Source organism: Punica granatum, chromosome 5 (genome assembly GCF_007655135.1).
Source record: "Punica granatum isolate Tunisia-2019 chromosome 5, ASM765513v2, whole genome shotgun sequence".
In the NCBI taxonomy this organism is placed as follows: domain Eukaryota; kingdom Viridiplantae; phylum Streptophyta; class Magnoliopsida; order Myrtales; family Lythraceae; genus Punica; species Punica granatum.
Genome location: NC_045131.1, coordinates 4,981,303 through 5,050,542, shown reverse-complemented (window position 1 = coordinate 5,050,542; position 69,240 = coordinate 4,981,303). Strand labels below are relative to the sequence as shown.

The following is a 69,240-nucleotide window of genomic DNA, read 5'->3' as shown; positions in this document are numbered from 1 at the left end:
AAAACCTGCTCAAGTTGTTAATGACATCTCCACAGCTATGCCTACTGCTACCACTGCATTGGCACCCCTACAAGATATAGACTCAACTTCTTGTTTTGCGAATCTATTGATTATCGAATCAGACAAGTACTTTAGAGAAGAAGGAGCAACTGTTCTTTTAGAACCTTCAGCATCAGGGGAGTGGTTTCTTGTGGTCAAAAGAGAGGGGCTAACAAGGTACACTTACAAGGCGAATGAAGTGATGAAGCCTGATGTATCGAACTGGTTCAGCTATGCTACTATCTGGACGGGGGATAATGGTTGGACATTGGAGTTCTAAAACCGGGACGACTGGTTCAAATTTAGGGATCTCTATAAGGAGTGTTTCGACTGAAATAAGCCGGTTGTTTCTGGAACTTCTCGAACTCCAGGGACAAGGATGATTTTAACTACCGACGCAACAGAGGAAGTGGGAGAACAACAGAAATGTATTAGTCTCTCTATTTGTGAAGATCAAGGAGATAGCTTGGACGATGACGATTCGAGGACGAATTCTCTCCATTCATGGAAGAATGATGCGGCAGAAGAGGTGACAAATAGGTACATCTAGAAAAACAGGTTCTAACAACTCTGTCTTGAAGGAACGGCCTCCAAAGCACAATTCACAGCCTATAGCTGTGAAATTACAAGATTTTAGCCGACTTCCATTGTTTAGGGCCTCAAACTATCATTTTTATGTTATTTGGGCGTTTTTATAATTTTAGGAATAGTTTATGCATTTCGTACAATTTAGGCGTTTTTAATTCCTATTTAAGCTTGTAAACCCTAGGGTTAAAGTAGTTGTCTTTTTTATTATTCCATAAAAATTAGAGTTTTCATGCTCTTTGCCCATTCTCGGATTTGTTCGAGTTGGATGTCAATTTCCTAGGAATTCAAAGAATCAATAGGGAATTGAAAGTTATAGTTCCGGTATTCTGCGGAATCAACGGTCTGTGACAGGTTCTCGTGTGTACGTTGCGTCATCCTCCAATACAGAAGCCGTGTAAACTATATGCGAGAATGGTTGCTTATCCGACCGATCAAAGTACTTGCCTCTCTCAGCAGGTTCAGGTATATCAAGGTTCACTCGGCGATAGAAGGTACGTACTTTCCTGTGCCTACTTAATTAAAAAGAAATCATATCATTTTCCTCGTACAGGAATTACTTCTCCATGCCGGCACCAAAACAAGGTGTTTATTCTCTGTTCTTTGGAAATATACGGATTGCTTTCAGAGCTCTGGTTCAGTGTTCACGACGAGCACTACCAGAGCATGATTCCACTGGTCAGCACATTCACAGGATTGCAGCAGCTGCGTTCATTGTTCACGACGAGCAGATTCCAGACTCAAGCACAGCAGCTTCTCCCTTATAACTATTGGTATCAGAACAGAAGTTGATGAATCTAAGAATGTCCCTCTAGTAGGCTATGTCAATTGGTTTTTTATATCTTGCACGAATTCAATTTTTGAGACATCGAAAATACATGGCTCTCTAAGCAGGCTCAGGTTCCTAAGGATCCCTCGGACGATCAAGGTAATTTCCGCTGCTTGTTCAGGAAATAATCTCTGTTATTTATTTATTTATTTATTTATAAGGATTGCTTCTCGATGCTGACTACCTAGTCTTGTATTTTGAATCTCTAAAAGAGACTGCGGGTAGCTTCAAAAGGAGTTCTTGGAGAAAGCCACTCTAGTCTATAGTATTTCAAGCCAGTAGTACCATATGGATCATGTTCAGTCTGAATTTGCAGGTGATGTTGTGCTGTCTCTCACTGACAAGGAATACGTTGGTTTCATATCTCGAGTTTAAAGAATTAATCTAATACGTTAAACCAGGAACCTGTGGATGCAACTTGGAGAGGTATTATCTTTGATGCAGATCATGCAAATGTTTATCAAATCGTGTCAGCAGGGAGAAAAGCCAATGATCAAAAAATGCCTATCCTCCGATATCTTCTTGAACAGATTCATACAATCACCGTGCGAAAGCCCTTCTAACTTGTGCTCGTAACATAAAGCCCCAGCCGATGCATCCTTTGAGCTAAGAGTTGCCATGATTAAACTGCTACCTGTAGTGCCACCAGTAAGGAGATCCATCAACTCATGCCAATAACCCCGATCATCCCTCCATGCATCATCTAGTACAAGCAAAAACTTCTTGTCTTGCAAGAGATCTTGCAATTTCGCCTGCAGCCGCTCCAGTTCTAAAAGATTGAATTCTAAAATCTGAAAAATTTTATACGATGCTAATCTATTCCTACAAATGAGGAATATTCAAAGAATTACAAATTTGATCAAACGAGGAAAAATCCGACAAAATGCCACAGTCTCACCGCCATTCTGACCTGTAAAACAACGAGAAAATACATTTGGAGGGTGAGCCTGACGTTCAGTGAATAACCACAACCTAAACTAGCAGGATCATAGCACGAGTTCAATATTATCATAAAAATTGGAGTCGAGACCTCCAGAATTCAAATCGTTCATGTGCCCTTTCCCAAGTCTCGACCACAGTAGTGGTTCCACACTGGCAACCCCTATGCTCCAGCCAGCCCTTTCCTACTGCTCGGCTTTTGACTAGCTCAGGGTGCCACAGAACTCACCAATTTCCATCAATCTTAATCCACCTCTCAAAACCTCACTAACTCTTTCACAAATATCGTAATCGGTCGTAAAAAAATACATGCATGATCCGAAACATTGATATGGCCATGAAAATATAATTCTAAATAACTAATTATAATCATGATAAAGATACGATATTAGGAATACGTTACTCACTATCACAAGCCCCTCAAACATTATAACATCAAAATCCGATAATTTCCTATTTTCTATTTTTTTCCACTCAAAACTCCATACCTCTCTCTCTCTCTCTCTGAATGTTTGGCCGAAATGATGCAAAAGATCAAGAAGATTGAGCAAAACTATCGTAAATAGTAAAAAGTAAGGTGGTGGCAGCTTCTGTGATTAAGAAGAAATTGATGAGTGGAAAGTTAATTGACATGTTTTAAGTTTATAAGCAGTGGCAATAGATAAGCCAATGAGAATAAGCGAGCGGTGAGTTGGCTAAGCTCGAAGGAAAAAATTGGGTGGATGCTTGTCCATAAAAAGGAAGAAAACTTATTTATATTTAATTAAATAAAGTTAGCATATAACCAAAAATTCAATAAACGAAAATTGTAATATCCATGTACGTAAAAAACATGTATAAGTAACTATAAAAAATTATTATAATTATCCATATCTATAAAACATAACTACCTTATAATTATTACTCAGCTTCTCCCATAAGGTATGTGGTGCAGACAATCTGCCTTAAATTTCAAAAATAGAATTTACTGAATAAGATATTATGTTGCAAATCAGGAAATTATGATATTGTCAACTGACGAACAGTCGATCAAAGTCAAAAATAGAATGTCAACTTGGGTTGATTTGAGTGGTTTTCTATATTTATTTCCCTTAAGTAAGGTTTCGAGTTCGAATATTGTGAATGAAAAAAGAAAATCCATGCTGAGAGAGTTTTACCCCTTAGTAGTCAACCCAACTTGAACGGAATTAGTTGGGGCCAAATGACTTTTTGAATTAGAGGGTAGTGCACACACGAAAAAATCGAAAATAGAAAAAGGAAACAAAACAATTGATGTAAAAAGAAATGATAATTAAATAATGGGAAAGATACTCATCCTTCTGGCTTTCTTCCTCATCTATACCCATATCAGTAAAATAATTATGATTATTATTATATATTAACTGTATCTTTTCATTCATAATTTTTTTTAAAGTTATAATGGGTTGAAAGAAGTTTTATTAATGAAAATCGAATTCGATCGGGAGCTAAACCCCTTGACCCTTCGTCTCCTAACACCTCTATTGAACTTTTGCCATCCAAAGTTCCAAACAACGCCCACTTAAAGCTTCAATATACCCAATTCTTGCCTTAGTTACACATGTATTTTTTTTTTTTGCTTTAAGCCTCAGTTACATATATGATTTAAGTAATACCAGCGAATATTGATCGGACAAGTAAAATAAAACGAGCAACTAAACGAAGAATGGTGGATCGAATATATCTTGTACTGAAAGACGAACCCAAATCGTGCTGAGGGAGCCGGATTAAGGAGATGATCAGATAATAAATCAAGAGGGTGAATGACAAGAAATGAGAAACAGCTGCTGCTTCAATTATAAGTTAGCATTTTGTACCCCAATTGAAGTCTTGCACCGTTTCCAACTCAACGACTGAGTCTTTTTTTGTTTTTTTTTGCTAAGTAGATAGAGTCGAGCAACGACTGAATCAAGCAAATAGAAATGGAAGTCTCCTCTCCTTAATGAACGCGTTCGAGTTCTGTTTCGTTGGCCATTTCTATTGGACAGGTAACGTAGGTTGTCCTGACGTGACGAAGTATACTCAACTATACGTAGAATTAATAATTGCAATATGACCAATTTATTAGTTTTGAGAGTATAAACGGTACGGAAAAATTCCACTGACCAAAATCGAACTCGATTTCAAGCGAGGAGGTGTGCCACCATGTACTTCCTTTTCTCGGTGGCTTGCGACCCTTAATAAAAGGGAAAAAAAAAAAAAAAGCTACCGAATCCGCTGTTTACTGTATTTCAGGGAGGACGACTCTCTCCCAGCTGACCCAGGTATCGATTTTGCTGGTTTTACGCTTCATTCGAGTCATTGCAGAGGGGAGTTGACATTTTTAGATCTCCAAGTGAGTGATGATGTCTCAGAGTTTAGTGTGATATTTAACAAATGGCCGAAGTGTGTAAACTTTTAGCTGTAGATACTTAAGGGACATAGGAGCTCCAATGTTTGATGAAATGCCTCAGTGGTGATTGGTTTCTGTTTGTTAGTCGATCTGATAGGATTGTTCCATGTTCAAATGCTTGCAGCCACTGAAGAGGAGTCAATCTTATACTTGAATTTTACTTGCACTCTTTTCTATTGACCGGAATATCTCTCCACTGCTTTTACTGGCACTACCTCTTCCCAGGGAGGGAGTTCATATTAATTTGTGACGCTTTGTCCATTCTGTTTCACGATATTTTGCTAGGTACCTGCGTCACTAGTATGCGGTCGTAAGATAGATAGCCTGAGTGAGAACAGAATGATGATAACTTCTTGTTGGAAAAGTTCGATTAGGGTCATGATATTCTTTCACTAAACAGATATTCTATTTCCTATTTTTGCTAAGGTTCGAGCAGGAACGTTCTCCTTGCTGGTGTAAGTGGTTTCAAGCTACGAACGAAACAATTAAAATTTGAGCCAAAACTTTGGGTCCTGTGATTACTTTAATCTGGAAGTGCCAGTGGTAATTATTGCATTCTAGGCCTCGTTGAGGAAGTCTGACTCAGCCGGTAGTTATCTTCCAATACAGGACTCGTTACAACTATTGGTATCTAATGTTGATGAATCTAGGATGTTTTCGTTGGTAGACTCTTTAATTTTATTTTTCACTAGTCTTGCAAGAATTCGATATTTGAGACTTCGATTGATACAGGGACCTTTTGAAGGCGTATTCTGAATGTGAGAATGCTGCTGATATTATATTAGTTCGAAATACTTGGCTCTCTCTGCAGGCTCGGGTTCCCAAGGCTCCCTCGTGACACTGAAGGTACTTTCCGGTACTTGTTCAAAAATTAATCTCTTCTTAGCTATAAGAATTACTTCTCGATGCTGACTAAGTAGCGTTTCTACTCCTATTTCAAAAAGATTGCCCGATTAGCCCAATCTCACTACAATTTTGAAGATCATGTTCAATCTCATTCTGCAGGTGATGCTGTGGTGTCTCTCAGTGACGGGGAGGGTTCTAATTCAGATTCTGATCAAGGGCTTCCATCTCCCGAGAGGAATATGAATAGCTCGACTTTACCGGAAAGCGAGGACGAGAGCGAATAGAGATGCAATCCAAGTTTGTTGCTTATTCGGTAGTCAGCGATGAACCTGTGGGTACTAGAAAGTCAAGAAGCGTTGCATAAGCGATGTATAAATATCAGTAGTTTTTATTGCATGCATGATATGGTTCATACTCCTTACTAGAAAGAACCACTTTTTGGAGCGGTGAACGCTCAATTGCTCAAGTTTGAGGTGTTATTAATCAAATATGTAAGACTAAGGAGTTTGAACCATTAATAGTCAAATATGTCAGATTATGAAACCTGTCGATGCAACTTGGAGAAGTATTATCTTCATAAAAATCATGCAAATATCTGTCGCATTAAATCGACAGAACATATCAAATAATAAGCAACTCAAGGTCTTTCAATACAAGCCAACAGTCCAGTTGTGCTGACATAGCATATAACAGAACAGATGGACATATAGCAATACAAGCCGATAAACTAGTTCTGAGCACATATATACGGTAGTTCACACAAGTTATCTTAAATAGGCAAACATAGAGTAGCGAGAGTTTAAAATGATAAATAAAGAATCGTGTACATATGATGACAAAGCTACTGCCTCCATGTTCGTCACCGACAATATGGAAGAGCGTTATCATGAGCGAGACTAAGAACCAACAATGGAAGTTTCTTAGAGGAGACTGTGAAATGACCGAAATCCAAACCCTGAGATTATTCCAAGCAGGTTTTGAGTTAAAATATATGTAGAGATAATTTATCTACGTAGGAGAGAAAAAAATAAAAAGAACAACATTCGTGTAATTGTCCTCCAGACTTAGTATATAATACACTTTTATCATCTTACGCACAATCTGATGAGAAATTATAAATTGCCACTTAAAAGGTCGATATTAGGAGAAAGAGTTTGTGGATCTCTTCACCATCAAATTTAATATTCGGAATGTGAGCAATCTTGTGCCAATCTGGTCCATTCGGTAGACATTTGCCGCCCAACTCACTACAATCAATAATCCATAGAAATTTGAGGGCAGTGAGATCTTGAACTCCATCCGGCAGGGTTGATATGCCATCACATCCAACAAGTCTTAGTGCTTCCAGACGTGAGAGCCTATGTAGCCACTCGGGCAGTTCCCCCAGCTGCTGACAATTTTTGATAAGGACGCTTTGTAAGGTGTTAGCGGCTCCTTGGACCCATTTGGGAAAGGTCAACATCTTTGGTAACCCAATAAAACTCAATGTCCTTAGGCATGGGAAGAATATCTCCTCCTCCATGGACAAATGGAGCTTTCCACAATTCCAAATAGCTAAAGCCTCTAGGGAACTAAGAAATTTCAAGCTACTCATGGGAATGGATGTTAGATTCTCACAGTCAACAATATACAACCTGCGAAGACAAGCAAGGCCTTCCATATTCATCCCTTCAAACAAAGTTTCTAGATTGTCGCATCCCACAATCCTCAATTCTCGTAAAGACTTCAAGTGTTCTATGCCGCTGTTCTTTAAGCTCTTCTCTTTCGTCATTATACCCAAAGTATGAAGATTGATAAGCTTCCACATATCTCTTGGCAATTCTTCAAGGTTCTTACATCCATGAAAAAATAAACATTGCAAGCTTTGTAGATTGCAAATCGATTTAGGCAGTCTCTTTATTTTGGGATTGTGAGATAGGTCTAGATATCTTAAATGCTTCAAGGAATCAATGTCACTAGGCAGCAACTCGAAAATGAGACCATGCAAGTCTAATACTCGCAGATACTTACAATTAGAGATGCATGCTTTCAAAAACTCCTTAGGAAGCCTTGCATCACCAGCACGTTCTCTAGAAAACAGGGTTTGCAACCTTTTTGCTTGGCTTAGGTGTTGTGGGATACGTACCGGTGGGTTTTCGGATCTAGCAGAGAACGACAAATGTCGGACTCTATCCGAAATGCTTGCAGTGTGGGAATTTACGGCTAGATACTCATTTTGGGCGACAGATACTGCGAGATCATGTACTATATCATGCATTTTAAGTGAGAATATTTGGCCGTGCTCCTCAAAGTCTTGGAAGAAAGATCTTGCCAACAACTCTTTTATGTAATGGTTGCATGCCTCCTCTGGCTTTTGATTATTATGCGATGTGCTGATCAGTCCACTTGCTATCCAATATTCTCCTAGGATTATGTTGTTAAACAGATAATCCTTGCGAAACAGTGAGCAGAAGGCAAACAATCTCTTCAAGTAAGCTGGCAAATGATCGTAACTTAATCTGATTATTGGCAAGATATCACCTTCCTCATGTAGCACGGCCAATATGTCCTCATCTATGATGGATCTCCAGTATCTTATATCGGTGTTGGAACAAAGCAAGCCTCCAAGAGCTCTCACCACGAGCGGCACACCTCTACATTTGTCAAGAATTTGGCTCGCAATCTCCAAGATCTCAGGATTCATCATACTGCCATGCCCCTCCTCGAAAACCTTCTTGAGTACTGAGATACTGTCGCCTTGCGAAAGCCCTTTTAACTTGTGATCATAACGAGAGCCCCCGGCAGATGTAACTTTTGAGCTGCGAGTTGTCATAATTACACTGCTACCTGTAGTGCCACCTGTAAGGAGATCCCTCAACTCACGCCATTGACCTCGATTATTGCTCCATACATCATCCAGTACAAGCAAAAATTTATTGTCTTGCAAGAGCTCTTGCAATTTTGCCTGCAGTTGCTCCAACTCTAAAAGATGAATGCTCTGAACGATTGTTGATTCCTGAGTTGCTGACTTGATGATCTTTTGCAGTATAATCTTTGGGTCGAACTCATCAGATACACACACCCAAATTCTCGAATCAAAGTGAAGTTTTACCCTCTCATCGTTGTACACCAACTTGGCAAGGGCAGTCTTCCCTATCCCTCCAATTCCGACAATCGAAACAATGAAGGGGTTCTTGTCCGCATCAGGGCACAACAAGCGCTTGACAATCACATCCCTATCCATCTCTCGTCCAATGATTTCTGACACATGAACATGTGAATGGGTTTCGCGCCATATGCTACGAGAACTGCTGCTAAAATTGGTCTGCTGATTAAGATTGAAGGCATCCTTCTCGGCTATGATCTTGTTTAATCCCATCCTTATCTTTTTGATCTTATGGCCCATCTTAAGACGGAAGACAAGTGGATTGGAGAAAGAAAAGTAGTGGTGCGTCTTTCCGAGCATGTGCCCGTGCTTAATGACTTGCTTTCTCTGTGCTTCACACTCAAATTCATCCAAAACATTTTCGGAGTCATATAAGACATCTTTAAGATCCTCTAGCCAGACTTTAAGCTTGTTCTCATGGGACTGTCACTGCTCAGCATCCGCAATGACTGCTCTGATAGAGACGAGAGTTCTTTGCAGTTTACCGAGCTCATATTTGATGCCCCAAGCCAAGGAAACTTCTTCAGCAACCTGGGAGACTACCTTATCCAATAAACTCTGTGTGAAGCCTTGGAGTATCGATTCCGCCATGCTATATACCTAGAAAGATGAAGAAAGCACAGCGAACGGAGTTACAGGATATTGGAGAGTAACAACGCGGACTGAATAAACTTGGCAAGGGCTTGATCGGTTGGCTTCAATGAGGCCAGTTGTCGAAATGAATGTTCCACATTTACTTATCAACAGAAAGTACTCCAAGCATGTAATTGTAACGTATGTAAAGCTTATGGATGTGCATATCTATACTTATCAGGGAAAAACATAACTACCTTATGATTACTCAACTGCTCCCATAAGCTAGATGGTGCATGTAATTAGCCTTAAATTTCAGAATAAAATTTACTGAACGGGATATTATGCTACCAATCTCAGGAAATTATGATATTGTCAAATGATGAACACAATAAAATAAATACATAATTAAATAGAAACAAAACAATTGATGAAAAGGGAAAAGATAGAAATATATAACGATTAAAAATTGAGGAGACTCATCCCTCTGGTTCTCTTTCTCATCTCCATCCAGTCAGTCAAATAATTAGGATTATGAACTGTATCTTCATATATATATATATATATTTTCTTGTTTTGATTATAATAGAGATAAAGGAGTTTAACTAGTGAAAATTGAGCATGATCGGGGTTCAACTGAACCCCTTTGTCTCCTTTGCGTTCTGCTCACGCAGAGTTTTTGGAGGAAAAAATCCCGCACAGGTTTCAAAACAAAATCTGGTGATTTAGGCAATCGGCAGAACTAGAGGGCTATTATATTTCTTGCAAATCATATATATTCATGCTTCTTTCCCTATCAAACCGAGCAATAAGAATCCCAAGGACGAGGATGCCACTGTGCTGAACAGAACCGAGTCCTGCCCTTGCCAAGCACCGATAAGATGACCAAGGAGCGTTGTTCAGACAATCTAGGTGAGTTTTTTCGCCTCTTTAGAGAGCCGTTATAGCTGCACAGGAGTAGTAGATTTGTGGGTTAGCGAGAGAAAGAAGGGAGTCCATACCTTTTGTCGAATCTTTGTCTCAAAGAAAGAAGGATGACAATTCCAAAAGCTTATTCTGCTGTATACCAAAACGAAATCGAACTGTGATCTCGGGGAAGAAGGGGACCAAGGAAAACGGTGAATTTAGAATTGATGATGATCTAATCTGATCTGCACCATTTGTAATTAACATTTCTCTCACTGGAAGTCTTCCGCTCCTCAAAAGTCAATCATAAGGTACTGCAAGTCTTTTCTATATATATAATCAACAAAGGTCACTAGCGAGCTTACGGATCAATCAAACAATATCTTACTGAAATCTATACCAATTTTGACCATCTCTCGTACAATTCATATTATGTTAAAAACATAAAAAAAACTCTTTATTCCTATGGATGAATATATTTGTGAACGTTCTCTCCTTTCTGGTTCTAGTAGTTGCAAATGAACAAGGTTTAAGAATTCAATGTGAAATTTATTGAGTCCCATGCTCGAGCAGATTCCGGACTTGAGCACAGCAGCTTCTCCCTTACAACTATAGGTATCAGAAGTTGATGAATCTAAGAAGGTCCCTTTAGTAGGCTATGCCAATTGGACTTTATAGCTCGCACTAATTCAAGTTTTGAGACATCGAAAATACATGCCTCTCTAAGCAGGCTCAGGTTCCCAAGGATCCCTCGGACGATCAAGGTAATTTCCCCTGCTTGTTCAGGAAATAATCTCTTCTTTTCTTTTTTCTTTTTTTTTTATAAGGATTGCTTCTCGATGCTGATTACCTAGTGTTTTTACTCGTATTTTGAATCTCTAAAAGAGACTGCGGGTTGCTTCAAAAGAAGTTCCTGGAGAAAGCCACTGTAATCTATAGTATTTCGAGCCTGATCTTACTACCAGTACCATATGGATCATGTTCAGTCTGGATTTGCAAGTGATGCTGTGGTGTCTCTCCCTGACAAGGAGGGTTCCAATTCCAATTCTGATGAAGGGATTCCACCCCTCGAGAAGAATATGAATCCCCTGACTTTACCCGAAAGCGAGGAAGAGAGTGAATAGAGATGCAGTCCAAGTTCGCTGTTTATTTTGTAGTCAGCTACCAGTCCATTGGGTAAAAAGTGAAAAAGCGTTTATCCGTTTGTGATGTATGGAAACCAGTACGTTTTATTTTAGATGGTTAACAACTCTTGGTTTGAAAGAACAGTTTTCCGGGGCAACTTTTCCAGTAAATAAAAGGTGGAAAAATATAGGTGAGTATTGATTAATACGTTGGTTTCATATCTCGAGTTTAAAGAATTAATCTAATACGTTGAACTAGGAACCTGTGGGTGCAACTTGGAGAGGTATTATCTTTGATGCAGATCATGCAAATGTTTATCACATCGTGTCAACAGTCATAAAAGCCAATGACCAAAAAATGCCTATCCTCCGATATCTTCCTGAACAGATTCATACAGTCACCTTGCGAAAGCCCTTCTAACATGTGCTCATAACATAAAGCCCCAGAGGATGCAACCTTTGAGCTGCGAGTTGTCACAATTAAACTGCTACCTGTAGTGCCACCAGTAAGAAGATCCCTCAACTCATGCCATTGACCCCGATCATTGCTCCATAAGCAAAAACTTATTGTCTTCCAAGAGATCTTGCAATTTCGCCTGCAGCTCCCGACCACAGTGGTGGCTCCACACTAGCAGTACCTCTACTCCAGCCAGCCCTCTCTTACTGCTCAGCTTACGACTGATTTAGGGCGCCATATAACTCACCAATTGATGAGAAAATCTTAATTCACATCTCAAAATCTCACTAACTCATTCACAAATATCGTAATTGGTCATACAAAAATACATGCATGATTCGAAAATATTGACATGACCATGGAAATGCAGTTCTAAATAACTAATTATAATCACGATAAAGATACCATATTAGGCTTATGTTACTCACATTGACAAGCCCCTCAAACATTAAAACATCGAAATCCGATAATTTGCTATTCTCTATTTTTTCCACTCAAAACTCCATACCTTTCTCTCTCTCTCTCTCTCTCTCTCTCTCTCTCTCTCTGAATGTTTGGCCGAAATGATGCGAGCGATCAAGAAGATTGAGCAAAACAATCGTAGATAGTAAAAAGTACGGCGCTGGCAGCTTCTGTGATTAAGAAGAAAATTGATGAGTGGAAAATTAATTTATAAACAGTGGCAATAGATAAGCGAATGAGAATAAGCAAGCGATGAGTTGGCTAAGCTCAAAAGAAAAATTGGGGGATGCTTGTCCATAAAAAGGAAGAAAACTTATTTATATTTAATTAAATAAAGTTAAAATTTAACGATAAATTCAATAAACAAAATCGTAATATCCATGTATAAGTAAGTATAAAAAATTATTACAATTATCCATATCTATAAAACATAACTACCTTGTAATTATTACTCAGCTGCTCCCATAAGCTATGGGGGGCTAATAATCTACCTTAAATTTCAAAAATAAAATTTACTGAATAGGATATTATGCTGCAAATCAGGAAATTATGATATTGTAAAATGATGAACACTCGATCAAAGTAAAAAATAGGATATCAACCTGGTCAATTTAAGCGGTTTTCGGTATTTGTTCCTTTAAGTAAAGTTTCGAGTTCGAGCATTGTGAATGGAAAAAGAAAATCCATGTTTAGAGAGTTTTACCCCTTAGTAACCGACTCAACTTGAACTGGATTAGTCGGGATCAAATGACTTTTTGAATAAGAGGGCAGTGCACACACGAAAAAAATCGAAAATAGAAAAAAATTTAAAAAGGAAATAAAACAATTGATGAAAAAAGAAAAAAAAAAGGGGGAAAGATACTCATCCCACTGACTCTATTTCTCATCTATAGCAATACCCATGTCAATCAAATATTAGGATTATTATTATATATTAACTGTATTTTTTCATTCATAATTTTTTTTTAAAAGTTATAATGGGTTGAAGGAATTTTTTCTAATGAAAATCGAATTCGATCGGGAGCTAAACCCCTTGGTCCTTTGTCTCCTAACACCTCTATTGAACTTTTGCCATCCAAACAACGCCCACTTAAAGCTTCAGTATACCCAATTCTTGCCTCAGTTACATAAATGATTTAAGCAATACCAGCGAATATTGATCGGACAAGTAAAATACAACGAGCAACTATAGTTTGTATGAAGGAAATTATTGAAGGGTCCGTACCTTGTTGAGCTGTCTCGAAGAAAGGTGGATCGAATATATCTTGTACTGAAAGACGAACTCAAATCGTGCTGAGGGAGCCGGATTAAGGAGACGATCAGATAATAAATCGAGAAGGTGAATGAAAAGAAATGAGAAACAGCTGTTTCTTCAATTATAAAGTTAGCATTTTGTACTCCAATTGAGACGGCCACCTCCGGAGCTGTTATCGTCAATGCATGGAGGCTGCTGGAATCAAGCCTGTCTAATCCCCCCTTGGCCAATATCAGTATCTATCGATGGGCCGATTGTAAGATGACTCAATTCAGTCCATCTCTACCACATACAAGGTCATTGTATGGATGACATTGGCCCCTTCTAATGTTTTGATGTGCGGGAGAGCAACAAAGAAGATTGCACGTGCCTAGTGTTAATTTTATTTGCAAAACAGAATTAATGTTTGCTCCAAAAAAAAAGAAAAAAAAAAAAGAAAAGGTCCTGGTACCTGCCCAACACCTCAGGGAAACTTAAAATGCCCCTGCCTCAGTGAGTGAGTCGGAGGAATGACTTGACAGATTTTTCGCAGGAAAAAGTAGTATCTTTTATCTATACTTATATATGATTAAATAAATTAAATAAAACAAGGAGTTACAAACAAGTTTTTCTTGTTTGTTCTTCTTTTTTTAAAATAAAAATTTCAACTTCTTTCACTTTTTGACCCTTTAAATACTCTAATTTTATTTTATAACTCCTTTAACGTTTTTATTCAGTGTTCGACTCCTGTAGTAATGTCAAAAAAAACTTTTGGATGGATATATATATATATATATATATATATTGGGTGAAATGGGTGGATGTATCAACGTGTTCACTAATTAACACATTTTTCCTCAATTAAAAATGAAGTCAAATTGTGTTTGCTTATTCGGTTATTCGAAATTTTAAAATTGTAATGTATAGAGTTGTAAAATACATTCTCTCATATAAGCTTTGGCCATTAGTGGTTCTAGTGATTAGTGTCTTTCCTTTGACAGTGGAGAAGAGGAAACTGCACATTTGTTGTTACGAAAGTTTGAGGGGGGTCATGCTTTTCTTTCACTAAACAGGTAATCAATGTATTTCCCCTTTCTGTGGGGATTCCAGCATGAATATTCTCCTTGCTGCAATAATGAAACAAGTTTCAAGTATCGACCGTCCTCTGATTACCTTAGTCTGGAAGTGCTAGTGATAATCGCATTCTTCAAGCCTCGTCGAAGAATTCTGACTCAGCCAATAGTGCTCTTCCGACAGAGGACTCATTATAACTATTGGTGTCTAATGTAGATGAATCTATGAGGTTTTTGTTAGTAGACCCTTTAAATTGTTTTTCAAATCTTGCAAGAATTCGATATTTGAGACTTTGATTGATACAGGGAGCTTTTGAAGGCGTATTCTGAATGTCAGAATGTGGCTTGTTCAGAAAAATGATCTCTTCTTAGATATGAGAAATTCTTCTCGATGATGCTGACTAAATCGTGTTTCTACTCCTATTTTAAAAAATGATTTCCCAATTAGCCCGATCTTACTATATTTATAAGGATCATGTTCAATCTTCAGTCTGCAGGTGATGGCAGTGGTGTCTCTCGTGACGGGATGGATACTGATTCCGATTCTGTCTTCCACCTCTCAATAAGAATATGAATAACTCGACGTTACCGTAAAGCAAGGAAGATAGTGAATCGAGACGCGGCCCAATTTTGTTGATTATTCTGGATTCATAGTCTCTAGTTACTCAGCTATGAACCCGCGGGGATTAGAAAGTGAGTGTTCCTTGTTTGCGGCATATGGAAATCAGAATTTTTTATTGCCCACGGTTCATACTCTGCTAGAAAGAATACATCTGGACTATTTCAGAGTATTTTTCAAGCTTATAAAATTGGAAAATGCAAGCTATGATTAATATTGCGCAATATCTCGATTTTGAAGCATTAGCAAATATGTTAGACTATGAACCTGTCGATGCAACTCGAAGAGGTATTATCCTTATAATGATCATGCAAATGCTTCTAGCATTAAATCGACAGACCATATGAAATACCAAGTGACTCGAGGTCTTTCAAATGCAAGCCAATAATCTAAGTGCTGCATAACAACAACACGATAAACAGACAAACTAATTGCAGATTGCATAACGCACATATAGCAATACTTGAGAGATGACTCTCTCGAGCACCCCACCACCCTTGTATTTCACTCTGTGTACATATAAATGAAGTTCAACTCAATGGCTTACTCGTCGTTACGGTTTGTTTCTTCTTTAACTATTTTCAGGGAGGACGGCTCTCCCCCAGCTGAGCCAGCTATTGATTTTGCACGTTTTACGCTTCATTCGGGTTATTGCAGGGGGGAGTTGACGTTTTTAGATCTCCAAGTGAGTGATGATATCTCAGAGTTTAGTGTGATATTTGACAAATGGCCGAAGTGTGTAAACTTTTAGCCGTAGATACTGAAGGGACATGGGAGCTCCAATGTTTGATGAAATGCCTGAGTGGTGATTGGTTTCTGTTTGTTAGTCAATCTGATAGGGTTCTTCAATCTTCAAATGCTTGCAGCCAATAAAGAGGAGTCTAGGACGTCCCGTCACTGTTGTCTGCAGGTATTCTATTTCCTATTGTTGGTTTCAAGCTACAAACAAAACAATTAAAATTTGAGCCAAAACTTTGGGTCCTGTGATTACTTTAATCGGGAAGTTCCAGTGGTAATTATTGCATTCTAGGCCTCGTTGAGGAAGTCTGACTCAGCAAAAAGTGATCTTCCAATACAGGATTCGTTATAAGTGATCTTCCAATGTGAGAATGCTGCTGGTATTATATCAGATCAAAATACTTGGCACTCTCAGCAGGCTCGGGTTCCTAAGGCCCCCTCCCGAGAGTAGTATGAATAGCTCGACTTTACTGGAAAGTGAGGATGACAGCGAATAGAGATGCAATCCAAGTTTGCTGCTTATTCGGTAGTCAGCCATGAACCTGTGGGTACTAGAAAGTGATGAAGTGTTGCATTAGCGATGTATAAACATCAGTAGTTTTAATTGCATGCATGATATGGCTCATACTCCTTGCTAGAAAGAACCAGTTTTTGGAGCGGTGAACACTCAATTGCTCGAGTTTGAAGCGTTATTAATCAAATATGTAAGACTAAGGAGTTTTAAGCATTAATAATCAAATATGTCAGATTATGAAACATGTCGATGCAACTTGGGGAAGTGTTATCTTCATAAAGATCGTGCAAATATTTGTCGCATTAAATCGACAGAATGTATCAAATAACAAGCAACTCAAGGTCTTTCAATACAAGCCAACAGTCCAGTTGTGATGACATAGCATATAACAGAACAGATGGACAAACTAAAAGCATCACACAAATATAGCAATACAAGCCAATAAACCAGTTCCGAGCACATATATAAGGTAGTTCACACAAGTTTTCTTAAATAGGCAAACATAGAGTAGGTTACGAGAGTTTAGATGATAAATAAAGAATCACGTACATATGATGACAAAGCTACTGCTTCCACGTTCGTCACCGACAATACAGAAGAGCGTTACCACGAGCGAGACTAAGAACCAACAACGGAAGTTGCTTCGAGGAGACGGTGAAATGACCGAAATCCAAACCCTGAGATTATTCCAAGCAGGTTTTGAGTTAAAATAGATGTAAAGATAATTCATCTACGTAGGAGAGAAAAATAAAAATAAAAAGAACAACATTCATGTAATTATCCTCCAGTCTTAGTACATAATACGCTTTTATCATCTTGCTCACAATTTGATGAGAAATTGTAAATTGCCACTCAGAGGGTCAATAATATGAGAAAGAGTTTGTCGATATCGGCGTACATGTGAATGTTACTCAACTAGCAACGATCTGTTCACCATCAATTTCGATATTCGGAATGTGAGCAATCTTGTGCCAATCCGGTCCATTCGGTCGACATCTGCCACCCAACTCACTACAATCAGAAATCCTTAGAAGTTTGAGGGCAGTGAGATCTTGAATTCCATCCGGTAGGGTTGATATGCCATCACATCCAACAATTGCTAGTATTTTCAGGCGTAAGAGCTTATGTAGCCACTTAGGCAGTTCCCCCAGCTGTTGACAATTTTTTTATAGTGAGGGACTGTAAGGTGTTAGCGGCTCCTTGGACCCATTTGGGAAAGGTCAACATATTTGGTAACCCAATAAAACCCAATGTCCTTAGGCATGAGAAGAATATCTCCTCCTCCATGGACAAATAGAGCTTTCCACAATCAGAAATAATTAGAACCTCCAGGGAAATAAGGAATTTCAAGCGACTCATGGGAATGGATGTTAGACTCTCACAATCACTAATATGCAACAAGTGAAGAGAAGCAAGGCCTTCCATATTCATCCCTTCAAACAAAGTTTCTAAATTGCTGCATTCCTCAATCCACAATTCTCGTAGAGACTTCAAGTGTTCTATGCCGTTGTTCTTTAAGCTCTTCTCTTTCATCATTATACCCAAAGTATGAAGATTGATAAGCTTCCACATATCTCTTGGCAATTCTTCAAGATTCTCACATCCATTAAAAAGTAAATATTGCAAGCTTTGTAGATTGCAAATCGATTTAGGCAGTCTCTTGATTTTGGGATTGCGAGATAGGTCTAGATACCTTAAATGCTTCAAGGAATCAATGTCACTAGGTAGGAACTCGAAAATGAGACCACCCAAGTCTAATACTCGCAGATACTTACAATTAGAGATGCATGTTTTCAAAAACTCCTTAGGAAGCCTCGCATGACCAGCACATACTAAAGAAAAGAGGGTTTGCAACTTTTTTGCTTGGCTTAGGTGTTGGGGGATACGTACCAGTGGGTTGTCGGATCTGGCAGAGAATGATAAATGTCGGACTCTATCCGAAATGCTTGCAGTGTCGGAATTTAGGACAAGATACTCATTTCGAGTGACAGATAGTGCAAGATCATGTATTATATCATGCATTTTAAATTGGAAAATTGGGCCATGCTCCTCAAAGTCTTGGAAGAAAGATCTTGCCAACAACTCTTTGATGTAATGGTCGCATGCCTCCTCTGGCTTTTGTTTATTATGCGATGTGTCGATCAGTCCACTTGCTATCCAATTGTTTCTTAACTTAGATTTGTAAAACACATAATCCTTGGGAAACAGTGAGCAGAAGGCAAACAATCTCTTCAAGTAAGCCGGCAAATGATCGTAACTTAATCTGATTATTGGCAAGATATCACCTTCTTAATGTAGCACAGCCAATATGTCCTCATCTATGATGGATCTCCAGTATCTTATATCGGTGTTAGAACAAAGTGAGCTTGCAAGAGCTTTTACCACAAGCGGCACACCTCCACATTTGTCAAGAATTTGGCTTGCAATCTCCAGGAGCTCAGGATTCGTCATACTGCCATGCCCCTCCTTTAAAACCTTTTTGAGCACTGAGATACTATCACCTTACGAAAACCCTTTTAACTTGTGATCATAACAAGAGCCCCCAGCAGATGTAACTTCTGAGCTACGAGTTGTCATAATTACACTGCTACCTATAGTGGCACCTGTAAGGAGATCCCTCAACTCACGCCATTGACCCCGAATATTGCTCCATACATCATCCAATACAAGCAAAAATTTATTGTCTTGCAAGAGCTCTTGCAATTTTGCCTGCAGTTGCTCCAACTCTAAAAGATGAATGCTCTGAACGATTGTCGACTCCTGAGTTGCTGACTTGATAATCTTTTGCAGTATAATCTTTGGGTCGAACTCTTCAGATGCACACACCCAAATTCTTGAATCAAAGTGAAGTTTTACCCTCTCATCGTTGCACACCAACTTGGCCAACGCAGTCTTCCCCATCCCTCCAATTCCGACAATCGAAACAATGAAGGGGTTCTTGTCCGCATCAGGGCACAACAGGCGCTTGACAATCATATCCCTGTCCCTGTCTCGTCCAATGATTTCCGACACATTAACACGTGAATGGGTTTCGCGCCATATGCTACGAGAACCGCTGCTAAAATTGGTCTGCTTATTAAGATTGAATGCATCCTTCTCCACTGTAATCTTGTTTAATCTCATCCTTATCTTTTTGATCTTATGGCCCATCTTAAGACGGAAGGCAAGTGGATTGGAGCAAGAAAAGAAGTGGTGCGTCTTTCCAAGCACGTGCTGACTTGCTTTCGCTGTGCTTCACACTCAAATTCATCTGGAACATTTTCGGAATCATACAAGACATCTTTAAGATCCTCTAGCCAGACTCTAAGCTTGTGCTCATCGGACTGTCGCTGCTCGGCATCTGCAATGACTGCTCTGATAGAGACGAGAGTTCTTTGCAGTTTACAGAGCTCATATTTGACGCCCCAAGTCAAGGAAACTTCTTCATCTACCAGGGAGACTACCTTATCCAATAAACTCTGTGTGAAGCCTTGGAGTATTGATTCCGCCATGCTATATACCTCGAAAGAAGAAAAAAACACAGCCAACGGAGTTACAGGATATTGGAGAGTAATGATGCGGACTAAATGAACTCGACAGAGGCTCGATCTATTGGCTTCAATGGGGCCTACTATTGAAGTGAATGTTCCACATTTATATATCAACAGAAAGTACTGTAGGCATGTAATGTAACGTATGTAAAGCTTATGGATGTGCATATCTATACGTATCAGGGAAAAACATAACTACCTTATGATTACTCACACTGCTCCCATAAGCTAGATGGTGCAGATAATTAACCTTAAATTTCAGAATAAAATTTACTGAACGGGATATTATGCTACCAATCTCAAGAAATTATGATATTGTCAAATGATGAACACAATAAAATAAATAAATAAATAAATAGAAACAAAACAATTGATGAAAAAGGGAAAGTTAGAAATATATAACGTTTAAAAATTGGGGAGACTCATCCCTCTGGCTCTCTTTCTCTTCTCCATCCATGTTAGTCAAATAATTAAGATTATGAATTGTATCTTCATTCGTGTATATATATATATATATATATTCTTCTTTCGATTGATTATAATAGAGATAAAGGAGTTTTAACTAGTGAAAATTGAAATTGATCGGGGTTCAACTGAACCCCTTTGTCTCCTAATACCTCTATTGTACTTTTACCATTCGAACTACTCCCATACAAAGCTTCAGAATACCCAATTATTGCCTCATTTAAGCAAATACCAGTGAATGTTGGTCGGACTCTAGTAACTCAACCATAACTTAACTAGCTAGCTAGTTCATGAAGGAAAATTATTGAAAGGGAGCGTACCTTTGTCAAACCGTCTCGAAGAACGGTGGATCAAATATATCTTCTACTCGAAGCGGAACTCAAACCGCTCTGAGGGGAGAGGATCAAGGAGACGATCAGATTATGAGATCGAGAGGGGTAAACTAGAAAATGAGAAACAACTGCATCTTCAGTCAGTTGTTATTTAGCATTTTGCATCCCAATTGATTGAGGTCTTCTCCTTGTTCCCAAATCAACGCCTGAGTCAAGCAAGTAGGAATGGAAGTCGCCCTCTCTCCTTAATGAACGCGTCGAAGTCTGTGCTCATGTGACTGCCATTGTTTGGCATCTGCAATGACTGCTCTGATTGAGACGAGAGTTCTTTCCAGCTCGTTATTGATGCCGCAGACCAAGGAAACTTCCTCGGCAACCAGGGAGATTACCTTATCCAATAAGTATCGATCTCGCCATGCTCTTTAGAAGGATGATGAAACTGCAGCCACGATTGGAGAGTAATGATGGGAACTGAACAAACTCACTGGGTTTTGATCGGCTTGCTTCAATGGTGTTTGCTATCCAAGTGAATATTCACACACGTATATCAAACAATTTGGATTTACAAAATACTCCCAAAGAAAGCTTAAGAATACCAAGTTAATCCCTACCTCCTCCTTAACACGTATGATTTGAGCAAATATTAATCAATTAACTGGATCTAAGTTTTATGGAACACCATCTGCAATATATGACAGTAACTTAAAGAGCAGCTCGGCTGTCAGTTAACTTAGGAACATTAAGGAAGAGTGCATACCTTGTCAAAACCATCTCGAAGAAAGGTGTATAGCATATGTCTTGTACCCAAAAACGAACTGACATCATGCCGAGAGGTAAAAATGGATGAGACTGTTAGATAATAGATCAAAAGTGTAAACTACTATTATTGGCATTGATCTCAATGGAAGTCTTCTACAGAGTCTGGGTCTCCCATTCAGCAAAAAAGAGTCTTGGTCTCCTGTGGTAACGCTTTTGAGTCCTCTTCTTGTCGTGTCGGGTGGGATCAACTCCGTGGAAATCGGAATAATTGCAAAATGGCCACACATTTATTAGTTTTGAAAGTATAAAATGGGCAGATATTTAAGTTAATGACAATTACTGTGTCGAGCAATAATGTCTTTGATAAGAAAAAAGAGTAATGCTTGTGCTACCATGTGTCCAAAGCTCACTATAAATATACACAAGGAACTCTCCTCTCCTCCCCCCAGTCGTCCTGTCGAAATACAAGGTTACTAGAGCGGATGGCACGAGATTGTAGCGATCAGCCCCAATCTATGAGACTGCATCAGTAACTTGTTGAGGAGTCAAAACCACCGGTCCAAAAAGCCTTAAATTCAAGTTACCAGTAATTGCATAGGTCATTTCTTATATACCTTAAAGAAAAAATAATCTTATATAGCACAATTTTTACCTTATTTTCACTTCCTAGCACGTTTTTAAAAGTTGTCACGATCTAGCACGAATTGTTAGACAGAGTTTAATGGTTTGCTAGATCCGGGAATAAAATTGTGATTCGTGATAGATCGTGACAACTTTTAAAAACGTACTGTGAAGTGAAAATAAGGTAAAAACTGCGTTATATGATATTATTTTCCCTTTTTTTATTTGAAGATTCACTACCCAGAAAAATTTGAAAATTAGTGTGGAGCTTTATAATAATATCAGGAATATGGGTTAAAATTTTAAACTATTTTTGACATTGAATGGTTCACAAAAACTGTCAAAATCAGAATACTGAAAAAATGAGTAAATATTTTTTATCTGAAGATTCACCAGGCAAAAAAATTTAAAAATATGTTTAGAGTTTTATAATAATATCAGGAACATGGGGTAAAAAGTTTCATCTCGTTTTGAGATCTGGCGATTCACAAAAACTATCAAAATCGAAACACCGAAAATATAGGTAAATATATTTTATCTGAAGATTCACTGTCTAGAAAAATATAAAAATCTGTGAGGAGCTTTATATAATGTTAGGAACATGGGGAAAAAGTTTCATCTCGTTTTGAGATCGGACGGTTCACAAAAACTATTAAAATCAAAACACCGAAAAGAAAGGTAATTATTTTTTATCTGAAGATTCAATGCCCAAAAAATTTTGAAATTATGTGTTGAGCTTTATAATAATATCAGGAACGTCGGGTAAAATTTTCACCTTATTTTGAGATCAGACGATTCACAAAAACTATCTAAATCACAACACCGAAAAAAGAAGTAAATATTTTTTATCTGAAAATTCACTATCCAGAAAAACCTGAAAAATTTGTGTGGAGCTTTAAAATAATATCAGGAATATGATGTAAAAGTTTCATCTCGTTTTGACATCGAACGATTAACAAAAACTATCAAAATCAAAACACCGAAAAGATGGGTAAATATATTTTATCTGAAGATTCACTATCCAGAAAAATTTGAAAATCTGTGAGGAGCTTTATAATAATGTTAGGAACATGGGAAAAAAGTTTCATCTTGTTTTGAAATCGAAAGGTTCACAAAAATTATCAAAATCAGAGCACAAAAAAGAAGGGTAATTATTTTTTATTTGAAGATTCACCATCCAGAAAAATTTAAAATTTTGTGTGGAGGTTTATAATAATATCAGGAAACGTGGGGTAAAAGTTTCACCTCATTTTGAGATTTGACGATTCACAAAAGTTACCTAAATCACAACACTAAAAAAAGATGTAAATATTTTTTATCTGAAAATTCACCACCCAGAAAAATCTGAAAATTAGTGTGGAGGATTATAATAACATCAGGAACATGGGGTAAAAGTTTCACCTCGTTTTGAGATCGTACTGTTCACAAAAACTATCAAAATCAAAATACCGAAAAGAGTGGTAAATACTTTTTAAGGGAAAATAATCCCATATAATACAGTTTTTACCTTATTTTTATTTCTGTTCACGTTTTTAAAAGTTGTCATGATTTAGCACGAATTATCATTTTATTATCAGATTTAGCACGTCGTTAAACTCCGTCTAACGGTGTTTAACGATTTTTAGACGGAGTTTAACGGTGTGCTAGATCCGAGAATAAAATGGTGATTCGTGTTAGATCGTGATAACTTTTAAAAATGTGCTTGGAAGTGAAAATAATGTAAAAATTATGTTATATGAGATTATTTTTTCTATCTTAAATAATTAAAACTCTTGTTTACATTTGAAAGCCGTCAACCGATCAAATTTTCTCCTTTTTTTAATTGTCTTCTACTAAAAAAAATAATAAGTAAATGGGGGAGAAAAAGACCTATAATTACTGTTGTTGCGGAGAACAATAGTAGTACAATACCCCATTCAATGGCAGGTGTCGTCTCCATCTTCAATGCTTGCCGCGCTTCCATCTTTTCGTTTCCCCTAATTTTTCCTCTCTGCTGTTAGTCCATATTTTTTTCCTTTTCTTTTTCTCTTTAAATAATTTGATCATCACTTCATTCTTCCTTTCCTTATTCACTTTGACAAATCTTAATTTTTTAATAAATACATCCTTCCTTTCCTTGATGCAGGACATTTTACATATTTTTATAAAATTAGAATGGATTAAATTTTGGGTAAATACAATCTTGAGTCACGTATAATCTACGAAATATAAATGTTGATATAACATGCAATACAATGAATTTGTCATCTCTGTCTCATGACTAAATAAAATTATTTGCACAACATTGACTTGCAAAAATTACGTCCACCATCTATGTTATTTTGTTTTCATGTTATAAGCGATATGTTTGCAATAAATTATTCATTCTTTTCGATTTGTACCCTAATATCCGAAAGTCCAACAAGTTCTGGCTAATCAAGTTCTAACGGAATCCATCTGCTAGGCTCTCCTAATCAATAATTTTCTCAATTCACAAGACAATAATTATCTAAATTAACTCTTACAAGTTTAAAATTCTTTTCATATTTTAAAAAGAAAACCCAATATATTATGAGTGGCCACGCCTCTATAAATTACGGTATTTAAATAATACTAAAGACCTATACTTTCGGGTGAAATTTTTTTATATTTATCACTTATATTGAAATATATTTATAAAATTATTTATTGTTTATCTATTGACCGAACTTTATATAATGAGTGCAGCCTATCATATGAAGTATGGAATAAGATAAATAAGATAAATGGTATGTTGGCTAAAGATAAAGATAGCAAAAATTATATGATATATAGAAATGGATATAGTATTCTCAAATATAATAAAATTTATCCTAAATTTTTAAATACAAAAGAGCACGTGAATTTTTAATTTTTTAAAGTAAGATACATGAAATTTTCAAATATTGATCACATCGATTACCTTAGAAATATAATATAATATAATATAATATAATAAATGATTTTTCTTTGTTTACACATTTACTTTGTCTGCATTCGACATATTAGGCATGGCGTGGTGTGGGTGTGCACACGCGCGTAAGCACTCATACGCGTAATCTAGGCTCTGATATCATATTAAATTTCCCCATATCCACTTAAAAGCTCAAGCTGATAAGTGGTGGTACTCAAGCCATATATTAACCCATGAATTTTCATTTTCTTTTCCGACGTGAGATTTATCATATTTTACTCCTCAGCACTCGCCCTCACGTGCAACGTGTAGTCTATTTCTGCATACACGTTGTCACGTGCCCTTAAACACCCGCCTTCAATAATTGACCTCGAGTTGGGCTCATCTTCCGTGCTCGGACGGGGGGACACTAACACGAGGCGCACTCTTGGCTGCACTCGACATACTGGGTCTGGGTCTAGCGTGGTGTGGGCACACTACGCATAACCTGGGCTCTAATACCATATTAAATTTCCATTTGGGCTTATACGGGCTTGACCTCATATCCATTTAAAAACTCAAGCTGATAAATGATGGTACCCAAATCTCATATAAACCAATGAATTTTGATTCATATTTTCTATGTGGGATTAATATTCTCAACAGAGGGGGCTGAAATGGAGCTATCGACCATCTCTACTACTAACAAGGTCATCAAAGTGGATGGCCCCGCCGGCGAGGTGGCCCAATCGATCTTATATATGCAGTTTGGCAGTACAAGTAACTTTTTTTATATTTTGAAACTTAAATTGAAAAATGAAAGTGAACGAGATACAACCGATCCGGTTCCGAATATTCAGGACAGATCGGCTCGGATTTTCGGGTTCCGACCCGGGTAATTTGGGCCGTGGCGGTCGATGTCCAATCAGATTCGAGCACTGCCACGTGGCGAAACCGGAAGCACAAGAAAATTCTCACGCTGCCCCACCGGAGGGTAATTTCGGTATTACGCACTCGAAACTACCGTATACATGGACATACGGGGCGGGCCATCTCTTTACCCGTTTCCCGTCGTCGATAAGGCAAAAACCCTAGAAGCTTCAGCTTCTGCTTCGTCCTCCCAATAAACAAAATTCTCCATCACTTTGTCCGTCGTCCAAGAATCCAAATCTTCTCTGCCCGCTCTGAAATTCTCATCTTCTCCCGTTTGGATGTTCATTTGTCTGTGTTAGATCACCAATTTCTGTGTTTTCAGGCTACAGACAACGGGGTGGAAGCGGAAGGGACTATGAGTTCTTCGTCAATTTGTGGGCTCTGATGGGTTGCTCTCCCCGAAGCATTTAATTGGACCGCGCAGCTGTTGGTTTCAGTGGGTGCTTTTTTCACTAATGGTGGCTCTTGCGTTCTGAAATTAGGGTTCCCCGACCTGCGAGGCTCTGTTTGGCGACGAAGCGATTCTCACTGTATGTTCCTTCCTCTCTGCCTTTATTGTCGTGAATCGTGCTGGTCGTTTTGTGTGTTTCGCGTCAGGCATTTGAGGTTTGGCTCGTGCCTGTGCTGCCTTCAAATTTTCCATTGATAATGGTCACCTCTCTCTTCTCCAGTGAGGGCTTGATTTGAACAGTTGATTGAAATGATGCATCCAAGTGCAACAATTTTCCATCTTCGAACCACTTAATTAGATTTGTTGGACTCTAATGAGGATATTTAACGGTGTTTAAAGTTATTTCATATCGCATTTATGCCTATTAGATCAGAAAAAAATGAGACTTTTACTGATAGTTATGATTATTTTAGAATTGCTATTTTGGTGGAATGCATCGAAAGAAAATTTATGAGATAGTAAACGCACATTGTTGGAATTCATTCAGTGATTTAATGGTTTATAGGATGTGGCAGATACTTGCATTACTCGTTTGGTGGTTAAGTTCGCGTTTTGTATGCTTATGCAGCTAGATTGAGGTCAGTCCCTCGAAGAGTTTTTGAAGAACTGGAAAATGTCGTCATATCCAGTTCTTGATAATCGGCCTATTGACCAGTGGAAGGTCACGGAATTGAAAGAGGAGCTTAAGAGGCGGAAATTGACTACCAGGGGTTTGAAGGATGACTTGATTAGACGCCTTGATGAAGCCCTCCGCGTTGAGAGGGAGAAAGCTGAGAAAGAGAAAGCCGAGGAGGAGAAAGCCTTGAAGGAGAAAGCCGAGAGAGAGAAAGCCGAGTGGGAGAAAGCCGAGGAGAATGCTGAGAGGGAGAATGCCGAGAGGGAGAAAGCTGAGAAGGAGAATGCTGAGAGGGAGACTGCCGAGAGGGACAAGCAAGTGGATAATGGGATTGAGAGTGATCCACCAAACAGCTCCTCAGTGGACAATTCAGAGACAGTTCCTTCTGGAAGTGCTAACAATGCTGCTCACAGTGATAAGAATGATGAAAAGGTAGATGATGATAGAGTTGCAATTGATGTAAATGAAGGCTTGGCATCCTCAGATCAAGCTGTACAAGCTGGTGTAACTGCTGCTACTGGTGTTGCTGAGAAAGTGGATGAGTTAACTGCTCCGGCAACTACTGAGGAACCCAGCATGGAGGTCACTGCTGTAGAGACAATTATTGAAGTAAAGGAAAGCACAGTTAACCTCGCTGAGCAAGGTCAGCAGAATCCTGAAAAACAGGAGAACAAGAATCCTGAAAAACAGGATGGATCAGAAAATCAGCTGGAGGATGGAAATTTGAAGCACCAGCTGGAGAGTGGGGATATGAAGATGCCTCCACAAGAAGACGCCGTCCTTGACTCACCTGCTCCGAACAACCAGGTATCTGAGGTCAGCTACAATTTAGGGTTTCAAGTAAAATCTGATTCTGTTAATAATGATTCTGTGTCAATTAATGAAAAGAATGAATTTAAGGATAATATAACTGCTGATAATATCAAATTAGAGCTAGATGTTGTTAAGCCGGAGATGGTGGAACCATCATCTAGCGATGTTGTACCAGCTGGTGGCGAATCACATCCAATGGATGTCAAAGAGCTGCATGAGAGCAAGGTAGCTGATCAGGAGAAAGAGGACAAAAATAATAGTATGAGTCCGGACATGAGCAAGAACAATGAAATTGCGGATTTGGGTTACTCAGAAAAGTTAAATTTAGACCGAAGTTCTGGTGACGATTCAATGGAAGAGGATGTGCCAGAGAATAAGCACATCGACTCAAAGCATAACGAGGATGAAGTTGGAGATAAAAATGAGAAAACTGAAGTTACAGCTGTGAAGGAGGAAAGTCCCGTTGATGTTGTGGGAGATGATGAGAAGGTTATCAAAGTTGAGAAAAGCCAGCAATCCACTCTTGCTGAGAAAAGAAAGCTTAATGGTATGCTTTACACTTCAAAACATTTTGTGACTATGTTTCCTTCTTACTTACATCTTATTTGTCAGCAAAGTTGCTACCTTTGAGGTAGGTAACTGGCATTTGTTGGATAAAGAAATAAAGAAACTGATTTTGCGGCCTCAAGTATGATGCACCATTAACTATATGCACATATTGTTTTGGAATTACAACCTTAGCAATGTCAAGTTCGCCTCTACTCTCTGTGTATCTCATTATATTTTTCTATTGGATATTGTATTCTACCTAGCAAGACATCTCCTTTAGAAGTTATTTGGAATTGACATGTCCTTTGGATTATTAATATAATCAAGTGGACCCCTTGATTTTTTATATTCCGGCCCTTTACTATCCCTTTAAAATCTCTTTTTCTACCTCAAATTTTCTTATGTTCTCGCATTTCGGTACTCTGAATTTGCAGATGGAGGCTATGGCAGTAGTGAGCCTGTAAAGAGGCAACGGAGATGGCAGTCGGAGGGCATTAAAGTTCCTGAACCTCAAGGCTCGAATCTTACACCTACTACTACGCCCAAGGACACACTTCAGACCCCTACTTCAAAGCGCAACTTCATGAGATCAGACTCTACAGTGAGCGATGATGCACCAAAGGAACGTGGTGGTGAGCTGCTCTTTCTTATAATATTTACGACAATGTTTACGAAGAAAGGAAGAGTTGATTTCTGATCTGGTGTCTTTCTTCTTCTTCTTGCAGTCCCGCCCCCACAAAAGCCTGCAACTAATTCCCTCAGAATAGACCGATTCCTGCGACCCTTTACCCTTAAAGCTGTCCAAGAGCTCCTCGGGAAAACTGGGACTGTTAAAAGTTTCTGGATGGACCAAATTAAGACGCACTGCTATGTTACTGTAAGATCTCTCTCTCCTTGTACTTTTGGCATATTAGTTTCTCCATCCACCTACCATCGTAAGAGCCCTTGAAATATGATGACCTATAGTGATCGTTTATTAGTGGAGAATAATATTACCAACTAAACTGATCTTTCTTTGGGGAGCACTAACTATCGATGTATTTCAGTACTCATCGGTGGAAGAAGCTGTTGAGACGAGGAATGCCGTGTACAACCTTCAGTGGCCTCCAAATGGGGGTCGCCTCCTCGTGGCCGAGTTTGTTGAGCCCGAAGAGGTGAAGGCTCGGCTGGAGGCTCCTCCACAAGCTCCAGCTCCAACTCCAACTCCTGCTGCCCAAACCTTGCAGCCTCCTGCTCCACGACAGCAGGCAGCTCCTCCTAAGCAGCAGCTACCGCCGCCGCCACCTCTTCCTCCTCCGCCTGCACCAGAAAGGGAACGGGGGGTCCACCTCCCGCCACCACCCCCTCTCTCGGAGAAGGTGGACCCAACCATTGTCACGCTGGACGTACTCTTCAGGAAGACCAAGGCCACTCCAAGGATCTATTACCTGCCGCTGTCGGAAGAACGAGTTGCCGTGAAACTCTCCGCCCGGGGAAAAGCCCCAAGGCAGTAGCGGCAAGGCTTCAAATAAGGGGGGGGCCTATTGTGGGGGTCCTGTTAGGAGTTTTTAGTTCAGAAGAGGTTGATTGCAGAAGGATCTTTGTATTCTGAGCAGGGTCCCGAGCCTTAGTAGGGGTGTGTAGTTTAGGGGCTGAGAAATTCCGAGTTGCCAAGGACTTTTTTAACTGTCGATCGAATGTATTTGCTTTCCTTTTGATGTTTGAGCAGACAAATTTCCATAAAATATTTGGATTTGGAACGTTTGGAACCTGTGGACTGTGAGATCTTGGCTGCAGTTTCCATGGGTTTCTCATTTTATCGTTGAAGAACCTTAAAATGGTCGAGTGGTACTTTCTTTCCCGCGTTTTTGTGGGAGTGAAACTCAGCATTTTCCTCGGACTGGGTGCAGCATAGGCAGTAAAGAACTGTATTGATCGGTTTGAAAATGCCGGAAGGCGAAATCTATGGACTCTTTTTTCTTTTTTCTTTTGGATGAATCGGTGTCTTTCAACTCAATGAGATCAACACGTATAGCTTATGTTGCATTTGATTTTAAAATATGATGTTAAAATTAGATTTTAATTTTGAAAAAAAGTAGTATAAATATTTATGTATGGGATTTACTATTTGATTTTGTATGAAGTTTTTTTTATTGTTTGTAAAAATAAGTTAAAGTGTGATTTTAAAATCACATTTTGAAATCAAACAAATCATTAATTTTGAAAGAAATGTGTACCATTCTCTCACTTCTAAATATAGTCAACATTAAAAGTTATTGGAGATCATATATTTTCAAAATAATTTTGTTTATGGATACTCCTTTTAACTTCTGCATTCATAAAATTATTTTTAAAAAATTTGCACATATAAATTAAGATTAGAAATTAAATGATGAAAACAAAAAAAAACTATGATTATAATAATAATAATAATAATAATTGAAGAAGAAGAAGAAGAATGAAATGAGAAATAGAGAATGAAGGTAGGAGCTCATTTGAAGCTTACTACCAGTTACTATCATGCAAGTCGTTGATGGGCTCAATAATCAACTCAGACCTCGTCTGAGTTAATGTTGGGCGTGCGTTACTCTTCCCTCTACCACTGTCTATTTTCGTGTTAGAGAGAGTGGGGACTCTATGCCGCTATCAACGCGGTAGTAAGGTCGACATTGTCCTCGTGTCGCCAAATTCTATTTTAACTTTTTCAAAATGTTTTTTATATTTCATCAAAGTAAAGAAGAAATAATGGAAAAACATAATGGAGTATAGGTAACTTAACAAAAAAAAAATGGAAAATTTAACGAAACCTTAATTTAATATTAAGGTTTTTTTTTTATAAGAACTTCATATTAAGTTTTGTTTTTGTCTGCGGATTGCCGTATATATTTTCCGTTTTCCTGCTTATCATTCAAAAATTCAAATTCTCTCTGACGCCTCTTCTCCTCTCTCTCTCTCGCAGAGCGTCGTGCCTCCGTTAGCTTCTCTGCATATTCTCCGACTGGTAAGGAATGATTGGATTCTTAAGTTTAGCCTCTTTCTCGTCTCAGTTTCATGGGCGCTTCCGCTGAAATTTCTCGAAAATGTTGCTAGGGTTTCTATGGCTCTGTAAGATATGAAAGATTAGATTACAGTCCCCCCTGATCGGTTCTGCTTGACAGTCGTAAACGATTGCGGAAGCAGAACCGCTGCTATGCCGTTTAGGATAATGCTATTCATCGCCTCTTCTTGAGTATGTGCGTCAGTAGTTACTGTTAATCAGGTCAAGTTCGAGGTTGATGATTTTATTTATTACGTAATCTGCTTGACGGAGTTTAAGACCAGAAGGAAATGCATAGAGATTGATCTTTGTTCGATATTCGATTTGCTGCAGGCTGGTTTTAGACTGTTATGTTGGCTTCGGTTTTTGTATGGGATGTTTTTGTGAAATGGGTTTCTGCTTTAGATCTATTTGGTTTAGTTAGTAATGATTGTTAAGCCTTTTTTCTTGAATTGAGTTAGTTCTGTCGATTGAAGTCCATTCCATCGGTTTAGTTTAGCTCTTAGAGAGGTCTCAGAAGTCACCTCTGATGGTGTTGTTTTGGTCCTATATAAAATGAAGGGAGCTATGCTGTAACGTGCTTAGTTGGTTCAACACAGTTTCGTTGGCAATAGAAATTGTGTGTGAAAGGTTGGATACAGAGTTATTAGTTTATTGATCTGACCAAGCAGATGGCGAAAATGCTTGGAAAGAAACTGTGACCCAAGTCATTTGAGAGATGGCCTATGGAATGTGCTTGGAGCCAAGAGTTTAAAAGTGAATGACCTGTTGCTTGGGTCTTGCATGCTTAGAATGGAGAGTAATTCATCATGTTGACTGATAGGAACTTGCTCTCTTGATTGATGTCGTTTGTCAAGTCTGTCCTTACTCTCTGAGGTTCTGTTTGTAGCTTATTATACTGACTCTATATGCTGTGCATGCTATTAAGTTGCCTAGAATGGCCACCAAATCAGGCAGCATGAAGGGCTTCTACAGGCAAAAGAAAAACACGAAACCGGCTTCCGGTAAAAACGACTCGACAAAGAAGTCCCCCGCAAATGCAATGTCTTACAGCTCTGACGTTACCCAGCCCCCTGCTCTCATTTCCCATGGCTCTCTGGATCTCAAAGGTCTCTCTCACTCCCTCTCTGGGCGTGTGTATATATGTTTATTTGGCAAAGAAAAGAATTTTTGACTTCGTTTTGTAAGGATTGGGAATGGTTTTTACCTTAGTTCTCATTGATTATTTTCCTACCTATCACTAAAATTGGTATTGAATATCTGACAGAGATCAATGATGAAAATGAGGAAGTGTTGAGGCAATTCGACATGAACATGGCTTATGGACCATGCCTTGGGATGAGTCGACTGGCCCGGTGGGAGCGTGCTCAGAAACTCGGCCTCAACCCCCCTAAAGAAATCGAGTCCTTCTTGAAACGAGGAAAGGTCAACTCTGAGTGTCTATGGGAGGGACGTGTTTAGGAGTATCCTATACTCGCTTAGGACCCCCAGAAGTGCACGACTGTAAGCTGTTTCTTCTGTTTCCTCAAAAGAAGGAAACTTTCCTTTGTGTAGTAGTAGCTACTAGTTATGTCGAGGATGTCTTGTTTCTGTCATCAACATCGACAGTTGATGCTTGCTAGTTGTTATTTTTAAGTTCTAATGTCAGTATTATGGGATCAGTATGGCTTCCCGTGATTCTCCTAGACTACTCTACTATTTGTTAGTCTACAGTGTCTTTTACATATGAATGAACCGAAATATGTCGAATAGGATTTGCAGCATGAAACGACATTGTGGTTATGGTCTCTGTGGAACTCATCACTTGTGGATGACTAGAGAGCCTTATTTCACATGCGAAAATACGATGGTTGCTTTCGGTTTTTATTGAACATTGTTCGGTACGGTTGACAAGGAAAACTTTTTAAAGCTTCAATTCCTGGTAGGTAGAAAGGCAAAAGGGAATGAACAATTTTCCGGAAAAGAGAGAAGAAAAGAACTGAAAAATAATTGGAAAAATCTTATTATGACTGAATGAACAAGGGGTAATGAACCCTTAATTGGACAATCGAAACGTCCGCGAAGATTAATCTCAATTTTGCTTTTTACGAAGATGATTAAGCAACTTATATTATTGAAAAATAAAAGATGACTGATGTCAGTTTGCTCTATGAAGTTTCTTTCCTACATCAAATGACCCTGTACAAAGTACGTCTCAATAAACCTCCTTGTGACTTGATGTGCGTCCAGTTAGTTCATGCCCTCAGATTCATTTAGGTGGACTCCCGTCATGAGAAATTCATGATCGGGGATGTATCCACTCGTATTTAGTGTGTAAAATCACGAATTATAGTCTTTCATATTTGTTAAAATATTGGACTATATCCAATCGATTTGAGCTGTCTTACTTACATGATAAGTTTCTTAGCATTAATTTCCATCAAGGGGCTGGAGCAGAGACGAACTTTCTCATCTTAGACCTTATTCCCATAAAATATTTTAATGGAAAAGTAAATTGAAGCAAGTTATTACTACACTTGGACCATTAAAAATTAATTACCAAACTACAAGGAGTAAATTAGAATTAGAGCAAAGATACAAGCTCAGGAATAAATAATAGGTTTCAAGTTTCGACCTCTTCGGATCCACAGATTTCAAAGTTTGCTTCTTTCCCCTTCCTCTTCCTTTTCTTCTTCTTCTTCTTCTTCTCCTTCTTCTTCCCTTCTCCTCTTGAGTCACCTCTGCATCTCTCTCTCTCTCTCTCTCTCTCTCCCTCCCTCCGTCGATATCTCACCCGTAAACGATAACCTCGTCAACGACCGGTTCTAGGGTTTCACTTGTACTCGGAGACTCCTCCCTTGTCTCCTTCTCGTCGAAACTCTTGTCTCCCGCTCTCTCTCTCTCTGCGTGTGTTCCTTGCTCTGAGTTGCTCACCTGAAATTCTGAGAATCCAGCTCTGGGGTTTTTCTCTTTCAAGCTCCATTTTTGTCATGTACTGTTCCCTTTTCAGCTCTGCATTGGTTCAGCCAAGATTCAGCAGTACACTGCTCCGCCGGACTTGAAGCGCGAAGAGCAAAAGTTAGATTTTTTTCTCGAAGAAAGGGATTCCCTTTCTACGTGATTGCTTTGGTTGTGGGTTTTTGTTTGGTCTGCTTTCCTTGGTCGGTTTTTATTAAGAATATGAGCTGGTTCTCTGCAAATAGAGCTTCCTCCTAGGTTCTCTTTTCATTTCCTTTCCTGTACGCGAGATAGAGGGGTTGAGATGAATAGCGTGTTCAGTGAACAAATTCTTGCGGACAAGCTCTCCAAGCTCAACAGCACCCAACAATGCATTGAAAGTAATCTTTCTATCCCTTTTTTTACTCGTAATCCTTTTGTTTGATTCCGTTCTGTTATGGATTCAAGTTTATGTTCTGCTTGTTCATTGTGGAAATGGAAGATTTTTTGCTCCCCGGGCACGACTTTCTTGGTTTATTGGTGATATCTGGTATATTCGTACTGCATTGTTAGGATTATTAGTGGCTTGAGTGTGTTTGATATAATCTCTCACTTAGCCTATGCAGTTACTGGTTTCTTGGTTCGGATAAAAAACAGATTGTTAGTTAATATTTTGATACACTGCCATTCTGGATCTGGCAAATTATTTAACCGAGGACGCAAGCTAGAAGAGACACGAAATGAACTCTTTTCACTTCTATTTGTAGCAAGATAAAGGCCTGCACCTACACGAAACTCCTTTGCTTTATGTTGGTTTTCTTTATTTATGATTATATAATTGTGATTTTGGATTGTGAGAGACCTCTGTGATTTCTCCTGACATTTTCATTCTGCCATTGAACTGTATGATACTAAAAACAAAGTGTGGGGAAAAATGAAGATGGAATTTTTGAATTTTTTGCCAAATCATGCATGCTTTGACATTGCAGCATGAGATATTCTTTGAGGAGCATTTGACATATTCACCCGTATGTGGTATCTGAGGGGAGGTTATCCTTGTCTCGTAAATAAATTAGTATGGCAATTTTTTTTTTTTTTTTTTGGAAGAGGGATGACTTGGAATGGAGTAAGTGAATATTGTCGTACATTTGTTATTTTGAAATACTAGGTAACCTATCTTACCTGTAATGATCATATGCACTATATTAAATGTGGAGCAGAAGATCTCTGAGTCTGATATGCTAATAATTTCGGTCAGGCCTAGTAAAAGATTTTTTTGTGTTGTATCTGAAACACCAAGGCCATGTTTGGAAGCATTCTCCGGTGCCTTTCATACTTTGAGTAGTTTCCCTTGTATTAATGTTTCATCTTTGCAATTCAAGTAGCCATTTTATAATAAATATTTTATGGGACATTGTTCTACAGCTTTATCACACTTGTGTATATTCCACCAAAGCAAGGCTAAGCTGGTTGTAGCTACATGGGAGAAGCAATTCCACAAGTCGGAGATGACCCAGAAAGTTCCACTTTTATATCTGGCAAATGACATTCTCCAGAACAGCAAGCGTAAAGGGAACGAATTCGTGATGGAGTTTTGGAAGGTTCTTCCTGCTGCTCTCAAAGACGTCACTCAGAAAGGTGATGATCGTGGAAAGAATGTTGTATCTAGACTGGTAAGTTTTATTCTTGCCACCTTTTTCTCTTTGAGTTTGAATAAGCAAGATGAGAAACGTTTCATTAATATCAAAAGTGTACGGCCCAAATGTTTGGTCAAAAAGTACAATAAACAGGCATATGGATCACAAACAGACCTAAATATGTGCATAGTCCTAAATAAGAAACCTCAAAGACGGATTTATACCTTTTGTATGCACATGTATGCATAAAGACTAGGTATCTAATTAAATTACAGGATTAGGTGAGGATTTGAAACCGTGATTAAAAGTTGCATGATTTGCAGAAATGCAAATATGTAAGTGATCTGCATACTTTTAGTCTTATGTTTCGGAATTTTCACAAATTCTATCTAGGATATCTAGGAAATCTCCAGCAAGGTGTTGGGTGGAAAGTACTGATCCATTTAACTGCTGCCAAAAATTATTTTAGGTTGATATATGGGAAGAGCGAAGAGTATTCGGATCTCATGCCAAGAGCTTTAGAGATTTAATGCTCGGAGAAGAGGCGCCTCCACCATTGGAGTTAAACAAGAAGCGTTCCCGTTCTGTCAGAATAGTTAAAAGGGATTCACGTTCCATTCGGACGGTACAAACAGAAAACCTACAAAAGTTGCAATGGTTTATCGTCTCGCTATATCAGCAGTTTTATTTATGCCAAAAAAATCAACCGCAAATGCAGAAATTGTCCATTGGTAGCACGCCTGAGAAGGTAGTCTCAGCCTTTCACTTGGTCCTCAGCGAGCACCCTAATGAAGATTTGGATATGAATAACTGCAAGACTGCTGTTCAACATGTAAGAAAGATGGAGAATGATTTTGAGATTGCCTGCTCAACTGGTAAGAAATTGACAATTTCATGTATTAAAATTCGCATCCAGCAGTAATTAATATTTCAGGATACTAATTTAAATATAGATTCATCGTTGCATAACCATTCTTCTGAAAGGCCTTAAAAGCTCTGCTCTACGTGATTCTTCAAAACAAATCTATTTCTCTTAAGCGTGCTTCTGTGTCTTCAGCCAAGGACCCGAAGCGAAAACCTTTGGCAAAAGAGCTGGAGGATGAAGAGAATACTTTGAAACAGTGTATCGAGAAGCTCAAATCAGTCGAAGCTGCTAGAGCAGCATTGGTATCTCAGTTGAAAGAAGCTCTCCATGAACAGGTAGATAATCATACCATTTGCTTAATCGAATCGTTTGTTGTGATTATATTGTGACCACCTGATCCTGTATCTTCTTCACAAGTGAAGTTTTTATCTAATCTTATGGGCATACTGTTCTGAAAATATTTTTTCAGGAGTCACAGCTCGAGAATCTGCGGACTCAGATGCAGGTACATGTTATTGCCCAAGCAGTTGGTGCCCTCTTAAATATTTCATGCTAAACAGGAGCAACCCAAGGTTATGTTTGGTACAAAGGAATATGGACCGCATGGAATGATGGCATAATCAAAAAGAAAATCCATTTTTCCATTTGGCTGTGATTCTTTATCTTACATACGCGAGTTAGTACTTTTTTTTTTTCCATTGTGCTGACTATCCGAGCTCTGTTGCCGTGAAATAGGTTGCACAGGCACAGACTGAAGAAGCAGAGTATATGAGAAAACGACTCAATGATGAGGATTATGTTCTAAATCCATCCATTTCGAACTCCCAAAGCAATGAAGTGAATGCCCAAATCCCAAAGAGAAGCACTGCTTCCATTGCAGCTGAGGTAGCAGACAAGCTTACTGCTTCAACCTCTTCCCAACTTATCATGACATCCATCCTCTCGAGCATGGCAGCTGAAGAAGCAAAGAATGCGGGCCTATCAAGAAGCTCGAACTCGTTTCCTGATCCAGGGCCAAAGCCTGATAACCAGCCTGTGTCAGCCCCAGCCCAGTTCGTGGCTACTCCATCAACGCACCAGTCGTACCAGTCAGTTGTCGGACCCCCACAGCAAACCCTGCAGACTCGGCAGGCCCAAGCCTTAGCCTCTCAGCCTCAGTATCACCACGTTATCCCAACCCAGCCTGGGCCTGCGCCTCAATATATGCAGCTGCCAGGAGGAGGGATGGCTGGTCCATATGGGTTTGGGAACTTCCCCACCATGTCAGCCCCTCATGCCCTGCCATCACCCCACGTACACGGCTCAGTGGTGCCTCTGGCTCGGACGGCCCCTTCTCTGACTCAGCAGCAACCAGCAGTACCTCTCACCCAGCAACCGCCAATCCCCCTGAGCTTCCGGCCACTTCCGCCATCTGGGCCCGGTGGACTGTACTATAGTGCCTCGAACCCTTCTCAATGAATGTACTCTTTCCCTTGTAATTGAGATGGAAATTTTCGATTTTGGTTGATGCGAATGGCTCGACAAAACCAGATGGATGAATAAATACATACGTGTCGAGCTGTTCCGAAGTGCAGACCTAGTTAATCCAACCGAACAGAAAAGTTGCTCTCCACGTTGTGTTCAAGTGACATTGGCAGCCCCATCGGGGTTGGGCTCCTCTGCAGTCCACTGATATTAAACCTTCGGTAAATGGCCGATCGCTCTGGTACCACACGTCAATTGTCGAGGTCACAGAGTCGCACGTTCTTTGAGATTCTAATTGATAGCAAAGGGTGACATTTTAGAGGACACATATCACAGAAAGCTTCTGTAATTACATTGAGTGATTGTTGCCAGAAAAGCTTCTGCAGTTGTAGCCGACCATCCTAAGTTTGGCATGGAAAAAAAATTTTGTTTGGTAACAGAAATATATTTTATTTTATTTTATTTTTCTCTCAATTTAATAACACAATCATTATTTTTTTATCGTTTTCTTCAGACTCTCTCATATTTTTTCTTATCTATTATTTAAATTAATTTTTTAATATTAAATTCTTTCAACTATTCTTTACTTTTTTCTCAATTTCAATACTTATTCTTCAATTCAACAATACAATCATAATTTTTTTATCTTCTTCTTCAAATTCTTACGTATTTATTCCAACTTCTTTTATCCTCATCTCTTTAAATCAAATTGAATCAAACTTAACTTCATTATCAAAGGCAACGTTAAAAATTTATTCTTTGATTACGAACTGTCAATTCACCAAAAGAATTAAAGTTGTGCATACAAACTAGTCACATAAGCGATCAAACTAAAATTACTAGTTCACAGTTTCATTGCCTTCCTCACGATAAAATCCCGAACAAAGAGGGGCATGTGGTTCAATATCCTGAAAATTGTGGAATACCGCCCATAGGTGAACCAAGCAGGCGGATTGTTCTGAAGGATTCTGGCCACAGCCTCCTTAGCAAACTCATCGGTAGGGGTCGATTTCATTCCCTGGGACATAGAGGCCCTCGCACGAATCACTGCCTCGTAGGGCTTGTAGAGCTTCCACTCAGGCATCCTGTTGTAGCTTGCGACCGCGGAGTTTGCAATGTTCGATTTGATGCCACCGGGCACGATGTTTATGACTTCAATCCCAAGTGGTCTGAGCTCCAATCTACAAATGCGGAAATTTGACTACAAAGATGAGAGTTCCAAATATTATCTACGGACATGGGATGAAAACCAAAACTAAGGATATGTGATTTTCTTCTTGTATAGGACTAAGATGGAACCGAGCTGCAATGTTTCATTTTTCCACACTTTCATGGCAAATTCGACCTCAGTTTCAACCTTGAAGGTAAAGAAGAAGCTTGTAAATCGATATCGAACTAACCTCAGAGTATCAGTAAAGGAATGGAGAGCTGCTTTTGTTCCGGTGTAAACACCTGCCCAAGGTCCGGGGGCCTGAGCAGTCACGCTGCCAATGTTTGCTACTTTCCCCTTTCTCCGACTAGCCATGTGAGGAACAACAGCTTGAATCATTCTTATCGCACCTATACAAACACTAAGAATATATTCACATCTAACGTATATCAAACAATGTTACGGAACGCATTCAAACTAGCAAACATAAGCTGCGAATGGAGAAATCATCTGCAAGAACTGATTTCTAACATTAAGATCGATGCAGCAAAAGAACTATCTTAGTAGCCCGAGCAAGTAGAACATTTTCCATTATCCAGCATATATTAGCACAACGACAATATATACTCGTGCGGAACTTTATTCTTGAAATAATTTGATCAAATTTATGAAATCAAGAAGTTACTGATATCCATCACGACTCAATTTGCAAGTCCTTCAGATTCGAACTAATTCCATCACATCAGGACAATCAAGATGAGCTAGAAACACGAATCCCGACTGATGTTGACGGTAGTAACTCAAATAGGAAACATTTACACCATTTCCAGATCGAGAACCAATCAGATTACCATGAAGAATCTAACCTTATATGAACAAACTTAGTCCGAGCCCAGCGACGTGGTTCAATTCAATTCCATACATATCTGACACAGATCAATCCATATGCGACTAAAGAAAACCAAATTGAAACGAGTCGATTTCCTCACGAGAACATTACCGAAAACATTGGTATCGAACGTCTGCTGCATCGAGGAGACAGGCACCTCGGCGAGGGGTCCGATGCACTGGACCCCGGCGTTGTTGACGAGCACGTCGATGCGGCCGAAATGACCGAGGACGTTGGAGACGGCGCCGCCCACGCTGCTATCGGATAGCACGTCGAGCTCCTGAAGGAAGAACCTTCGGTCGTTCTTCAGGTCGGACATGGATGAGAGAGAGCGGCTGGTGGCCACGACGTGGCAGTCGCGCGCCGCGAAGGCCCGGGCCATCGCATGGCCGATCCCGCCTTCCGAGCAGCCCGTTATAAGGACCACCGGCTTCTCGCCGCCGGCGGAGGGAGAGGAAGGAGTGATAAGACCCTGTTTATGCTCCTTCATTGAACTACGTAATGCGATTAAACGGTTCTGTATTCTGTAAAATTCTTGCTAAGCTTCATCCAATACATACACAGTTTAGAGAGAGAGAGAGAGAGAGAGAGAGATGAATTCGGTTCTTCAGTGAACGGACCTGTGAGCTGACAGACAGCAATGGCGCCTCCGTCGTCGGTAACGCCGAGGAGCAGAGCAGTTAGCGGTACGGAAGATCAATGGAGTTCTCCAGATTTAGACGCGGCAAGATACTATTGAAATGAAATGGGAGCCCAATTTATCAGGTGGAAAATTAATATTTAAATATTCTCAATTTTTATTTAATCGGCGAGCCCAGGGGCTTTTTTTATTTTTATTTTTTCAATTATAAAGATAAATGGAACGAGGATTGAACCATTTTCCTTTGCGTTATTGTTATTATTTCGTTCGGGACAAGGAAAAAGCTTATCATAAAACGATCCACCAATATCTTTAATCTATTCATGATTAAGACTAATTTTGTTTAAATATCAGTATCGTATTAGAAGACTCACAACTTTTTACTTTGTGATATATGTGATGGAGCCCCTTAGCCACCCGATTAAACTCCATTGAGGTTCGTATCTCGGTCCACGCGGGCCCCTGCCAATGTGCTTGTGAGGTTGTGCTTAATTCGTTCTATTTTTTTCTTATATTATGAACGTGATATTGTATCTTCCATGTGGATGGGAAATATCACATATATATATATACGTGTGTACATAATTTTTTTTTTTTAATGTACTCAACTGGGGCCATCATGTGATACGACACATACATATATTTATATTTATTTTATTTATCGTGGCACGAGGACAAGATGGAAGCTAGTCAATAGTAATTAAAGTAGCTATACCTACCAGTAACTTATGAAATAAATCAAGTTTAACTGATCACGCTGATTTCACATTAATGCACACAATTTGATGGATATATGAGTTATGGGACTGCTCGTTTACGTCCTGGAGACCTAGTGGCCTTGGACCTCTAAGATGGATGTTGATGAGTGCCGTGGCAACGACAGAGAAAGAGTGACTAGGCTATTGATTATTTGAAGGATTATATAATCTCACGCGTTAGAAATATACAAAGAGAAATTTGAATTATAAGGATTGAATACCATTATTTCATAGTTTAATATTTTGGGTCGGAAACGGGCTCAATCACTCAAAATTTTGACATCCTATTAAGATTAAGAGTTAGGACTAATTTGGGCCTTAACATTTTATGAGTTAGATAGATATCAGTCGTAGATGTGCCATATTCAAATTTTTTTGTTATGGTTTAAATTTTTTTCTCTAAATACGATTTCTACTTAAAATAATAAAATAGTGATTATAGAATCTCCCATCGCCCTCTAAATAAATCAAGCAATAGTTAACTTCATCATAATTATTTAATTCAGCTACACGCTATAGCTAGTCGCATATGGCAAATTACGGATACATTATCTCCAAAGGAGCATGAGTAACTTCTCATTCTGTAAAGACTTATGAGAATTATACGTTAATCCTGTTTTGCTCTTTATTTTAAGATGATTAATCACTCCAGCTGCTAATTTTCAGTAGCGAACATGGCTTCTCTGCCTGCCTGCTGCCCCGGGGGATTAGTCGGGTTATGGACGAAGATGGACATCCCCGCCTCGTTCAACTTCCAATGCTTAAACGGCAACTGCCTCGGAGGAATCGATACAAGTTCACCTTGCAACTCAGTCGCTAGATGGCCCTGCATCATATGGCCGATTCGCTATAGGATTGTTTATTGGTTATGTATTTATATATGACTATGCGAGTGTTTAACTTCGTGAACAACTAGCATATATAAATGAATATGCACACATATAATATACCTGTGATGAGTTCTCTGGCGACGTAGACTGCATCCAGATCATCTCGAGGGCCTGCACGATGTTGGAGACTACTTCAATGGAAGCCGATGCCTCTTCGGAGCCAATGACATGGATCCTCCTTGCTCGCTCCCTGAGCCGCCTGGTGTCGAGGATGGAGATGTGGATAGACTTCAGAAAGCCCGTGAGCATCGCATCGGCAATGATTCTGGTGGCTGCACATGTTCGAATGGCCCTCAGCAGGTTGCTCACGGCACTGTTGCCCCCGGGGAAGGGTGACCTCCCAAAGAGGTGGCCGAATCGGCTGAGCTTGGGGCGGCAGATCTCTTCGATTTGGGGACGGATGTTCGTCCAGAAGTTCAGGTCATTATCTCGGTAAGGATAAGCTGTAGAAACTTTCACGTTAGTATGTATATCATTTGAAATTTTATTACCTGTATACAGGGATGGATCGAGGGGGCTAAGTGGGCAGTCACCCCTCCCTCCATTCGAATTTTGATGAAATTCCTTATACTCGCTCCTCCTAACTCAGAAAAATTATCTCACCGTTTGCCCCCCTTAAGGATCTCGCCCCCCTTAAGTCTACTCCTGGGTCCATTCTGTCTCTACATATATGTATGAATCTACACAGATTACGTGCCAAAGCCATTTATATATACATGTATGCATAATAGCGCACTTCAATTTCGACCAATTTTGAGGTCGAATCCAACATTATGTAACATCTTTTCCATCTTCAAGGCTAATCGCGAAATCAAACTATATGGAAATAAATTTATACCTATCTGGTTATAATGGTGGATGGATGAACACAAAACTTACATAAGATGGATATCAACAAAAATGACTTCCGAACTAGGAATTCCGTGTCTACGCAATTCATCATTTTCTCAAAAAATCACTGCATTTACCTTGCCTTCCCTCGCAAAGTAAGTCACTGTAGTCCGAAAACCTCAACAAGACCCTCTCAAGAGTCCCGATGGTGTCCTCACTGCAAAATGGAGCAAACTGCAATCCATAGACTAGCCCGGGCATCACGAAGGCAAAGCTCCTCTGCCCAAGCCTAATGATTGGGGCATCCTTCGCGATAAGCCACTTGAAGTCTCGGACACGACAGGTGGTCATCAAAATGCTGCTGGTGCTTTTGATTATCAGCCTGATCACGAACTCCCCTAGCCGGAGAAAACTTCACAAATGCCAGAATCAGTTACACCTTACTAAGTCATGTTCAGAGTGTTTTGTTTTTGATGATCAATGAGCACAAATTATTTAATATGAACAATGAAAAAAATGAAGTGTTCCTGGACGGAACAGGAAATTTATGTAATCCAAGCATATAGTACCTTAAGGTTTTGTTCTCATCGAAGTTCAACAGAACCAACGCCGCACATTCAAACTTGAAGATCTGAGTGATGCTTCCATGAGGACGCATAACTGTATTTCCGCCGAACATGGTTGATCTGCGACAATGAAACATATATAATTCTTTTAAGATGAGAGGAATCACACAAGAAAGGCTATTGAGTACATCATGAGTTGAAGGCTGTGGAGGAGAAATTAGACCTATCATTACCAGAAGGAAGAGACTAATCGGTCCAATTTGATCCAATTAGGGTTCATGGTGAGGAAGAAATGGAGATTGTTTGGAGCCTTTTAATAAATAGATTACAACAAATTAAATCTCTCTTTTGGCTGTTTGTTTAGGGTCTGAGTCATCATTTTGTCCAGTTGCAACACCCCTTGTAAGCTAATATTAAATGAAATTTATACCTCCCTTTTTGGTAACACTTGAATTCAAGATTAACTGGTAATTTTTCTTTTTGAGTGAAATTAGCTGGTAATTTCAAATTCTTTGTAATTCTATTTGTTAATGATCCAAATTATTTACTATTTAATGGGAAAAATATATTATAAAAATAAATCGTCAATAGCTTAAGATATTTTGAAGACTTCCCCGTGGCCTTGTTTAACTGTATATTGCGAAACCTCAGGTAAGAAGAATAGTTAGATTACAGGGTTGATAAAGTAACGGTTAACTCTTATAGTTAGTCGTTTAAGTCATTAAATCTTATAATTTTCTATCCAACTGTCGACTCTATCGTTGCAGATGTAGTGTCTCACATGTCACATCCACAGGCGTATAAGAGACAGTTAAGCCCATTGATTATTGTCACAACACCAACAATTCATCCTCCTTCCATGTAGTGTGATGATCTTCGACCTCTAAAGAACTGAAGAAAACTTCAAAACAGGTTTCAGGAAGTAGTTCCACAAAAGAATAAGAAGTTTATTAAGATGGCAATGAAGTTTTAATTGTTACGTTTACTATAAGATCTTGGACTGAATATTGCTGAAATGCATGCTGGACGTAGAAATGTCAAAATCAATGTTCCATTTATAAAAGGAAAGGACAAAAAATAATTTCCTTTCTCGTCTCAATAATTTGAACCCCGTTTAGGAAATATGACATATTCGGAAAAATCCTCTTCCGAAGTCAAAATCCATTTTTCACTTATCATTGGAAAATAATTTTGTGTTTTACCGAAAATAATTTTGTTTTTGACCAATCAGCAAAAGTAAATACGTAGATGTGGGCAATTGTTACCGAATGGCTGGCAATTCATGGGCTTACGTAAAGGCCCTTGCACGTCATAATAGAAAAAATCAAAAATGAAAAAAGAATTAAAAATAGAATAAAATGAAAAAAATCTAGAATGCCCTGCTCAAGTATATAAACTGCGGCCGGATGAAATTAGCACGAGGGAGACTACTATGATTTACACATTTTGGAGTCGTCCCGATTGAGGAGTTGATACTATATGTTATGAATACCAGATAGGGCTAGTATTTTCTGACATAACACAATAATACGACATAGATACAACACAAAATTAAACGGGTTCTGATTTGACTAAACGTATTTTCAGTCTAAAAGAGTCGAACCCACATAATCCGTATAAATAATAGTGTTTTAACGGGTTCAACTCATATAACCCGTATAAATATGAATCTCCATTTAGTTAAAGGTGTTTTATGATGTTAGTGAACCTATTAACTTATTTACCCATTTATGAGGCCATTAGTCTTTGACTCGTGAACTTAGATCAAGTATGTTGTGATATTTTCATTGGATAGTGAGTGTGGTTTTGTTTATTAGTACTTTATTATGCTGATTTTGTATAATTATATTGCATTTATAATTTAGTTGGTTTCAAATTGTGTTGGTCGTTTTTAATCATGTAAATATTGCAGGGATGAATTCATTTTAAGTATTCATGTTGTATCGTGTAGGTATGGCTACACGTACACAATTAGACACGCTAAATTAAACGGGTTAAGTACGTAGATCAGTGTCAATCTTAGAATAAACGGGTCGTGTCCGGATTTTTAATTTTTGACACGTTTAATAAACGTGTCATGTTCGGATTTAGATATTTTTTACACTAAACCGTTTACACCCAACCCATATAGACACAACACGACACGACACCGATTGTCAACCCGAATTTCAGTCAGATCATGATTTTTTTTATTTTAGGTATGAACCTTGATATTAGAAAGCCCCGTGAATGCCGACTAATCCAATTCGAGTCAAGTCAGTCCCCTAAGAGATAAATCTCTTCCAATATGGATTTTTTTCAATATTCACAATACTCGAACCCGAAACCTAATTATTTAAGGGGAACAAATACCAAATCGCTTGAGCCAACTCATGTCGGTTTGGATCATGACTTTATACCTTGTAAAGAAGCAACAATGATGTCAGTAATTAACCGTAATTAAGTGCCAACAAATTACCCACAAAGATACATGCTAGATATTTATACATTACAGTCTGTAACACGTAAATAACACATAGCATGCGTCTTACACAGTAAGAGGGAGAGAGAGAGAGAGAGAGGAACTGAGACAAACAACTTTATAATGCCATAGATGAGTGTCATTATTAAGTTCATATCTCAGATTTGAGATTTATTTATTTATTTTTCGGAGGGACTATTATTTCCCAGTTGTTGGGCGAACCTTCTTCGTCTTGTTCTTCTTATTATCTGCCATTGTTGTTGATGATGAGTCACCAGTGTTCTCCTCCTCCTCCTCCTCTGCAGCATTCTTTCCACTGTCAAACATTGCTGATGATCTCTCCTCTTCAGTTGCCATCTTCACCAGCTTCTCTTCCTGGCGCTTCTGCATCACGTAGGCCGGAGCACAGTTTGCAGCAATAGAAGACATGTCGGCCGGCTACAAACAGTGGAGAAGTCAGACGCCTGAGAATGAGGAGTGTTGCTCTCCTACCTGCCTTTTCTTTAAATGGTATGTGTCGATGAGAAGTGTGATCTCGGGAGCGATATATATATGCACTAATTTTGGTGGGAAGGGAGGGGCTGGACTGTGGTGTCATTTTCATCGGGACATCAGGGAGATTCTTCAATGTGACTGGGACGGTGGTAGTGAAGCGCACCTATCACGAGGGTAATCATATGCAAGTGTGCGGATTGATTGGGGAATCGTCATGCGCTGTCACTCTTATAATTAGGAGTACATCGTTTTAGTGTCTGTCCTGGTGGTGGGCTATAGAACTCTTGTTTGTTTGGAGATGTTATCGTGGTCCATGCATGCTTTTGAACTTCCTTCTTCTTCTTCTTCTTTTTTCAGGGTTAAAAATGAGTATAGGGTTAGAAGGGGATAGATACAAGGGGAAATATAAGAGTACATCAAGTTCCACACAGGTAACATAAGACCTCTTGGTCTCAAGCTTGGGCTAAGACCCGTCTCTTATTAAAAAAAAAAAAAAAAAAGAGGAGCTGGTGTGTTATTACTAGTTGGTTAGTTGTAATATAAAAAGCAAACTCCTTAAAGTGCCAAAAAATAATAATAAAAAGAAATTGTGTGGTTCTTCACACTTTTTGTAGAAGAACTCATAGAGGGCGACCTGGCCAGTAAAGAGCTCTCTATAAATCCAAAAAAGGTGAGTATTTATTCGTCCAAACTCCTGATGGGATTGGCTCCATTTTACTATAGGAAAGATGTTATGTTATTTGGATGGTCCATGCCTCATCTTTGTTCGAGCTAGTTGATTTCTTGGGCTTATGCCCCCTTTTACGCCAAAAGAAATATTATGAATATATATATGTTTAGGAATCGTGTTAAATATTAATTAATATAAATTAAGCGAATCTCTTTCTTACTTGTCGATAAATAGAAGATGTCAGGGCTTCGGCCCCCTCATTCACAAAAAAAAATAAAAATGAAGATAACACTTGTCAGACATATTGAGAGTAAAGTGAACCGCTAGACAAAACATATCTATTTTTCTAAGATGCGAAAATCTTTGAAGTGATGGATTCGAGTCTCTCATTTCTTTTTTAATCATCTACTAGATGAACGCACCTGCGGTACGCTCCGGTTAAAAAAAAGGAAAATGAGAAGGCAGACAATTGACAAAATAGAGAGAGAGTGCGTGAGGTGAAGAAGAAAGTGAGTCAGCGAAATTAGAAGTTATTTGATAAAATTACTAAATTTTATGAAATATAGTTATTGTAATTAATTAAAATAATATTTTGTGGTATTTTAAAGAATAAAAAGTGACACCATACGAAAATGCTTTGATTTTATATAATAGTATAGATAGATTCTCTACATGCGCCCTCATGAACTCCTCTTTTAATCCAAAAATAAGAGTTTAAACTTTATTAGGAGGATGCATGAACTGATCTTCGGATGCATATGTGCAAACTCCTTGATCCACTTGCACTTGAACAGTCCGTTTGGTCTTACGGTCGTCAGGCCCGTGTATTTTCAGGATTAAAATCACAAAAATTTTAACTTTAATTTTAACTCAATTTACTACACAACAAAAATACATATTTTTCAAGTCAAAAATTTTAACTTTAACTTTAACTTAACACACTACACAACATTTGTCATTTTCCACAATCAAAATCAAATGTACTTTAACTCTGAAATCAAACACCTCATAAAATTTTAACTCTAACTTTAACTCTACTTATTACACAATAAAAGTCAACAATACAATTATTACTTTTTCTATTTTCTTCAATTTTTTTAACTATTTAATTCAATTTTTAATATTAAATTCTCTCAACTATACATTACTTTTTCACTTTTTTTCTCATAATTCAACAACACAATCATTACAACCCAATTAAAATCAAAACTCAACTCTATCTAACTCTAAAACCAAACACACTGGAAAAGTTCGGCTAGCTAACCAAATTAAGCTGAGGCCTGGGTACAAGGGTAACGATGTTCTATTTTGATTGGGTCGGAATCCTTAGTTAAGGCGTTATAACATTTATAACTTGTTTGGATATGGGTAAAAGGGAGAGAATCTTTGAAAAAAATTCCGTACAAATTTTCCTCTCTCCCTTTCATTTCCTTCCGTTTCCTTCAATCCAGATGGAAAGCCATGCAAATTAACTGCTTAATTAGTTATAAGATTCGATCACCAGCCTTTAACGTTATGCCATAATAATAATCTTCACATGCTTAAATTGTTAAGGGTTATATGGACTCGGAAAGATATGTATAATTTTATGTAGATGTTACGGCCGTTTGATTTCGCAATTTGATTTTAAAATTTTAACTATAACTTTAACTCTACTCACTATACAATAAAAGTCAACAATACAATTATTACTTTTTTATTTTTCTTCAATTTTTTTAACCATTTAATTTAATTTTTAATAATAAATTCTCTCAACTATTCATTATTTTTTTCTCAATTCAACAATACAATCATTATTTTTTTTCAACTATTTATTATTTTTTCATACTTTTTCTCATAATTCAACATCACAATCATTACAAATTAATTAAAATCAAAATTCAACTCAATTCAGCTCTAAAATCAAACGCTCTAAATCTTGGCATCATCTTTGTGGGGAGATTATACATTGCTATTACACAAAGGGATGGAGATGACATGAGGAAGGTGGCGTGAGCATATCGAGAGCACAACGAGAGAGTGGTGCCTGTCACATCGTAACTTTTATAAGTGCTCTCGGCTTTTCCCCAAAAGATTAACCTGATATTAATGGGAAATTACTCGATAATCATGTAATGTGATATATGTATATAATATGCATATAAGGCTAAATCATATGTATTGCCATGCTCATCTGTTTTCGCAGATCAGTAGCCTCTACATGAATTGCATCAGGCTCTGCTTCTTAGTATTGACTAGGATCCACGTAGAGTTATCGCAAGAAGTCGAGAGCAAACATACAAACTAGAAAAATTTATGCAATTGTATCTATGTTTATTGAATATGCTCTTATCACATTGTACTTTTCCTTTGCAGTGATCCCAATGAATCTGTTGTATTTTTATGTCCTTATAATCTTTCTCTTGAACATTTTACCATGTATTTGTTTTTGTTATTAATGAACATTCATTGATTTACTGGGAAAAAAAAGGTTGAATCAGTGTCATATATATAGTATATTTGAAGTTCGAATTTTATCGACCATATAGGAATCTCTAATTCATAACAAATTACAGTCATGGACGAGATATATTTTGTATGACAACGATCCCGTTTTGAAGATATATATCTACTGACTAAAGTATTAACGTATAAATGAAAAGCAGTTTGCTCATTATTTCACTGCAGTTTTTGATACGTATCTATATATGGAAGATTAGTTTATTTAATCGGCAACTCGGGGAATATTTGCCTTATATTTAAACTCACCGGGTTTTATGCTCAGCAATTTCTCAAGTTATATCAAATAGGGTGTAGTGCGATAACGCACGCCCTCATTTAGTGATCAAGAAATCTTAAATTTGATATTTCGGTAAAACTATCTGTATCTCTTTATTAAATATTTAGAATTTTTAATTTATTGTATTAGACCATTACCCCTTTTAAATCAAAAGACAATTTCCCAAGTTTTTTTTTTCCTTCAAAATTTTCCAAGTTATTCAACAGAGGAAACTGATTGTCTATATATATTGAAAAGGCTAACGAGGGAGGGATTTTAGTACAATGACTCGGGACGGGGGCCACAGCCCTTTTAGGGGGGCATATGCCCCCCTGAGATTCCCAAAATTCACCTTGTCACCTTTAAAAATATATAAAATTCTAAGTAAAAACCCCATAACTATAGTAAGTTCCTCTAGAATAGTATATTATTTTATTCGATCTGACTGCCCAAGTAAATGCTCCCCTCCGCCCTCAAATCTCGCCAAAAGAAGAAAGAAAAAAAAACCATAAATCAGATGCCAAAACAAAACTCTTGAGATATATGTGATTTGTCCCAATTTTTTTCACAAATCTAGTTAAATTACCTCTCTTAATTGAAAAGAAAAGATTTTATATTTTAGAAATTTCCAAGAATATTAATAAATAATCATGTTTCAAGAATAAAATGTCTTCTCAAATATTTTTTTCGGTAGGCTTATCTTTTCAAATATTTATCGACAATAAACTTGAATTTAGTAGGTTACAGAAAAATTTTAGTAATTTTAATATATTATTTCTTTGTAGTTTTTAAGAATATAGAATTCAAATTTACATGATATTAAGAATCAACTCGAAACTTACATTCTTCGTATGAGGTCGTATGAAGAGTTCTCGAACATGAAAAGTATCGGAAATCTTTCACATAAGTTGGTTGTTACAAGAAGGTATTTTTTGTATCCACTCGTCTACCTACTTATGAGATTGGGATTTGATATTAGTTGTTACTACCGCATCGGTTAAGATAATTTTTTTCAATGATGATCGCATCCATAATAAGATGGAAGATTCTTGGATAAACGATTATTTGGTTACTTGTATTTTTTGTAGCATTGAAAATGAAAACAATCTTGAATAGCTTTTAGGTTATGAGAGCTCGTCGAGAACATTTGTAATTTATTTTTTTATTTTAATGAATTCTACTTTTCGCGTTATATACATTAAATCTAATTTCATACATATATATATATATATGTCAATTTTAGTCTTGCCCCCCAGACATGATTTTTGGGCCCGTTCCTAACAGTGGCACAAGGCGCCGACTCAGAATTAAGATGCCATGAGCTCGATTCTCACTGATGGAATTTATGTACCCATTAATTCGCATTATATATCATCTTTGTACTAAGCTCACGGGTCTCTCTTATGATTGGAAAAAAAAGACTAACAAAATTATAAATTTTGTATATATTCCAAATTTTGGTCAGCTTATTCAGCTTATAATATAAGCAGATGACAATAAGGATGTGTGCATATATAGATGATAATTCCGCGAAATAAAGGCAGGATCCAGCATTTGCTTTCTGGATTGATGAAGACACTCCAAAGGCCTGATAGAGAAATACACACATGTATATGTCGTCTATATATGTGTTTGTGGAAAAATATATGCATGTGGGGAATCTTAAGAAAGTTGAAAGGTGGGGGACAGAAAGAATGAAGAATTTGCCCTCTTTTTGTTTTAGGGTGAAGAATTTCCCATCTACTTTCTGAAGATAATGTGCACATGGAAGAAGAGGATAGGTTAAGATTCTCTGGCCCCCAAACTGCAGGAGATTCCTTATCCTATCCATGATGTAGAAGATGCTCTAGCCCGATCATCAGAACAGCTGATTGATATAGTGTTGTTAATCAATGAAAAATTATAGCATGATATAATTGAGAAAATTATACATTTAGTCCAATAACTTTCATTACTTTTCTATTTTCACCCACTTTTTTTTTCTATTCCCACCCAATACCTTTGGCCCCTTCTTTATTTTTACCTTTAGTTACATTTTCTGTTAAATATGCTAAATTGGTGTGTCATATCCGCAAAAATCAGACCGGTTGCATCATATTGATTGAATCAAAACAATCAAGTGAATCGACAAGGGCAGTGATGAAAATCAAGCCGATGTTTCATCATCTTGTTTCCTTTGCACACACAACTCGTTGGTCTCCATACTCTCTTCTCTTGGTTCTTCTTTCTCCATTGCTTTTCTAATTCTCTTCTCTGCATCTATCATATCTTCATCTCTCTGCTATGTTTTGAGAAAACATTGGGTGAATTGGGGTTTGAAAGACGAAATTTGGCGGTAATTCCAAGGCCAAAATCTACCTCTAAAGTTTATAATTGTTCAGTTACATCAAAATTAAGTTGTTAGCTTTGTCCAATCATGGTTAGTGCAATATCTTCACAAATACGTTGTGAGCCCCCAACAGTTGTCAAGTAATAACCTCCGAATATTAGTACCCCCAAAACGTAATTTCATCAAGAAACCCTTTAATTTTGATTGGAGCAGGGAGAAAGAGATTAAAACCTACCTTCCTGGCCTTCCAATATTCCCCACGCACTAAGATGAAGATTGAAGATGAAGCATATGGAGTCGTAGCCGTCGAAGCCAGAACAATTCTCATCTCAATCGCTTAGTGTGGAAGAAGGAAAGAAGATGACGTAATTTCTCAGGAGCAAAGTAATTAAAAAAGGCTAACTAGACCTATAAATCAAATCGGTTTGGTTAATCCAGCTCACATTAATTCAAATAGAGAATTAAATTGCCACGTGGCTATTTATTTAAGCATGGCCTCACAATTTTTTACAGCTCAGCTGAAGTTAATAGAAAAAGTTACAGAAGAAGAAAATAGGTTATGAGACTATAGATACTCTGGCCCCCAAACTGCAAGAGATTCCTTATCCTATCCATGATGTAGAAGATGCTCTAGCCCGATCATCAGAACAGCTGATTGATATAGTGTTGTTAAGCAATGAAAAATTATAGCATGATATAATTGAGAAAATTATACATTTAGTCCAATAACTTTCATTACTTTTCTATTTTCACCCACTTTTTTTTTTCTATTCCCACCCAATACCTTTGGCCCCTTCTTTATTTTTACCTTTAGTTACATTTTCTGTTACATCTGCTAAATTGGTGTGTCATATCCGCAAAAATCAGACCGGTTGCATCATATTGATTGAATCAAAACAATCAAATGAATCGACAAGGGCAGTGATGAAAATCAAGCCAATGTTTCATCCTCTTGTATCCTTTGCACACAGAACTCGTTGGTCTCCATACTCTCTTCTCTTGGTTCTTCTTTCTCCATTGCTTTTCTAATTCTCTTCTCTGCATCTATCATATCTTCATCTCTCTGCTATGTTTTGAGAAAACATTGGGTGAATTGGGGTTTGAAAGACGAAATTTGGCGGTAATTCCAAGGCCAAAATCTACCTCTAAAGTTTATAATTGTTCAATTACATCAAAATTAAGTTGTTGGCTTTGTCCAATCATGGTTAGTGCAATATCTTCACAAATACGTTGTGAGCCCCCAACAGTTGTCAAGTAATAACCTCCGAATATTAGTACCCCCAAAACGTAATTTCATCAAGAAACCCTTTAATTTTGATTGGAGCAGGGAGAAAGAGATTAAAACCTACCTTCCTGGCCTTCCAATATTCCCCACGCACTAAGATGAAGATTGAAGATGAAGCATATGGAGTCGTAGCCGTCGAAGCCAGAACAATTCTCATCTCAATCGCCTAGTGTGGAAGAAGGAAGGAAGACGACGTAATTTCTCAGGAGCAAAGTAATTAAAAAAGGCTAACTAGACCTATAAATCAAACCGGTTTGGTTAATCCAGCTCACATTAATTCAAATAGAGAATTAAATTGCCACGTGGCTATTTATTTAAGCATGGCCTCACAATTTTTTACAGCTCAGCTGAAGTTAAGAGAAAAAGTTACAGAAGAAGAAGATAGGTTATGAGACTATAGATACTCTGGCCCCCAAACTGCAAGAGATTCCTTATCCTATCCATGATGTAGAAGATGCTCTAGCCCGATCATCAGAACAGATTATTGATATAGTGTACTATTAATCAATGAAAAATTATAACATGATATAATGGGAAAAATTATACATTTAGTCCAATAGCTTTCATTATTTTTCTATTTTCACCCACTTTCTTTATTTTTTTTCTATGCTCACCCAATACCTTTGGCCCCTTTTTTTATTTTCACCTTCAGTTACATTTTTGTTAAATATGCTAAATTGGTGTGCTATATCCGCAAAAATTAGACCGGTTGCATCAAATCGATTGAATCAAAACAATCAAATGAACCGACAAGGGTAGTGATGAAAACCAAGCCAATTTTCTATCCTCTTGTTTCTTCTGCACACAGCTCGTTGGTCTCCATACTCTCTTCTCTTGGTTCTCTTTTTTCCATTGTTTTTCTAATTCTCTTCTTTGCATCTATTACCTCTTCATGTCTCTGCTTTGTTTTGAGAAAAGATGGGGCAAACTAGGGTTTTAGAGACGAATTTTAGTGATAATTTCAAGGCCAAAATCCACTTCTAAAGTTTATAATTGTTCAATTGCATCAAATTTAAGTTGTTGGCTCTGTCCAATCGTGGTTGGTGCAATATCTTCACGAATATGCTGTGAGCCCCCAACAACTGTCAAGCAATAACCTATGAATATTAGTAATCCCCAAACCGTAATTTCATCAAGAAACCCTTCGATTTTGAATGGAGCAGAAAGAGAGATAGAGAGAGAGAGATTAAACATTAAAACCTACTTCCCCGACCTTCAAAGATTCCCCACTCACTAAGACGAAGATTGAAGATGAAGCATATGGAGCTATAGTCGTCGAAGCTAGAATAATTCTCATCTCAATCCCTTAGTGCAGAAGAGGGAAGGAAGACAACGTAATTTCTCAAGAGCAAAGTAATTATAAAAAAAAAAAAGAAACTAATTAGAGCTATAAATCAAACCAGTTTGGTTAATCCGACTCACATTAATTCAAATAGAGAATTAAATTGTCATGTGGCGATTTATTTAAGCATGTTCCACAATTTTTTACAACTGAGCTCAAGTTAATAAAAAAAGTTACAGAAGAATAAAAACAAAAAAAAATTATCAAAGGTGTTGGGTTAAAATAGAAAAATAGTCAAAGGTATTGGTGAGAATAGAAAAAAATAAAGAAAGTGGGTAAAAATAGAAAAGCAAGGAAAGGGAGTGGGTGAAATATATACTTTTCCCGATATAATGTTAGAATGACATATTTAGTATTTCAATTCATATGTTTAGTAATTAATATTTTTATTATTTGTGATGGACTATACAAAATATTTGATTTGTTTGTTTACACAATCAAATATAACTTAACTTTGCTTTACATTTTCATCAATTTAACGATACAATCATTACTTTTTTATTTTTTTTAAATTCTCTATCATACTTTTTATTATCTATTATTACAATTAATATTTAATTTAAATTTTCTCAATTATTCAATACTTTTTTCATAATTTCAAAACACTTTCTCCTCAATTCAACTACATAATCATTACTTTTTTATTTTCTTCTTCAAATTATTCATCATACTGTTCTCAACTGCTTTTATCTTTATCTCCTCAAATCAAACTTAATGTCATTACCAAACGCAATGTAAACATCTGAATTGAAAGTATAAATAATAAATATTTGTGATGATTATGAGATTAAAAAAACTACTTGAACCATATATGTTTGGTAATAAAATCTGATTTTACTTAACTTTACTTTTTCCTCAATTTAATAACACAATCAATATTTTTTTTCTTGAACTTCTCTCTCATACTTTTTTCTTATCTATTATTACAATTAATTTTAATACTAAATTCTCTAAACTATTTAACACATTTCTCTAAATTTTAACATTTTTTCATTAATTCAACAATATAATCTTTACTTTTTTATTTTCTTTTTCAAATTATCTCACGTACTTTTCTCAATTACTTTTGTCTTTATCTCCTCAAATTAAATTAAATCAAATTTAACTTCGTTATCAAATGTTATGCAAATATTTAACCTAAAGTACTAAATGTGTTACCGTGACTTATTGTCATTGTACACATAATCAATATAAACTTTGGTAATATTATCAGCTCCTGAAATAAGCCGACTATGCTTCGGTGTTCGGTCCGAGATATCTAGTGGAAAAGAAGAAGCATTTGATGTTACTTTAAGTCTTAAAAAACTAATATATTTTTCACCTGTCTGACCCCGTTTGGAATCAATGATTTTGATTCAGTTCATTTTAGTTCTATTCAATTCAATGTATTTAATTGTAAATGAATTATGTCATTTGAAAAAAAATAAAAGGAATATAACTATAACGAATAGAATAATGTTGGTTTTTGTTTTATTACCATGAAAGTTTATTGGTCTAGTATGAAGCAATTGAAAGTTAAATAAAAAAACATCGGTAGCCCCACAGCGAAAATTGTACTTGGAATCTCTTGGTTTTAAAGTGAAGGCTTATGTCACTTCATTACACTCACTTTTCTCAAATAATGGAGTTTTGAATGCAATTTAAAATAGAATAATCTTATAAGATCTTAAATTTAAATTAAGTTTGTTACTTCAAATGAATTGAATTCTAGCTAATTCTTATTGACCTTGACCCGGCTGGAATTCCAACGTAAATCTTGTGTTTCTAAAAAGAAATCTCGTGTTGATTGAATTGTAAATAATAAAGTTAAACTGAATTCTTGTGAAACAAATTGAACTTGTACATTTATTGCAAGCATACTTAGCTGTTGAATAATTTATGTTCTTGTCATGCAAGAAAAATTATAGTGATGATCTAAATACAGATGCATGTTGTGTTGGGAATTTATATATGGACCAGGCTGTCCCGAGAAGCCCAATCAACAGAAAGAAGTCTTTCAGCCCACTATCTCTCGTCTGGGCCTTAAGGTCCATGCTTGCTTTTATTCGGGCCCAAACATCCTGAAGCCCCTCGAGGAAGTGGACTGCTCCATGGCATACCCAATTTTTACTGTGCATTTGGATTGATAGTTAAAAGTAATTTTGATTTTAATAGTAAAAAATGATGAATGAGTTGAGATTATAAATTTAATTTGAAAAATATATAATTTTATTTTTGTAATGTGTTGAGTTAAAATTAGAGTTAAAATCAAAGTGATTTTAACTCTCGAAACAGACACCGACAGGTTATTAATGTTCATCAGATATTAAGAAAGATGATCATCCTTTCCTGCCAAACATGACCAAGTCTCGAGTTGCTCTCAGGATTAAGCCCAAAAATAAAATATAAAAAATAAAAAATTCCTTTTCAAAATGACTCAACGTTCTCGACTCGTATGTTTCAGCTCGTTCCCAACTTGCCTTGCCTCACTCTTAGGTTATTGACTATAAGTGTGGTATTCAGTGGCCCAACAAATCCCGAATAGTTCAATTCAAACCAGACCGGTCCATTAAAGGATAAATTTCTCCGATAAAGGATTTTCCATCCACAGAGAATCGAACTCGAAATCTTTCCGGAGAGAACGCAGCGCTGAAGGCTCGAACCAATCTTGTAGTTGGTTGTTGATTGGACTCTTTCATTTCATTTTTCCTAATCCATATGAAGAGAAAAAAAAAAATGATACTGATATGTATACTGAATCTCAAGAAAAAGGCAGAAAAACGGGCCAATAGTTACTTGCCATGACATGATCTCAACTTTTCCATTTCTTGAATATATATATATATGGATGCAAAAAAAAAAAATTGAACATTGAGAGCACCGCCCCTCCTCTACTTCCCACATTAGCAGATGATGACAATATTTACAACATCAATTAAGTTAAACAACGCAGTCAAAAACAAGGAGGAGGAGGTTTCAAGCAGAGAAGAACCCATGAGAGGCAGCAATCCCAAATGGGGACCTGGGCTCCTGCAGTGCCAACACCCACTTGCCGACACCCTCCAGCCTCTGCTTCATCTCCCCCAGATCGGACACGTATCTCGAAACCAAGCCCATGTTGATGAGCTTGAGCCCTCCTCCTCCGTGTTGATGAGCTTGATCCTGATGGGTCTTGTTGACGGAGCAGCAGCTGCTGTTGATCTTGATCCTCCTCTCGTACTCCTCCGCCACAAGCATTGCAATGTCCGCCATGTATCTTTGCTCTCTGTTCTTCTGAGACTGCTGTCGGTTCAAATCAGTTGGCTTGCCCGCCCGGTGATGGATGCTCTGTTTGTGATGTGTTTGTGTCGGTCACAGGTTTGGAAGTAATTTTATAGGGGATAGATAAGATGGGAGAAGTATGGATAAGGATGAGTGCTCTGAAGTGGGAAGAATTCTTTATTATTATTTTTTTCCTGTGGATTATTATTTTTTTTTTTTTTGTATTTATTAGGTGGTTTTTGTAACTTGGACTTTGCGACTCGGGGCGAAAGGTAGGGGGAAGAAGAGCTTTCGGTTACTTCTTAAAATTTTAATTTTGAATTTTCCTTTTTCTTTTCTTTTTTTTTTTTCATTGATGGAATTGAGTGGGCATCAAGCAACCTATTTATGCTTAATTGTCCCCGTTTGCTTGTCCCTCTTTTGAAAAAGTTTGCGTTCACACTTCATCCTCCTCTACTTTCGATTCAAGAATGGGTCATCTTATTTCTGTTTACAGAAAGTTTGTGTCGTTAAATTCCTTTCGTTCAACTTGTTTGATTTGTCTCACGTCGAATTTAAGGTATTCCGAGGTTTTCATGTTAGCTGCCAGATAAAAAAAAAATAGCATAGATAGGAATTATGCGCTTTACACTTCGCAAAATTATGGCTTTCAGAACTTATCTGAACGTAAATCATTGATACGGCAGTTCAATGGTTTAAGGGGAATTAACTCTCCGTAAGCTTTTTAAACAAATTAATTAATTGTTTGAATATAAAATGATTTCTCTTCGGGGAATTGCAGGGTCATTGCATTTTGAGCTTTGGCTTGCTTTGTAAAGTAATTAATGGAATTATTTGCTTATCGACCATTGTAGGGGTCATATTTGTCCCAACGGTTGTTGTTATGTCCTCAACGTTTGAAATGTCAAATCAAAGGATCTGATAGGTTAAGTTAATTCTTGTTCTTATGGTTCAAACTAATTAGAAGTTTAAACAAATACTAGATAATAACTAATGTAATGGGTCAACTAATGATTCGACATATGTTCTTCTTAAAAAAGATTTCGGATTCAAATCTTATGAATAAAGGATGTTACTCCTTATTAATAGCTAATCCGACTCGAAATTGAATTAGTCGGGGACCTGTCAGACTTCCCGATACCAAGTAACATGACAGAATAATCGCTAAGTTTAAAAGTAAATGTACTTGAGTAATATGAATATATATTATCAATATACGAAATGGAGATTATAACGGTTAAATTTTATGTCCGACAAGCACAAAAAGCATAGGTTCGAATCGGGTATCATTATTACCGGTGGTCTTCAGTCAAGTTTGATTTTTCATAGAATATGGTGCGTTTTTGGGACCTCAAATCTATTTCATGTCAGCGGGTCGTGTTACATATCGAATCCCATGTCATGCCTGGTGCGAGAGACATCTCCTATTATATGTAGCCCAATCACGCGAGACTCGGAGACATTCTCTTTCCGCACTATTACATAGTTGCATCATTATTAATTAATACCATAGGAGAGAAACAAACGTATCCCTTCTCAGATCGGTCTCATTGCTTGTGAGGGTGTCGTAGCCATGCTCCTCATCATAAACTGAATTTTACTTTTAAAACATTAATTTCGCCTAATGGATGATTTAGTATAATCGATTTGAGTGATTGCACTATAAAATTTCACGTAATTGATGGTTCGCGTGCTCATCTCATCTTGGAATTATGAGTTGCAAAGTAAAGGGGCAATTTCGTCATTCAAGTAAAGAATGTGATGGAAAACCGGGGGACTGTAAAACCTGAAATCGACTCCCCCGAAAACCACCGAAAATCCAACGGCCCCACTGCCACGTCCACTGGCTTTTGTCTTTTCGGCGGCAGGCCCCATTTTTTATACAACGTACGGACACTCGCTTGAAATTGAAACCTATCAATTCTTGACGGGTTGCAGCACAAAGGCGGGCCCACATAGCCCCAAAGTCCGAAAGGTTCCAGAATGAAAGTGAATATTAAAGTAAAAGAGAGTTGATTAAAATAATTAGAGACACCTCCAAATCCATCTAAGATCGGCGTTCGATGGTAATGAATCTAATGATGCCATGAACCTGTGGGAGGTGCAAGAAGATGGTCATGATGCCAAGAACCTGTGTAGGAAAGAAACACCTGCATGAATCTGTCCATGTTCCAATGAATCCACATGCATGCAGGGCATCTATATACATAAACGTATATTTGTTACGTATTTGTATGGATATTCTCTTCTTATTGGGTCGCTCACATGTTAGGCATATGGCAAATTGTCTGATCATAATATGGTCGCTCCCCCCCAAAAGTTTGGTGGTGGGCACAAGCATTCCTTTTGTCTTTCCATACATAGCAAGATAGGCCTAAACTTCTTCCATCTAGTAGCTGCTTCTGTTCTGTCCCACGGGGCCAATGTCCATCTTTCTAGAATCAACGTGACATGTGCAGCCCCATATCAACGAGACATGCTTCTGTTCCGCGAGATCCACGTCCATCGATCTAGAGATACTGTGGAACGGGTCCTAAGGGGACTTCCCACCATGATACCAAGTTAATCAATGCTATTGCTAGTGTGCAACCATCGAGGAATGACTTAAGCAAAGACCACTCTAGGATTTTTGACCACATGACGCGTGGAGTGGATTCACCCGTGCGAGGTATACGTAAGAGAAAGATATATAAGCTTAAGAAGAGGCGATTTCATTGCGGTTGCGGAAACAAAAGGCATCCATACATATATTAAGGGCAAAAGAAGAAAAGATAAGATAGGCAATAGTCATCATCGAGAGATGCATTATAAATCTCATATATGCAGTTTTCCTTTCTAAACCTCAGCGGAGGATTCAACTGCTTTTTGCTTAGGTTTTTCATCTTTCTACACATAGGATTAATCTATTTATAGAACCCACAAGACCTCGCCACCAAATTGCTCCTTCGATATATGGACGTAGATATACATCACCCAGGTGTGCCAATTAGATGCACAAAGTCCTTCAGATACTTACCGGAGTAGAACGAGTTAGTTGTTTCTACACTTCGTAGAATTCCTTCCAATGGGATGCCAGCGTTCCTCTTGCGTGAGAATTATAGCAGGCCAAGTGACTTGAGCTGCTGAACATGCTCCGCTGGGAGAGGCGGTGGAGACCATTCGGATCCTGTCATCTCACCGTCAACATCCTCGACCACGTATTCCTGGTATATAAAGTTTCAAGATCTTGGTTAAAACACCCGGCATTGTGTCAATTTGCACTATACATAAATACACAGGACATCATAATGAGATTCTTTTTTGCCCTTTCCCATCGAGACTTTAGAGGAAAGGAGGGGGGGGGGGGGGGAAAAAAAAGATCCTTTTAACTCGAGAGCACTTACTTTAGTAAGCATCCGCTTTGCGAGAATATGATAGTGTCTCTGCCATATCCGCTGTCCAACCATTGTGGCAACTAGCACGCTATAGAATATGCCAATCACTGTAAACAGCCCAAGAACGACCAAGGCCACTATAAACAACAGAGGCAACCCTGCTTCACCCGCTCCTCCTAGGCAGCCACACTCAGTGGCAGTACTTGCACAGCTCTCAAAGCATGTGGTGCAATCGGTCCACATGCAGAGCGTGCCAGGTAAATGGCAATCAGCACAGATCCTGAGAGGACAAGAGAGGTGATTGGACATGATCGGTCAAGAAAGATCTCCACTCCAGAAGTAAATTAAGTCTTGTAATCGTGACATTCAACAGGCATACTTATTATTCACTAGCCAGAAGCACAGATGTTTTCGCCCAAATCACACACATTGCTCAGTAAACCACTGTAAGGATCAACCCCGCGAAAAGATTCTTGGACATAGTATTCCTAGAAGGACTAGACATCAGATAAGTGGAGCCTTGGCTTCGTGGGATCAACCAGAGATCTAAATTACGATGCCAACCAGCTTTAAAGAAAGAACCATCCTTCATTGATCCGATTTCCACAAGAGTTCCTGACTGGCTCTTCACCGCATTCGATAAACTTTTTAAAACTACACATTTTAAAATTCTTCCAAAGAACTATTTAGCTCCCAGATAATTTCATAAATGCCAACAGAAGGTGAGAGCATTACCCAGGATGACAGCAGCATAAACACAATTCTCGACAGGGCTGAGCCAAATCATTCCTAACCCTTCGGTCATAACATGTTATAAAGCACCCAGACAGCCCCAGCAAAGCAAAGAACAGCAGTGCTCCTGCATCAAGTTGAACAATATGAGACTATGAAAGGGAAGCATTTCATGAATTTCCTAACCTTTTTATTGCAAGGATGAGCGTACACAAGCACCCGACAAAGACTCAAGATAAATTGTTCCAGGAACAGAGAAAAGGCAGAGGGATTTTTATCAGTTTCTGAAAATAAAAATCTTAAAAGATTAAATCCAAAAGTAAGTTCATGGACAGGGCATGTAAGTTCAACAGGGAAATAATACGAACATAGGAATCTCAATGTTCTATTATGCAGTCCCTCTACAAAATTTGGTGTTACTGCTCATTACCATCGTTGAAGAAATTGCAATCTCAGCATCAAAATAGAGTAATTTAGGGTGCGTTTGGATTCAGAGTTAAAGTAACTTTGATTTTAATTTTGATTTTGATTGTGGAAAAGGACAAATGAGATGTGATTATAAATTTGACTTGGGAAACGTGTGTTTTTGTTGTGTAGTGTGTTGAGTTAAAGTTAAAGTTAAAATTTTTGACTTGGGAAATGTGTATTTTTGTTGTGCAGTGCGTTGAGTTAAAGTTAAAATTTTTTATTCCTGAATCCAAACAGGGCCTAAGCACTCTTGCAACAATGGTAAATCTCCCACCAGAACTTTTACAGTCATCAATCTACATATCTGAAAAACCGTCAGAACTAAACGGCAACAGGAAAAAATTCATATGCCAGTCCTATTTGCTTCAACCAAACACAATTCCAGAACACTAAGTATACCAAGACCATTCCAATGAAACTCAAATCAATTAAGGTGGAATTTACCAAAAACACTCAGTTCCAGCAAGACTCATGTATGCACCTGCTCTATTATAATTGATATATAAGGACAACTTTAAAAGTTAACTTATCCAAAAAAAGTTGATATTTTAAAATGTACCACATATGTAGTAGAAACTGAGTTCACTTTCAAATCCCCATGCATGCAGTAGCCAGAACTTCTGGTATCCATCTATGAGATACACTAGATATGCAAGGGAAGAGATAACCTGTAAAATGGTAAGCATGAATATATGAGAGTCAGTATGTGTACATATAGCTTTTTAAATTAAGTTCACTGCTATCAATAACAATATTATACTAATTGCTAGATATCTTTGAAAAACTAAAACACGATCGAGACTCCTGTATTCAGAAGGCTCAATAAGTCGGAAGCAGCTTTCGGCAGATTAGTCTTTCAAATATGAGATTCACTAACAGATCGAGGGGGATCATTAGTTTGTCAAACTTATAAATTCACTACCAGAGGTCTTCATGAGATAAAGAAAAGATATTACAAAAGGAGGGACAATGACCTACAAGTTGAACAGCCAGAAATATAAATAGAATATCTCTGGTGACAAAGAATCGGAATTTCAAGGTTCTCCATTTCCGGTCTGCAGCTACATGAACTCTCAAATGATATGGCGCCTTGCAAGTTGTACAATGAGCAAATGCAAATCCTTCCTGTTAAAACAAAGTGAGAGCCTTCATATAAAATTACACAAGCACAGCGTGAAGAAGCAAAGGTACTCCATGCCTATGCATGTTGAATTAACCCTCCAATCATTCTTTATGATTTATGTCAGTAAACATATGAGAGAGTAGTCGAAGTAAGAAGCTTCACGTCTCATATCTGGTCAGATAATAACGACTATTATGCTGATTATGAATTTGGTTTTTCAGGTAAAAGATTGTGAATATGTTAAACTAGGGAAAAATGAATATCCAGAAGAACATTCCAGAATATAACAAGTCAGGGTATCATCAAACTTATCGCTTGTTAACACTGACCACATAATACTAACCTACAGATAGATCTGACAACAAAGGATTTAAAAAAAAAAAAAAGGGCCTAGATTGCAGAACAGGTTGACTGTCAACAACGAAGATCCTGAGTCAAGATTACCCATGAGTGAAAATGGAAGGAGTAATATCAGGAATCAAACACAATACCAAAAATCGATAACTGCGAAGGCAAGGAACATAGAAGACCATTCACATTCACTATAGCTCGGAGAAAGACAATGGCAACATTTTCCCTGCAGAAACTGCTTTAGTACTAGTCGAAAACTCATTACAGCAGTTACAACAAATAGATTCCCAGGATTTACTTACACAACACCAAGAGAAAATGTTCCATAACTAAAAACTCCAGGATAAGTGTTGGATAGCTAGATAATGACAGATGGCTAGGAACTGCATAGAAATGAGTTGTCACTACGATCCTACCTTCACTGCTCTCCAGTGGTCTAGACATTCCCGGTGAACATACTTTGACGTGCCTTTGCACTTGCACGGAGCAATAAAATCCCTCCCTGCAGAAAAGGTAAAAGAAAGAAATGAACCCCCGAGACATGAAACCACAAACCACATGAAACCAAGAATACTTAAAACAGAATGATCATGAATGAACGGGTAGCACAATGCAATAATAAAGTTCAACTCAAGCAGATGTTCAATTAACCCAACTGCAACTAATTAGCTAAACTTCACCCGGTTTACTGACAATGGACACAAAATGTAGGAACTTTGTGGCTGTTCCTATGCAATAATCTTCATTTGACACGGCACTATCTAATTTTACCATTAACATTGTTCACAATGCCAAAAAATCTCCAATAATTCTTCAGAACACTGCTAACAGAAAGCTTACAAGAAAAATCTAAATTATTTTTCCTTAATTTCCACAAAGTTCCTCGTTTTGAACACCAGGAAGCTGAAAAACTGGAATTTAGACCAAAATGCAGACCGTAAGAGACCAAAGAGCACCAAATGAAAAGCTAATTACCATCAGTTTCAAGGCAAATTCGGCACTGGATTTGCTCGCCGGGCCCAGCTTCGAGGTCGATTTCGCTGGGGTCGCCCATCGGCGACGGGGCAACGAGGGGAGACGACTCGGCGCGATCGGCCATTGACTTTTAAACGAAATGAAATTGGTAGGGGGGAGGACGGACCAAGCGATGGCGATTATTGCAGAGCTGCAGGCCCGTGAGAGGTGATAGTCATGGAAGAAGAACCCTAATTACGGATTCTTCTCCACCTTCTTCTCCTCCTTCTTCCTTCTTCCCCGGAGTGGAAAAAAATTTGGAATTGCTTGTTGGAAGGAATTTATTGATACACACGGATGAGAAATGGAGGGAGACAGTGACGCCATTGATTAGCCCAAAAAATGGACACGGTTGGGCGGATGCTGGTTACCGGCTGTAGCCAGTCGCTGTCGGAGCCGAGAGTCCGTTGCTTAGGAAGGGAGACAAGGATAAATTCTAATTTCCGATTTCGATTTTCTCCCCTTAAATTTCAGTCTGTCTCAATTTGCTACCTGTACTTTAATGGATTGATGAAAATACAGCAAAACATGTTCAGGCCAAGGGATAGGAATTTGATTAGATAGGCCAAGTTATGGGTTTTCTATTGTAAATTGAAGTTAGAATATCATGTGTATTTTGACGATTTTCACTCCATGTGAAACTTAAAGCGAGAGGTGATATTTTGGAAATATTAACTCGTCAATATCCGTAATTAATTTATTTGCTTCATAAATTATTGGTGCTATCAATTTAAAGGATAATGTGAATGTGTTTAAAATCACAATAAAAACATATATGAGATCTACTTGAGATTTATGAAACTATATTGAATAAGAATCAATTGCCATTAAATTTATCGACATATCAACATAAACATACAAGAAGAAATGCTTCATCCAAATACCAAATAAATAATTGACGGTGAGCCATGTAGTTGAAATATCGCTAGATTATATAAAATATTAAGATTACATATGAAATAGTTAATCATAGAACTTTTTTTTCTGGAAGGGGAAGAAGGGCGCTATAGCTCGAAATGTTATATTTGCTGAATATGTTTGGTAAGTATATTATTATGAGTGTGATAATATAATGCAAGAATTAAAATTAGGAATTTGCTATTTAAAATCCCCACTTTTGTAACTGAACGGATGCCCCATGATGAAGATGTATATATTACTCGGGGTATAAATATGTTATCTGACAAACTTCGGGGGGCGAAACTCAATTTTCCTAAAAAGTAAAAGTTGAGGAAGGCGGCAGGCATTCCGTACAAGAGCCCCCTGTCCCTCGTGGCTCGCCTTCCTCGCGCCTCTCTCCCCTGTCGACAACGAACTGAAGAGCTCCAATCTATCCATGGCGAAGACGAACACGACCAAGAAGGCGAAGCTACCCAAAACCCCTATCGAGAAGAAGCTAGACAAGAACACCAAGACCAAGACCAAGTCCAAGAAGCAGCTAACCCGAAAGCCGGACTCCGACTCCGAGTCCGAAGCCGACAAGCTCCCCGGCCTCCTCGAGGCCTACACCAGGGACCAGCTCGTATCCCTCATCGTCGATGCCGCTGTCAATAACCCTACGCTGTACGAACACATCCGGGAGGTGGTTGACCGCGACGTCACGCACAGGAAGATCTTCGTCCACGGCCTCGCCTGGGATGCCACGCGCCAAACCCTAGTCTTGGCGTTCGAGCAGTTCGGCGAAATTGAGGACTGCAATGTCGTGACGGATCGGGCCACTGGGAAGGCGAAGGGGTACGGGTTCGTGCTGTTCAAGACGCGGAAGGGCGCGTCTAAGGCACTGAAGGAGCCCCAGAAGAGGATCGGGAATCGGATGGCTTCGTGCCAGCTAGCGTCCCTAGGCCCTGCTGCGAAGGAGCCAAATTCTGGGGCGGCTGCGGCGCCGAAGAAGGTTGGAGCTTGGATTCTCTACCTCACTGCGTCTTCTCATTTGAAAGCAGCTATTTTTCGTGAAAATTGTCATTGTTTCCCAACTTAAATGAGTGGAAGTTAATGATCCCGGAAAGCTCTGTGATCATCGGAACTGTTGCCGCGGATTGGTATAACTGGCATATATTGTTTTTGCAGAATCTAGGGACTGCAGATGCAAAGGTGAAGAATCAGGGGCACGTGATGCGGGGACAGCTTCCCGGGCAGCAAGGGCAGGTGCAGCCACTTCAGCCACAGGTTATGGCAGCTTTAGCAGCTGCCCAGAACTTGAACCTGTTTTCTCAGCATCCGGGCCTTAACCCGATGTATAGTGGTTTGCTAACAAGTCCAAATCCTTCCGGGTTTATTAGTCCTGCTGCAGCCGGGGCCCTCAGTCATAGCCCTCTGGGTCTGGGTCACAGTTTTGGGCAAGGAATGCCAGCAACGAGCCAACTGAGTGGTGGTTCACTGCTTGGCCCTTATGGAATATACGGGAATTCGGTTGTTTCTGCGTCACCGCAGGCTCAGCCAAGTGCGTCACAGATTGGGCAGCAGTTAGTTTCTTCAAGGAATAAGGGGGCCGCTGGTGGATCTTTCAGTGGGCATACATCATATTTGTGGTATGAGATGTTTTTATGTGATTCTTTGAATAATGTGTTTACTGTTGTTCGCAGCAATATGTGTTCTGACATTGAGATATCCTGCGTGCTTCTAAATGTGCTTTTAGTGAATGAATGTGCACCAGCTCACGCTAATCATTTATAGGTTTAAGATAATAACCTTGTCCTAGTCAACCACGGTAAGCGACTTCAAGAAACATCTCTTTTTCTGTGTTTTCTTGATGAGAGAGGTGGTTTTACTACTGCCAATGGACATACTCACATTCCCATGGATGTCTTGGTACTTTTCAAACAGTCGGCTACTTGTGCTCAAAAATGTTTTTGGGGCTTGCTGAAGAGTTTTCCTCCAATTAGCAAGTTCGGTCTGTTCATGATTATATAACACTTTCATTTCCTCTGTCTTTTGATCTCGTTCTTTAGAATTTTATTTTTTAATCCCTTTTTGTCATCAACTTGACCTCTTAACAGCCTTTGAATAATGCTTTTCTCATTGCTTCTTTTGTTGTCTTCACTTTAATCCTGTTTATAGCTTCTAGTTTATTGTTATTCTACCTCTTGCGATAGTGTTTTTCTCTAATTAGACTATAGTCTCTGTATTTTAGTTTGAAATTTCAGATTTGCTAATAGTATGTGCCCTAGAAATTTTTCTTCTGCCTTCCCTTTTAGTTGGTGGACGGCCAGGGCTAAGGTTTCTTCTTAGCTCCACTGAACCACGCACTTTATTGTAATGTGTTTTGGCATTTTGCTTTCTATGTATCATAGTTGACATGATATCTTTGCATTTTGGACTCCAGTCCTTACAATAAATGCTACAAAATGTATTTAAAGTCCTAAACAAGATGATTTGTTGTGTTTATCATTTTTTTTGTGAAAAGAAGGCCTTCTAAATTACATTTTAAATATGATTTTCTGGTTATACTGTCTGAATTTTGTAATGCTTTGATCAATTACTCAAACGGGATTGCTCACCCAAATGGTGAGATCATACTGCATTGG

At 38.2% G+C, this 69,240-nt stretch overlaps 10 protein-coding genes and 1 long non-coding RNA gene across 17 annotated transcripts in view; 5 read left to right on the top strand and 6 right to left on the bottom strand.

Moving 5' to 3' along the window:
• The first annotated feature begins 4,417 nt into the window (after positions 1-4,417).
• On the top strand, positions 4,418-6,191 carry LOC116207180. Its single transcript, XR_004156880.1, has 3 exons — positions 4,418-4,674; positions 5,535-5,648; positions 5,808-6,191. It is a non-coding gene; the product is annotated as an uncharacterized LOC116207180 (long non-coding RNA).
• A 583-nt stretch (positions 6,192-6,774) lies between these two features.
• On the bottom strand, positions 6,775-9,033 carry LOC116207922 (disease resistance protein RGA2-like). Its single transcript, XM_031541047.1, has one exon. The coding sequence runs from the start codon at positions 9,031-9,033 to the stop codon at positions 6,775-6,777; it is 2,259 nt and encodes a 752-aa protein (XP_031396907.1).
• Positions 9,034-17,404: 8,371 nt separating this feature from the next.
• LOC116207921 (putative disease resistance protein RGA4) lies at positions 17,405-20,050 on the bottom strand. The gene is made up of 2 exons (XM_031541046.1): positions 19,000-20,050; positions 17,405-17,654 (listed from the first exon to the last, which is right to left on the bottom strand). Exons 1-2 carry the CDS (start codon positions 19,641-19,643, stop codon positions 17,405-17,407), a joined length of 894 nt encoding a protein of 297 aa, XP_031396906.1. The 5' UTR covers positions 19,644-20,050.
• A 6,091-nt stretch (positions 20,051-26,141) lies between these two features.
• On the top strand, positions 26,142-30,296 carry LOC116207839 (apoptotic chromatin condensation inducer in the nucleus). The gene is made up of 5 exons (XM_031540933.1): positions 26,142-26,553; positions 27,043-28,450; positions 28,887-29,084; positions 29,178-29,329; positions 29,499-30,296. Exons 2-5 carry the CDS (start codon positions 27,088-27,090, stop codon positions 29,943-29,945), a joined length of 2,160 nt encoding a protein of 719 aa, XP_031396793.1. The 5' UTR covers positions 26,142-26,553; positions 27,043-27,087; the 3' UTR covers positions 29,946-30,296.
• A 979-nt stretch (positions 30,297-31,275) lies between these two features.
• On the top strand, positions 31,276-33,236 carry LOC116206733. The gene is made up of 3 exons (XM_031539525.1): positions 31,276-31,432; positions 32,397-32,577; positions 32,736-33,236. Exons 2-3 carry the CDS (start codon positions 32,406-32,408, stop codon positions 32,927-32,929), a joined length of 366 nt encoding a protein of 121 aa, XP_031395385.1. The 5' UTR covers positions 31,276-31,432; positions 32,397-32,405; the 3' UTR covers positions 32,930-33,236.
• An 863-nt stretch (positions 33,237-34,099) lies between these two features.
• On the top strand, positions 34,100-38,496 carry LOC116209408 (regulation of nuclear pre-mRNA domain-containing protein 1B). The gene is made up of 7 exons (XM_031543040.1): positions 34,100-34,785; positions 35,810-36,057; positions 36,491-36,646; positions 36,740-36,896; positions 37,079-37,221; positions 37,356-37,391; positions 37,622-38,496. Exons 1-7 carry the CDS (start codon positions 34,710-34,712, stop codon positions 38,342-38,344), a joined length of 1,539 nt encoding a protein of 512 aa, XP_031398900.1. The 5' UTR covers positions 34,100-34,709; the 3' UTR covers positions 38,345-38,496.
• A 579-nt stretch (positions 38,497-39,075) lies between these two features.
• On the bottom strand, positions 39,076-41,163 carry LOC116209584 (short-chain dehydrogenase ptmH). 7 transcript variants are annotated; one of them, XM_031543268.1, is made up of 4 exons: positions 41,010-41,163; positions 40,501-40,932; positions 39,751-39,910; positions 39,076-39,531 (listed from the first exon to the last, which is right to left on the bottom strand). In XM_031543268.1, the coding sequence occupies exons 2-4, from the start codon at positions 40,877-40,879 to the stop codon at positions 39,195-39,197; spliced, it is 876 nt and encodes a 291-aa protein (XP_031399128.1). In that variant the 5' UTR covers positions 40,880-40,932; positions 41,010-41,163; the 3' UTR covers positions 39,076-39,194. The 7 variants fall into 7 exon arrangements, with proteins under 7 accessions (XP_031399128.1, XP_031399130.1, XP_031399131.1 ...); XM_031543270.1 differs by having other exon boundaries at positions 40,501-40,883; positions 41,010-41,158; XM_031543271.1 differs by having other exon boundaries at positions 40,501-40,906; positions 41,010-41,156.
• A 1,099-nt stretch (positions 41,164-42,262) lies between these two features.
• Positions 42,263-44,405, bottom strand: LOC116208868. The gene is made up of 5 exons (XM_031542436.1): positions 44,308-44,405; positions 44,078-44,194; positions 43,646-43,920; positions 42,738-43,120; positions 42,263-42,613 (listed from the first exon to the last, which is right to left on the bottom strand). Exons 2-5 carry the CDS (start codon positions 44,185-44,187, stop codon positions 42,443-42,445), a joined length of 939 nt encoding a protein of 312 aa, XP_031398296.1. The 5' UTR covers positions 44,188-44,194; positions 44,308-44,405; the 3' UTR covers positions 42,263-42,442.
• A 13,763-nt stretch (positions 44,406-58,168) lies between these two features.
• LOC116206935 lies at positions 58,169-58,772 on the bottom strand. Its single transcript, XM_031539771.1, has one exon. It carries the CDS (start codon positions 58,643-58,645, stop codon positions 58,370-58,372), a length of 276 nt encoding a protein of 91 aa, XP_031395631.1. The 5' UTR covers positions 58,646-58,772; the 3' UTR covers positions 58,169-58,369.
• Positions 58,773-61,344: 2,572 nt separating this feature from the next.
• Positions 61,345-66,043, bottom strand: LOC116209200. The gene is made up of 7 exons (XM_031542781.1): positions 65,678-66,043; positions 65,119-65,204; positions 64,207-64,353; positions 63,788-63,896; positions 62,764-62,887; positions 62,038-62,308; positions 61,345-61,857 (listed from the first exon to the last, which is right to left on the bottom strand). The coding sequence occupies exons 1-7, from the start codon at positions 65,799-65,801 to the stop codon at positions 61,750-61,752; spliced, it is 969 nt and encodes a 322-aa protein (XP_031398641.1). The 5' UTR covers positions 65,802-66,043; the 3' UTR covers positions 61,345-61,749.
• Positions 66,044-66,967: 924 nt separating this feature from the next.
• The window catches only part of LOC116207719 (UBP1-associated proteins 1A-like), a 2,995-nt gene continuing 722 nt past the window's right edge, over positions 66,968-69,240 (top strand). The window contains exons 1-2 of the mRNA XM_031540791.1: positions 66,968-67,607; positions 67,784-68,244. Coding sequence (XP_031396651.1) covers positions 67,053-67,607; positions 67,784-68,244 — 1,016 coding nt within the window. The 5' untranslated portion in view covers positions 66,968-67,052. The remainder of the gene's footprint in view (positions 67,608-67,783; positions 68,245-69,240) is intronic.

Excerpts from the sequence above, each read along its gene's own strand:
- LOC116207921 (XM_031541046.1), bottom strand. The coding sequence starts at position 19,643 with ATGGGCCATAAGATCAAAAAGATAAGGATGAGATTAAACAAGATTACA. Across the intron at positions 17,655-18,999 it reads CACAAGTTAAAAGGGTTTTC|TTGTCAACAGCTGGGGGAAC; the intron begins GTAAGGTGATAG and ends ACTATAAAAAAA.
- LOC116207839 (XM_031540933.1), top strand. The coding sequence starts at position 27,088 with ATGTCGTCATATCCAGTTCTTGATAATCGGCCTATTGACCAGTGGAAG. Across the intron at positions 28,451-28,886 it reads TGAGAAAAGAAAGCTTAATG|ATGGAGGCTATGGCAGTAGT; the intron begins GTATGCTTTACA and ends CTGAATTTGCAG. Across the intron at positions 29,085-29,177 it reads TGCACCAAAGGAACGTGGTG|TCCCGCCCCCACAAAAGCCT; the intron begins GTGAGCTGCTCT and ends TTCTTCTTGCAG.
- LOC116209200 (XM_031542781.1), bottom strand. The coding sequence starts at position 65,801 with ATGGCCGATCGCGCCGAGTCGTCTCCCCTCGTTGCCCCGTCGCCGATG. Across the intron at positions 65,205-65,677 it reads AATTTGCCTTGAAACTGATG|GGAGGGATTTTATTGCTCCG; the intron begins GTAATTAGCTTT and ends CCTTTTCTGCAG. Across the intron at positions 62,888-63,787 it reads CAGTTTCTACTACATATGTG|GAGCACTGCTGTTCTTTGCT; the intron begins GTACATTTTAAA and ends AACTTGATGCAG.
- LOC116209584 (XM_031543268.1), bottom strand. The coding sequence starts at position 40,879 with ATGAAGGAGCATAAACAGGGTCTTATCACTCCTTCCTCTCCCTCCGCC. Across the intron at positions 39,911-40,500 it reads GTTCGATACCAATGTTTTCG|GTGCGATAAGAATGATTCAA; the intron begins GTAATGTTCTCG and ends GTGTTTGTATAG. Across the intron at positions 39,532-39,750 it reads TCCTTTACTGATACTCTGAG|ATTGGAGCTCAGACCACTTG; the intron begins GTTAGTTCGATA and ends CCGCATTTGTAG.
- LOC116207922 (XM_031541047.1), bottom strand. The coding sequence starts at position 9,033 with ATGGGCCATAAGATCAAAAAGATAAGGATGGGATTAAACAAGATCATA.
- LOC116206733 (XM_031539525.1), top strand. The coding sequence starts at position 32,406 with ATGGCCACCAAATCAGGCAGCATGAAGGGCTTCTACAGGCAAAAGAAA. Across the intron at positions 32,578-32,735 it reads TGGCTCTCTGGATCTCAAAG|AGATCAATGATGAAAATGAG; the intron begins GTCTCTCTCACT and ends AATATCTGACAG.
- LOC116206935 (XM_031539771.1), bottom strand. The coding sequence starts at position 58,645 with ATGGCGGACATTGCAATGCTTGTGGCGGAGGAGTACGAGAGGAGGATC.
- LOC116209408 (XM_031543040.1), top strand. The coding sequence starts at position 34,710 with ATGAATAGCGTGTTCAGTGAACAAATTCTTGCGGACAAGCTCTCCAAG. Across the intron at positions 36,897-37,078 it reads TGAGATTGCCTGCTCAACTG|CCAAGGACCCGAAGCGAAAA; the intron begins GTAAGAAATTGA and ends CTGTGTCTTCAG. Across the intron at positions 37,222-37,355 it reads AAGAAGCTCTCCATGAACAG|GAGTCACAGCTCGAGAATCT; the intron begins GTAGATAATCAT and ends ATATTTTTTCAG.
- LOC116208868 (XM_031542436.1), bottom strand. The coding sequence starts at position 44,187 with ATGTTCGGCGGAAATACAGTTATGCGTCCTCATGGAAGCATCACTCAG. Across the intron at positions 43,921-44,077 it reads GATGAGAACAAAACCTTAAG|TTTTCTCCGGCTAGGGGAGT; the intron begins GTACTATATGCT and ends GCATTTGTGAAG. Across the intron at positions 43,121-43,645 it reads ACTTTGCGAGGGAAGGCAAG|CTTATCCTTACCGAGATAAT; the intron begins GTAAATGCAGTG and ends AAGTTTCTACAG.